Source organism: Oncorhynchus nerka, linkage group LG23 (genome assembly GCF_034236695.1).
Source record: "Oncorhynchus nerka isolate Pitt River linkage group LG23, Oner_Uvic_2.0, whole genome shotgun sequence".
Lineage (NCBI taxonomy): Eukaryota > Metazoa > Chordata > Actinopteri > Salmoniformes > Salmonidae > Oncorhynchus > Oncorhynchus nerka.
In genome coordinates, this window is record NC_088418.1 from 42,168,503 (window position 1) to 42,240,591 (window position 72,089).

The 72,089-nt window shown below is 42.2% G+C and overlaps 1 protein-coding gene across 2 annotated transcripts; it reads left to right on the forward strand.

Moving 5' to 3' along the window:
- The first annotated feature begins 11,675 nt into the window (after window positions 1–11,675).
- On the forward strand, window positions 11,676–38,342 carry LOC115106860 (bromodomain-containing protein 1). Of its 2 annotated transcripts, none has more exons than XM_029630016.2 (14): window positions 11,676–12,087; window positions 13,238–13,803; window positions 15,034–15,857; window positions 16,873–17,038; window positions 17,338–17,469; window positions 17,660–17,788; window positions 18,465–18,777; window positions 19,116–19,406; window positions 23,515–24,051; window positions 24,341–24,479; window positions 24,821–24,951; window positions 25,943–26,052; window positions 31,514–31,668; window positions 31,902–38,342. In XM_029630016.2, exons 2-14 carry the CDS (start codon window positions 13,255–13,257, stop codon window positions 32,083–32,085), a joined length of 3,660 nt encoding a protein of 1,219 aa, XP_029485876.1. In that variant the 5' UTR covers window positions 11,676–12,087; window positions 13,238–13,254; the 3' UTR covers window positions 32,086–38,342. The 2 variants fall into 2 exon arrangements, with proteins under 2 accessions (XP_029485876.1, XP_029485874.1); XM_029630014.2 differs by having other exon boundaries at window positions 11,677–12,087; window positions 24,818–24,951.
- The last annotated feature ends 33,747 nt before the right edge of the window (window positions 38,343–72,089 follow it).

The following is a 72,089-nucleotide window of genomic DNA, read 5'->3' on the forward strand; positions in this document are numbered from 1 at the left end:
GTGAGGGCCCTCGGAGTGTGGTGTCAGGAAAATAACCTCACACTCAACGTCAACAAAACTAAGGAGATGATTGTGGACTTCAGGAAACAGCAGAGGGAACACCCCCCTATCCACATCGATGGAACAGTAGTGGAGAGGGTAGTAAGTTTTAAGTTCCTCGGCATACACATCACAGACAAACTGAATTGGTCCACCCACACAGACAGCATCGTGAAGAAGGCGCAGCAGCGCCTCTTCAACCTCAGGAGGCTGAAGAAATTCGGCTTGTCACCAAAAGCACTCACAAACTTCTACAGATGCACAATCGAGAGCATCCTGGCGGGCTGTTACGGCAACTGCTCCGCCCACAACCGTAAGGCTCGCCAGAGGGTAGTGAGGTCTGCACAAAGCATCACCGGGGACAAACTACCTGCCCTCCAGGACACCTACACCACCCAATGTTACAGGAAGGCCATAAAGATCATCAAGGACAACAACCACCCGAGCCACTGCCTGTTCACCCCGCTATCATCCAGAAGGCGAGGTCAGTACAGGTGCATCAAAGCTGGGACCGAGAGACTGAAAAACAGCTTCTATCTCAAGGCCATCAGACTGTTAAACAGCCACCACTAACATTGAGTGGCTGCTGCCAACACACTGACTCAACTCCAGCCACTTTAATAAATGGGAATTGATGGGAAAGGATGTAAAATATATCACTAGCCACTTTAAACAATGCTACCTAATATAATGTTTACATACCCTACATTATTCATCTCATATGTATACGTATATACTGTACTCTATATCATCTACTGCATCTTTATGTAATACATGTATCACTAGCCACTTTAACTATGCCACTTTGTTTACATACTCATCTCATATGTATATTCTGTACTCGATACCATCTACTGTATCTTGCCTATGCCGCTCTGTACCATCACTCATTCATATATCTTTATGTACATGTTCTTTATCCCCCTACACTTGTGTGTATAAGACAGTAGTTTTGGAATTGTTAGTTAGATTACTTGTTGGTTATTACTGCATTGTCGGAACTAGAAGCACAAGCATTTCGCTACGCTCGCATTAACATCTGCTAACCATGTGTATGTGACAAATCAAATTTGATTCGATTTGATTTAAACTTACAATGCTTTTATTTCATTATTAGTTATTTTTATGCATGAACATGATGGCTCACTGTTCATTGTTGGCATTTCCTTCCTAAATTTGCCCACTTTGCCAGTGAAGGATTCATAAAAATAGTGAACATCAAATGGTTTTGTGATGAATGAGCCCTCTGTTACATGTATGTTTTGTTCAATTAAGTTCATATTTATATAAAAAAGTCTCAGTATACATTGGCGCGTTATGTTCAGTAGTTCCAAAACATCTGGTGATTTTGCAGAAAGCCACATCAATTTACATAAATATTCATAATAAACATTGCTAAAAGATACAACTGTTATGCATGGAACTTCAGATACACTTCTCCTTAATGCAACCGCTGTGTCAGATTTCAAAAAAGCTTTACCGAAAAAGCACACCATGCAATAATCTGAGTACAGCGCTCAGAGACCAAAACAACCCAAACAGATATCTGCCATGTTGTGTAGTCAACAAAAGTCAGAAATAGCATCATGAATATTCACTTACCTTTGATGATCTTCATCAGAATGCACTCCCAGGAATCCCAGTTCCACAATAAATGTTTGTTTTGTTCGATACTGTCCATCATTTATGTCCAAATACCTCCTTTTTTTCGTGAGTTTAGCCCAGTAATCCAAATTCATGATGCACAAGCAGACAAAAAGTCAAAAAGTTCCGTTACAGTTCGTAGAAACATGGCAAACGATATATAGAATCAATCTTTAGGATGTTTTTAACATAAATCTTCAATGATGTTCCAACCGGAGAATTCCTTTGTCTGTAGAAATGCAATGGAAAGCACGTGAACGTTTGATCTATTCTGTCACGTGAACGCGTGTGGTCAGCTCATGCCTCTCTGGCAGACCTCTGACTCATTCCCCTCTCATTCGCCCCCACTTCACAGGAGAAGCATCAAACAAGGTTCTAAAGACTGTTGACATCTAGTGGAAGCCTTAGGAAGTGCAATATGACCCAATAGACACTGTGTATTCAATAGGCAATGAGTTGAAAAACTACAAACCTCAGATTTCCCACTTCCTGGTTGGATTTTCTTCTCAGGTTTTTGCCTGCCATATGAGTTCTGTTATACTCACAGACATCATTCAAACAGTTTTAGAAACTTCAGAATGTTTTCTATCCAAATGTACTAATAACATCCATATCTTAGCTTCTGGGACTGAGTAGCAGGCAGTTTACTCTGGGCAACTTATTCATCCAAGCTACTCAATACTGCCCCCAGCCATAAGAAGTTAAGATACGGCTAGCGCTATGTCAGATCGAAAACGCCCTGAGTGGTACATCCCTGCCCGGCTACGCGTTGGAAGAGGAGGTGTGCGATGATTTGAAAGCCATAAGAATCTCTTCAATGGTGCATAGCCCCGACTCCAAATTGACCATTTTAGCCTGTGAACAATATGATAGTTCAAATGCTACAAAATCAGTTAGTTCATATGTATTTTCCAAAGCCTGCAAGGATGTGAACTATTTTTTGCCCGTCTTTAGCTTTAAGTGGGGAGATTATCATATATTCCTGGCCATGATGAAAAAGCTGGACAATCTTTTCCAAAATCGTGAACAATTACGACGCCGGGCGCGTCTATCCTTAAGACATACCCAGGGTCTACTTACAGAACGTGGAATGTGCGGGACATCTAGCGAGCCAGAAAGCCTGTGTTGACGACGGTGAATTGGAAACGGATGGATGTCAGGACTAACCCTATAGCCGGCCCCTTTATCTGTAAGAAAGGAATAGTGAAATTGTTTGTACTAATTATAGCATGTTTTAAAAGATCTGTACTAAATATTAAGAATTAAATAAAGGGTTACAGCGGACAGCCCCCCACAACAAGGATACCTGAAGCATTATGGACTCTAACTATGAACGACTTCGGTAACTATATATATATATATATATATTGTTAATATATTAATCTATCTGAAATGTATTTAAAATTTTGTCTCACCTTTAACGCCTGGAATATCACGCTCCCTCTCTCCCTGTGTGTCTCAGAAAAAATATTTCAGGAAAGACGTGTGTGTGTGTGTGTGTGCATGTGCGTGTGCATTCAGGCGTGTATGTGTGTGTGTTTAAAAAACAATGGGTTTTGCAGTGTGTGTCTGCATGGGGTGTTTGAAACCAGGTAGGCACTTTCGTGTCATTAGCACATGCCTCTCAAATCTGAATTTATTTCCCATCTAGAAGATGTGGGGGCTCAAAAGTCAAACCCCCACAGCCAGAATATAATCGGTCTAGACAACCCCTAAGGTTTAAAAACAATGCTATTTCTAATCAACACCGGTACTAACGGTTCATTATGCATACTGGGTGTCACCAAAAACAGCAGGTGTTATATCCTGTCACGAGTCCGACCGAGGGTGGCTTCCCTTCCTGGTCGGGTGGCGCTCGGCAGTCGTCGTCACCGGCCTATTAGCTGCCACTGGTTGTCTTTCCTCCCCCTCCTTGTATGTTTATTGGTAGCACCTGTTTGTGATGATTAGTTGGGCTTCTTTAGACAGCCGGCCCGCTAGTTTGTTGTGCGGGATTAATTATTGTAACCTTCGGCTCTGTAGTAGAGGAACGTGTTTGTTCCTGGTCGTGTATTTTCAGTTGTACATTTTTGATTCCCCGTGTTTGGGGTCGTTATTATTGTGAGCACCCTGTGGTGCGTTGGTGCATTAAAGAGCACAGCATTGCACTCTCTGTCTCCTGCGTCTGACTCCACACCCACGACACCCGGAGCATTAAAATTACGAAAGATATCACAATGAACTCCTTAAAAAAAGTCTACATGACATCTACGTTTACATCATGCTTTCACGTCGTTTACACGCGACATTTACGGGTCACGTGTTAGTTAAAGTGTCTGTTTAGTTTATTATTAAAGATCTCACCATAACCCCTGATAAACATCGACATCTACATATTTATGATTTTGTTTAAAATAAAATCATTGCCAGAGTAATCCAATTTCATTTGTCTATTTAGCTAAAATAGGCCTATCACCTCAATACAACATTTATTGATTTGCAGCCAGCCAACATTACTGTGTAGATATGCCTATTTCTCAAATCAACACGTTCACAAGGGCTTCTTTGTTGGAGGATGCCCTATTCAGAAATAAGACATAGCCTAGGTCTCTAGTGGCGCAATCAAAACCACTCGGAACTCTGCAATCTCTGACTTCGGACATCAGTGCATTCAAGACAACTGGGAAGTCAGGGAAAAAAATAGCTAAAACTGGGAAAAATAGTTTTGAATGGCCATCCGACTCAGAATTCCAAATCAGAAACTCTGGCATCTTTCTCTGACCTGAAAATCACTGATATTATGATTTGACCTCGTTTTTTCCCCCAGAGTTCCCAGTACCGGTGTAACAGAAACAATCTTTCATGTTTCAGGTATGACCCAGATGCAGACAGTGTCAAAGAAACAAACGTTTTTTTCTAATACAGGGGCAGGCAAACGACAGGTCAAAGGCAGGCAGTGGTCAGTAATCCAGAGAAGGTGGGGCAAGGTATAAAACAGCATGCAGGGTCAGGGCAGGCAGAAGGGTCAAAACCGGGAAGGACTAGGAAACAGGAGCAAGGAACAGACAGGCGCAGGGGAACAACCACTGGTAGGTTTCACAAACAAAACTAACTGGCAACCGACAAACAGATAACACAGGTATAAATACACAGGGGATAATGGGGAAGATGGGTGACATCTGGAGGGGGATTAAGACAAGCACAAAGGCAGGTGAAACAGATCGAGGTGTGACACAATCACTGTCACCAAGCAATCCTTAGGCTATACATTTCTGTGGATATGTTTTATGGTTAAAAGCAGGCCTTGAATTGAGGAGGTATGTGAGGGTATAGGCCTAACCCTTGTTATTTAGACAGGCAAAAAGCATATGCTACCCCTTGTTTGCTTAGCCTTAGAAAAAAACAAAGGTCCAGATTATATAAAGCGATCTAGGCTATAACAATGATTAACTCCACATAGATTATTTCCGCATAGTCTACTAGCCCATCAAAGGTCTTGCTCAGCCTCAACATCACAGAAAAAATGTGGTTGTTTTATTAAATGCCCCCTAATTTAGAATATTAGTGGTAGGCTATGCATACAGCAAAAGACCAAAAAGATGGAATCGGTATGGGTCTAGCCATAGACCAAACAGCTATACAGATACAATTTTTTATTTAGGAGAATCACATTGAATCAGTCTATTGATTTCAGTACAGTTGTGTTCTTACACATAAGCTTGGCCTTAACGCAACCGAAAACATCCCAGCCTATTTTGATTACAGATCATGATGAAGCCTGAGCATTTCAGCAGTTTGTCATTGATTTAGCCCACAATCGCCTACAGATTTGGTACAAATGAAGATCTGTTTTAAATCTGGATTTGACAAATAGCCTGACTAGGATCCTTTGACTTTTCCCCATGTTATATTTGTTCCCAATTAGGCTAAATGTAGTCCTATTAATAAGCTTTTAATGTTTTCCTATTAATTTGCATAAGCTAACCATTGCAATTAATGACATTTATCTTCTGTTTTTTTATGAATAAATAGGCATCGGTGTCAAGACCCGGTTACGAACTCGGGTCTCCGGTGTGAATAACAGTCACTTAGCAAACTAGCCACTAATCAAAAACAAATAAACGAGAACAAAAACAGAGTACCACAAGAGAGTCCAACTGGAGCAACAAATGTTCACAGCATCGCTGGGGCTGGGTGCTAACATTCAAACACAGAGCAAAGAGCTGAGGAAAACTAAGGGTTTAAATACATTCAAGGGAAACGAGGCACAGGTGCAAATAATAACTGGAAACGAGGGAAAACAAAAGGGTCAAAAAGCACAATTAGGGGCATCTAGTGGCCAAAACCGGAACAATCCTGGCCAAATCCTGACAATCGGGGAATTAAAATTTTTTTTTTTTAATAACACACAGTAATGTTACCTACCTTACAGATCACAAAGTCAGCTAATTTCCACTCCTTTCATATGCAAATACATTTGATTCATACACTGGCTTGTCTGGCTGGCATGTTTTCATTTTAAAACAGGCCTGCCCTTATCTACACGGAAATAATATATCAGTAGTTTCTTTTTAAATCATAACTTATCAGTACACCCTTGTGGTTGAAAATATATCTAGGGTACAACAATGAACAATGTAGAACTAGCAAATACCATCAAGGGATAAGTTAAAATGTACAATAATTGTCACAATTTACTAGGAGTGGTGGGTGGAATCAGGCGCAGAGAGCAGGGTTCAGTAGATTGTCAATTTATTCTCCGGGGCACAAAAACGGTCACGCCAACACACAGGGCGCATACAATTGACCAGCCCAAACAAGGACCAAAATAGTCCGGAGAATACACACACGAAACACCACCATCCAACAGAGTAACAAAAAACAATCCCGCACAAAACAAGGGCGGGACAACCTACTATATATAAGGACGCTAATTAAACTAAAATACACACAGGTGAAACTAATAAGACAAAACCAACAGACAAACGAAAAAGGGATCGGTAGTGGCTAGTAGGACGGTGACGACGACCGCCGAGCACCGCCCGAACAGGCAGGGGAGCCAACTTCGGCGGAAGTCGTGACAATAATGAACACCTTGTGAAACAGTTGTTGAAACCAATCTGGCAATATTTAAGATTTAAATATAAATGTTGGTATTTTTTTGTACGTGTGTCAATTTACTTTCACAGATTTGTTGTACACTCACATGGCAATCAAAAACTGAAATACTGAATTCTGGTGTGTGGAATAGAGAGGAGGTGGGTGCTGTGTGAGTGGGAGGTTTAGCCTGTCACTTGTTCTCAACAGGCAGTCAGTCTCTGAAGGGGGACTCGAAGAGGGAGACTGCGAAGTCCAGGCACTGATGCTCTCTTTGTTCCAAGTGTTTGCAGTGCTAGTCTTTGTATCTGTATATCTCACATTATGTGCCCAGTATGATAGTTTTCTTGCTCTTTCAAATAATGACAACATGACAATAACAATAGCTGTAGATACCTGTCTGTAATTTGTGTGAGAAACTCCAGGTTGGTGTCATACACCTTAACAGTACCTACCTGGAAGTGGAGGTTACTTAACGTGACCCAGTAGTTGGCCTTGAAATTTGGAGAAACCCCTGGGCCAGTGTTGCTACTGCTGATAGCATGGCGATGCCGCCCACCACGAGGAGACAAATGCAAGTAGTTATCATCTGAGATTTTTATATTCACCTTTAACGGATGGTGACCCCAGTTAGGAACAAAAGAGCAGCAAGGTTTCCCAGATCTCACCCTCCTTTTGTCCTTCTTCCAAGCCAAGTCATTCACCCGGATGTCAAAGCACTTGGTCCCATTCCTGATTCTCCTCCGGTGGCTCTCCTTCTGTTTCTCCTGCGACTTGTCCATGTTCAGTCTCACCTTGATTGATAATAAATGCAATTATATTTCATATTCTTACTAATACATCTCTTACATATCTCTTGGAGGACCATAAAATAAATTAACAGGGGACAATCATTTTTTGCCGGGTCAATAACCTCAACATGCTTCTCAGCTCATGCCTGAAGATGATACTCGAAGGCGTTCTGATCTGGTTTGACAACTTCCACCACATAAGGTGGGGTTTCAGTGATCTCAGTGATTTCAGTAATAATAAATAGCAATAGACAAACAATCCTAAGTTAATTACAAATTCTAATACTACAGTATATGCAGAAATTGTATAGACAATTTCGTTGTTTACCTCAGTAAGCAGCTGCAGCTCCCGTCCGTACACCAGGCGATAGAGTGAATACTCTGGAGGCCTGGACACTGCTGTTGTGTGCAAAGAGAATTACCTTCAGGTTGTCCTCCCACCATTCCTGCCCTTCAAGGGACTTGCCCATGGCAGTCTTGAGGGTCTGGTTGGTCCATTCATCCAAATCTGGAGTCACCATAGATCTCCACATTCACATTACATATAACTCACTGTACTAGCAGCGTCAATTTTGAAAAATATATAAATTACTGGAGGCCTATGCAAAACAATGCTACAACCATTACATTATTAACCACTAACATGTAAGCTAAGATTGACAGAAACATTGCCTGGAGCTAGCTAGCGCTTAGCCAAGATGCATTTGGTTAACATCAAGGTAGGAAACTGCTAAACACTATTTTCATACAAATATTAACATCTTAACACATTTTATCGGGACATCACATATTTACATATATTACCTGAACTAAACTGAGCCTTCGTTCATAGAAAATAAAACAAATAGGATCTAAAACGTTGAAACGTACAGAAAGTTTGGACGTACAGAAACCTCCGTTAAAATGGGGAAAATTCCAACCAGTTTTTCCATTCAGTTAAAACTCCCTTCAGTTGCCTTCAAACATCACCAAACTCATGGACTATGTAGTTAACCATGTCACCTCGAACTTTTGCACATTACATACCTGAATGTAAAATGATGAGAAGGAGAAATGTTAGTTGGTCATTTTTAGTAGTAGGTAATATCCAAGATTAAAAAAGAAACCTCTAAAACCTCACAATCTCACTAAAGCTCCCCATTGACGTCACAGCACCACCCAGGGGCAGTAATCATATACATTACTTTAAATGCAAATAGTTGGGAGGCCTACAAAATGGTACAAAGGATGGCTTGATAAAATAACAAACAAAATTAAACATAAAAAATAGCCATACTGTCACGTTCTGACCATCGTTCTTGTGTGTTTTCCTTGTTTTAGTGTTGGTTAGGTCGTGAGCTGGGTGGGCATTCTATGTTGTGTGTCTGGTTTGTCTATTTCTATGTTTGGCCTGATATGGTTCTCAATCAGAGGCAGGTGTTAGTCATTGTCTCTGATTGGGAACCATATTTAGGTAGCCTGTTTTGTGTTGGGTTTTGTGGGTGCTTGTCTCCTGTGTCAGTGTTTGTACCACACGGGACTGGTGTGGGGTTGCATGTTTCTTGTTTTGTAGTCGATTTCATGTATAGTTTTGTTATTAAAAGAACCATGAATTATAACTACGCTGCGCCTTGGTCCGATCCGTTACACCTCTTCTTCAGAGGAAGAGGAAGAAGAGAACCGTTACACATACATTTTTGTGTGTGTCACATATACACATGACATATGCTTGGGTATCACCTTGACATCTCTAATCTGCTTGCCTCAATAAATAAATGCAAGAACATTGGAAGCCAGGATTAGCTATTTATGTCACGTCTCTTAATAATTGCATACCGGTGCAAGTCAGACACATGTTTGCATGTGAGCATGTCTTTTTCTGTTGAGTGATCACACATGCCTCAGCACACATAGAAGTTACTTTCCCTGCTTGAAAATGTGTGCTGAAAGTGGGGATGTTTCATAATATTTCTGATTATCTTAACTCCCCACTACCAATTAACCATTTAAAAAAAAATTGAAAACCACGGAAACATCACTGCAATATAGGCCTAGACTCAGAAAAAAAGGTGCTATCTACAACCTAAAAGGATTATTCCGCTGTTCTCATAGCATAACCTTTTTGGGTTTCAGGTAGAACCAATTTTGTGCCAAGATAGAACCTCTGCTCAGACTATATGTAAACTGGAAACCACATATCCTTTGGCTGCATTTATTGTAGATGGGTATTTTAACAAAGCTAATCTGAAAACAAGGCTCCCTAAATTTTATCAGCATATCGAATGCGCGACCTGGGCTGGCAAAATTCTGGATCATTGCTTCTCTAATCTGATTCCACGCTTCAAGATTGCTTTGATAACGTGGACTGGGATATGTTCCGGATAGCCTCAGACAACATCATTGATGTATACACTGATTCAGTGAGCGAGTTTATTAGCAAGTGCATCGGTGATATTGTACCCACAGTGGATTGATGACAGCAATCGCACAAAACTGAATGCACGAACCCCTGCTTTAATCATGGCGAGGCGACTGGAAACATGACCGAATGCAAACAGTGTAGTTATTCCCTCCGCAGGGCAAACAAACAAGCTAAGCGTCAGTATAAATACAAAGTAGAGTCACAATTCAACGGCTCAGACATGAGAGGTATGTGTCAGGGTCTACACTCAATCACGGATTACTTAGATGAAAACATTATTACTGGTTGTGTTTCTGCCACATTAAAAGGCATAAGGCTTCCCTGAAGTAAATTATATTAAATTGCCAAAATTATACAGGTCTAGTCTTATTATCTTACTCCTGTCTATAGAGATGTAACAGTATGGACTTTATGTCCGTCTCCTCGCCCCAACCTGGGCGCGAACCAGGGACGCTCTGCACACGTCAACAGTCACCCTCGAAGCATCGTTACCCATCGCTCCACAAAAGCCGTGGCCCTTGCAGAGCAAGGGGAACCACTACTTCAAGGCCTCAGAGCAAGTGACGTCACCAATTGAAACGCCACTAGCGCACACCACCACCAGCTAGCAATTTCACATCGGCTATACTCACGCCCCTTTTGACCTCCTCCTCTTTCCGCAGCAACCAGTGATCCGGGTCACGGCACCAAAGTAACAGTATAGGCTTTACGTCCGTCACCTTGCCCCGACCTGGGCGTGAACCAGGGACACTCTGCACCAGTCACCCTCAAAGCATTGTTACCCATCGCTCCACAAAAGCCGCGGTCCTTGCAGAGCAAGGGGAACCACTACTTCAAGGTCTCAGAGCTATTACACCATAAAGCACGATTTAGCCACAGAGGATCATTCGCTTTTTTTTAAGTCGGAAGGGCTAGCAATTTGGGCAGCACGCACTGCAAATACCAAATAGATGTTTGAGTTGCGACTTCCAGTGTAAAGCAGAGAGACCCAGTCAGGCATATCGCAATATTTTAAAATACAATCTTGCTCTGGGACACCCCCTCCGCGGGGCGGGGGCAATAAATAGACCAGAGTGGCCAAGATCAGAAAAAAATGAGGGGCCAAGTGTCTCGCGGAATTTTCTGATCCACTAGTTACCAGAGCCACAAAGTCAGAAGGCCCGCCTAATCGACCAATCAGATGACCGATCACACTCCATTTGATTGGTCGACTATTCGGGCCTTCTGACTTTAAGAATGCTGTAACTGGTGACGACCATCTTTTCTGACATGGATAACAAAGATTTTTATAACTAACCAAAGATAGACCAGAGCCTGTCGTGGCCAAAGGGAGCAAATTACTCATAGTGGGCAGAACAAGCAAGGAGTTGGGCAGAGCCAAGTACAAGCTAGTGAAAATCCTATTGGCTCGTTCTAGCATTTATTTGCATATTTCCATTAGGGAACGCCTACTCTGAAGTGCGCGTGTATAAACAATGCAATTCTTTGTACATTTTGCAAAGGCTGAAGTCTACAAAGCGCAGTCTACTCTGTTTGTTACAGATTCTTGGAAACAGACAACTGTATGGAGATCAAATGTTTCATCGATGAGCAAATTTGCAGAATGTCGTTCCATCTTCTCCCACTGCCGGCCACTGGGCTACCTCTCATCACCATATTTGGTAGTGTTAAACTCCAACCGGATGCGTCACAGTTTACATCCGATGAAATATCGGGCTCATTGTTCTATCTGTGTGTATAATCTGTGTATCTACGCTACAACATGACCTATAGTGTACGTCGTTGCGTCGTGCGTAGCGGGTGGGACAACGCTCGTGCACTGCATTGTTGTGGGGGGAGAGCTCGAGCTTGCAGTTGCAGCCTCGAAATGGTTCCAGGCTATAGGGAAGAAGCCAATTCAGATCCTTGAGAAAATGCTTTTATGCTGATGATAGAACCCAGTTTAATATTTAACAAGACCCAGAGGGCTCCCAACTGCATTCTTCTCCTTTATTACTGAAAACGCCTAAACATCTCCCGCTGGATGAGAACATTGTGTACGGAATTACAGCCACTGAGCAGGCCACATCGCCATTGCTTTCAAAGGCTGTTGACAAGCTACTATCTACAACCAGCAAAGCTGTTTCTAATTCTAAGGTATGTGGTTTTTTGTTGTTATTTTTCCGATGCATTTTATCATGGATTATATAGAGCATAGTCGGCCAGTAACTGATTAATGCTGCATGTGTTGTAGGAAGCGCAATACACGTTTAAAGGGCTCCGTTGCCCTGTTTTGTTTGACGCCATTTGCTAACGTTAGGTTGTTAGCTAACTGTAACTAGCATTAGTAGCTACAGTAATGTTATTGTTAGCATACTAGCCCACACTGGCTTCATCTTTTTTTCGCTATTCGTCGGTGTCGCTGTTCTCTCTCTTCAGCCAGCTGCTAGTTTGCTAGAAAGAACCATGACATCCTCGGAACGCGGTAAATTAAATGGTGCAATTTATCATGGTGCAGTTTATAGTTTGGTGGGGGGGTGGGGGGGGGGCTCGGTTGCCTGCCACTCCTAGGCGCAACAAAGTTAGCACAATTTTAAAAGGCTAAAGTTAACACCCCCCCTTACTTTACGCAGGCTGTGTGAACAAGTTGTCCTCTCTGGCATAGCAAACGTTTTTTATTAGACGTTCTAGATTGTCTCTAGCAACCCAAAACATTTCCTGTGTCTGTTGTGTTGTAATGTTTAGGCTCAGTGTGATTTACTGTGGAATCTTGCAGTCTCAAATCTTGAATGATTCTTAAGAATAACCAGACAGTTTTTATACATCTATCCATCCACTCCAAAACGGACCACATTAAACCCCCTTTTGCCCCCCCCCCCCCCCCCATATCACTACTATCCCCTTGTCCCTCACACTTGTTAGTGACACACTTTCTTATTCATATGTCTTAGCAGATGCTCTACTCACCCAGTCCCCATTTCCACTCAGGAGTATACATTATAGTTTCTAATGTAAACAAATTCAAATTCAACAATGCTATGGAAATTGAAATCCTCAAACTGATATCGCACATTGTCGATCAACAGATTAGCTTCCAGCTATCTATTCAAATACCTTCACCAATTGATGCTTGTTTACATTGTCCTGGTGTTTGTCTCCGTTACCACATTCTTAGGTAAAACCAGTCAAAAATAAACGTTTTATTTAATTTTTTTAAACTTAATGTAGTGTGATGGTAATCTATGTCTGCTTCTGTTGTCATCCCCATGCTTGTTTAATTTATTGTGTGCTTCTCTTCTCCTTGCAGCTGTTCAGGTGTCGAGGATGAGGAAGAAGGCTCGGCACCACAGGGTCCCCGAGCCCCAGCGGCCGCCCTCCCCCATCCAGCCGTCCCCCAACAAACCGACTCTGACCTATGCCCAGGCCCAGCGCATGGTGGACATGGAGATTGATGGCCGGATGCACCGGATCAGCATCTACGACAAGCTGGACGTGATCTCGGACGATGACCCTACGGCTCAGGAGATTATGGAGTGCACCAGCAACAAGGAGAACATGGAGAAGCCTCAGCAGACGCCAATGCGCTCCGTCCGGTTAAAAAACAACCAGGAGAAGAGAAGTGCAGCTGCGGTCGCACAGAACCACACAACACGTGGAGCTGCAGCAGCACCAGTACAGACACTTCCAGAGGCCAAGGTCCGGACGGTGGAGTATAACCTACCAGCGGTCCCCAGGAGACCCCCAGTGTACTATAAGTATGTGGAGAAGACGTCAGAGGAGTTGGATGAGGAGGTGGAGTATGATATGGATGAGGAGGACTACGCCTGGCTGGAAGTAGTTAACGACAAGAGGAGGAGTGAGGGCGTCAGTCAGGTAGGCCTTCTCTTTTTAAATGACGCCTTTTCATAATTACAAAACTTCAGGGTGAGGCTTCTCCCCTGTAGCCTGGGTGCCAGTCAATAATTTTTTTCCATGGGATTTTGTACTGTGTATTTAAATACTGTATTCTCGACAGCATATTATTATTATATTCTACTGCTGTACATTGCATTTTAGTTACTCTTTATACACTGCATATTTATTTTTATACTGGATTCTTGACATAGCTCACTGATACTCAGTGCACAAAACATTAGGAACACCTGCTCTTTCCATGAGACTGACCAGGTGAAAGCTATGATACCTTATTGATGTCACTTGTTAAATCCACTTCAATCCGTATAGATTAAGGGGAGGAGACAGGTTAAATTAGGATTTTTTAAGCCTTGATTGTGTATGGATTGTGTATGTGTGCCATTGAGGGTGAATGGGCAAGACAAAATATTCAAGTGCTTTTGAACTGGTTATGGTAGTAGGTTCCAGGCGCACTGGTTTGTGTGACAAGAACTGCAACGCTGCTGGATGTTTCACGATCAACAGTTTCCTGTGTGTATCACCAATAGTCCACTACCCAAAGGACATCCAGCCAACTTAACACAACGGTGGGAAGCATTGGAGTCAACATAGGCCAGCATCCCTGTGGAACGCTTTCTACACCTTGTGGAGCCCATTCCTCAACGAATTGAGGCTGTTCTGAGGGCAAAAGGGGGTGCAACTCAATATTAGAAAATATTTTCCTGATGTTTAGTACACTCAGTGTATAGCTACCGCTGTACATATACTAAGAATGCTTGTGTAAATTTCATCTGGTGTATATAAGCATCGATTGCATTTGGATTACTGTTAGTGGTATTAGTGTTAATTGGACTAATTCTGGTATTTCTTGTTTTTATTTTTTATTTATTCATTCATTTTTCATTATTTGTGGACTTTGACATTGTACTGCATTGTTAGGAGCTAGCAACATAAGTGTTTCACTGCAGCCACTGTAACATCTGCTAAACTGTGTACGCCACTAATAAACTTGGATTTGATTTCAGTCAGTTTTTTACTCTTTTGCCAACTAGACGAGAGTAGAAACACTGACACTCAGGCTAGCTCCCACCTCCCCCCAAAGAAACATAAACAAATGGATCACAGGCTAAGACAAGAATACAACACAACAGTAGTCATTAATACTACAATACATGTGCAAATGTTTACTGTTCTCCCTCCAACCACCAGGTGTCCCACAACGTGTTTGAGTTCCTGGTGGACCGCTTTGAGAAAGAGACACAGATGGAGAAGGTGAGCCAGGGCCAGGACAAGCTGACCATAGACGAGGACGCTGTCTGCTGCATCTGCATGGATGGAGACGGCCAGGACAGCAACGTCATCCTCTTCTGTGACATGTGCAACTTGGCCGTGCACCAAGAGTGTTACGGTGTTCCTTACATCCCAGAGGGACAGTGGCTGTGCCGGCACTGCCTCCAGTCGCCCACCCAGCCTGCAGGCTGCATACTGTGCCCTAACAAAGGCGGCGCAGTGAAAAAGACTGACGATGACCGCTGGGGTCATGTGGTGTGCGCCCTGTGGGTGCCGGAGGTAGGGTTTTCCAACACTGTCTTCATCGAGCCCATCGACGGAGTCAGCAACATACCGTCCGCTCGCTGGAAGCTCACCTGCTACCTCTGTAAGGAGAAGGGGGTGGGGGCCTGTATCCAGTGTCACAAGGCTAACTGCTACACAGCCTTCCACGTCAGCTGTGCTCAGAAAGCAGGACTCTTTATGAAGATGGAACCAATCAAGGAGTTTACAGAGACCGGCGAACCAACGTTTTCGGTGAAGAAGACTGCTTACTGTGGGGCTCACACCCCCAACAGCTCGGTCAGACGACCTCTCACCATCTACGAGGACGCCAAACCCCAAAATGGATTGTGTTCCCCTCTGAAAGGGGAGAAGATGAGGGGCGCCAAATCACTGACGAAAGGCAGGAGGAGGAAGAGCAAGAAGGTGGAGCCAGAGGAAGAGGTCCCACTCGTGGCCGTGCCTAGCTTTCCTCCCCAAAGGTAGATTCACTCACCATTCATCTAAGCTTCATTTTCATAATTTGCAGATCAGACGTATCAGTAAATGTGACAATACACAACATACAGTGTCGTGAAAAGTATTTGCCCCCATTCTTATTTTCTGTCGTTTTTTTTTTTACAGTGAATGCTATTAGATTTAACCAAAACCTAATATGAAATGACAATGTTCATAATTATTTCATTTATTTAATTAACAAAATTATGCAATACCCAATGTCCCTGTTTGAAAAATGTATTGCCCTCTTCCACTCAACGGGTTGTGCCACCTTTAGCTGCAATGACTGCAACCAAATGCGTTCTGTTGATATTAATATTAGGTTTTGGTTGAAGATCTGATAATTCAGTGTAAAAATTTTGCAAAAATAGAGAATCAGACAGGGGGCAAACTCGCGGTTGGCAGGGCTCCCCGCTTGTGCCATCAAACCCTTGCAACTTATCTGGGCAGAGTCCCTGCCCATCTTCCTGAAAACATCTGAAGCCCTACCTCTTCAAACAGTATCTTATATAATCTTCCTCCCCACCTTGTTCACAAGTTGAGTTGTTTTTCAATGTTTGAGTTTGTTTCAACTGCTAGCAAAGACGCATCAGCTACTAGTCAGATTCTCTCACAGGCACACTGGACTCAAATGGCGTTCTTGTTGCCATGGTAACCTACCACCCTTAAAGGGATAGATTAACATTTTTGTCTCATCTGCGATATTTTGGTTAAAAGACTCACTGAGCAATATACCACATCAACTCTTACTAGTAAGAAATGTATTATTTTAGAAACATTACAAAGCATGCTCATTGTTTTTTTTCATAATTACACAAAAAGCAATCTATATTTGTCTGATAAGAAAAAATCTGAGGGGCAGGTAGATTTTTAAATCTATAGTAAAAGAGGTCAGGACTTAAAGTGAAAAAACATGTCATTCAATTTCAGTCATGGACATTACTTCAATAAGCATTTTTTTATTTTTTTATCGTTAATATCTTCTCCATCTGTTCCCAGGTTAAACACCATCCTCAATCGGGTGTCTATGCAGAAAAAGAAGGTGTTTGTGGAGCTGGCTCTAAACTACTGGACTCTAAAGAGACAGGCGAGGAACGGAGTACCCCTCATCAGACGACTACAGTCCAGCCAACAGTCCCATCAGAAGACCCATGCTGCACAGCCGGTCAGTCAGACTCTTGTCCCCCTGTTTCTGACACAATTCTCATCCCCTGGCTGGTACACTCAATTCCCTCTCACACTCCTATCATTATAAGATACCCCTCTCCTTATTACCATAGCAGTGTCAAAGAGAACAGGCCAAAACTGCCCAGAGGCATATGATTGTATAAATGAGAGCTCCACTCTTCTCCTTGCATGATTACAATTCCACTGTTTTCTAACCCTAATGTTGGTGATATTATTTTTTAACTGTACATGTCTGCAATGTTTTATAAGTCCTGATTTGTGTGATTCCAACCACAGAAGGAGAGTGAGGAGGAGAGCCGGGCTCTGAAGGAGCAGCTCAAGGAGTGGCATTGTCTAAGACATGACCTGGAGAGAGCCAGGCTATTGCTGGAGCTCATACGCAAGCGGGAGAAACTCAAGAGAGAAGAGGTAGGTTAGATAACTGTAGCTGTCCCTGCAAGCCAACAATACATAAATATAGCTCACAAGCCAACTATAAGACAATTAGTAGTATAGTATAAATTGGAGCTGCAGCTCCTCCCCCCTCTCTCTCCCCCTCCATGGTTCAGCAGTCATATACAGTATATAATGTGGCTAACGGTCCCCTGTGTGTCCTCAGATGAAACTGCAGCAGAGCCTGTTAGAGGTCCAGCTGACTCCCTTCAGTATCCTGCTCAGGTCTGTGCTGGAACAGCTACAAGAGAGAGACCAGTCCTTGATCTTTGCCCAGCCTGTCGACATCAAAGAGGTAAGGCTTACTTACCATAGGAGAGCAGCACTTACTATAACATCTACATACAACCTGAGATGTTGGAGAGTTGAGGTATTCTGTTACACAGCGAGGGAGAGCCACTGGTCTGGACAGGAGTCCGTTTGATAATGTAAGATTCGGCCAGAAATTGATCAAGCTTTTATTGATTCTCTCACCCCCCCAGTGAGTTTAAACCTCTTGTTGTTTGGATTTATAAATCCAGTGGTTATAATGTCAGGGGGCGCTGCTCTGGGGCTGCACATGTGGGTGTTTGAGGCATAAAGACACAGAACCAAGCAGTAAAAGCACAGCCCCCATCATTATCAACTTCATTAACCCTAACATCAAATAGTCTTTGAAGTCAGGAGTCTGGTGTCAGCCAGACTAGAGTTGAGATGCTGCTTATGCCCTTTCACGTTTTTAATTAATTAAAAAATATATATATTTTAACTTGAATGACCTTATTTTGTTTACTATAGTAGATTTATATCTCAATTCTTTACTCCTCCTAGCATGGGTCAGAGCCCCTCATTTGGGCTGATTTAAAAAAAATTAAAAAACGTTAAAGTATTTCCAAAAAAAAATCAGACTGGATTATACATTTACCTCTCAATGCCCTGTAGGTGCCGACTGTCAGATGTTTTTGTATCTCTGTCTATCATTAAACCTGTAGGTGCCTGACTACCTTGACCACATCAAGAACCCCATGGATTTCTCCACTATGAGGAAACGCATTGACGACCAGGCCTACAGCAACCTGGATGACTTTGAGTCTGACTTCAATCTCATCATCTTCAACTGCATGAAGTACAACTGTAAGGATACCTTCTTCCACCGGGCGGCCGCCCGTCTCCGAGACCAAGGTGGGGCTTTGATCAGGAAGACGCGGAGGGATGTGGAACGAATCGGCTTCGAGAAGGACAGCGGGATGCACCTGTCCGAACCGCCCAAGATCGAAGCGCCTCCACCGTTTTCCTGGGAGGACGGTAAAGGCCTAGCGAGTCAAAGAGTTTTATTTATATATATATATATATATATATATATATATATATATATATATATATATATATATATATATAAAATGGATAAATCAGTCGATATAGAATACTGGAACAGACTGCAGTGTTTGCAAAGATCCACATTAGTAAAGCATATTCCTGGTCTAAGAAGCACTTTCAATTGAGATGCTCTTGAGAATTTTTGTCTAGCAGTTTGCTTAATCTGGATCCTCAATATAATTCTACTTACCTAGGCTACTCTGTGTTTAAGTTAACATCAAGCAAATGTCTCCCAATGACAGTGTTATCTTGGTGTCCTTTCCCAGTGGACCAGTTATTGGTCCCAGCCAACCGGCAGCGCATGCCTCTGGAGGAGCAGCTGAAAGAGCTGCTGGAGAAACTGGACCTGACATTCTCCATGAAGTCCAGCCCGTCACGCTCCAAACGCCTCAAGCTGCTCAAGAAGACCATCAACGACGTGCGCAGCGAGATGAGCTTCGGCCTGAGGAGGGCGTCCCACCACTCCCATTCGCATTGTTCTTACTCCCAGCCAGAAAGGAGTAAAGCTGGGGAGGCAGAGGGTGTGAAGACCAATGGACAGAGTCCTGATAATGAGGGTGGGTTTTTTCAAGTTGTTACTTTATCTGCATTGGGGAACCCAATATGTTATTTTTATAATAGTACATTTAATTTGTATAGCGCTTTTCATTACATGGTTATGTCAAAGCGCTACGGAGGATTTTTTAATTTTACATTATAGACACATTTAAAATGTACAACATATTTTAAGGCCCATTTTTAAAAGTTCTAATTGATGAAGCGGCTCTCAGATGGTCAGGGAGAGCATTCCATAGAGGGGCATGGGAGCCTTCTGCTCCCATGCCTTGAATGGGGCTTAATCCATTCAAGGCTTTAAATATAATAATGAGGATTTTGAAGTTGATCCTGTAGTTGCCCGGTAGCCAGTGAACTTGGGCCAGGATCGGTGTGATTTGGTCTGACTTCTTGGTCCTGGTCAGGACCCTGGCAGCACTGTTCTGGATTACTTGGAGCCTCTGTTTTGATAACTCTGGCTTCCGGCAGGATAGCGCTCTCTTCAGGATGTCAGTAGCTAGGTTTCCATCCAATTTGTGACAGATTGTCATGCAAATATTGTAAAATCTGTATAAAGAAAATCTGCACTTTATCTACCAAATAGAAATCTACAGTTCAATGTGTTTCCATCGCATTTTAAAATCGACTGACGGTTTTGTCACTAAAACGGTTGCGATTTATATAGAAAACTTGCGCAATCTGGTTTTGGCGTGCATCGATCATGTCACCAGCATTCAAATAAAACCCTCTATTTGTTGGAATTTTGCATCAAGCTCATCAACATCCAACATCTACCTATGCTTTTCCATGTCGTGGTGGTAGTACGACGTAGCATAACATCGCGTGACTCCAAGTTTACTTTGACATAATGGTTTATTATATAATATTTGCCCATAAAGGAGGGGGGTGTGCCTTGATCTTCATCTGGGTCACAACAATAGACAAACACAGTCTGCTTAAACTAATAACACACAAACAATTATACATTTGTCTTTTATTGAACACACTGCGTAAACATTCACAGTGCAGGATGGAAAAAATGTGAACCTTTGGATTTAATAACTGTTTGACCGTCCTTTGTCAGCAATAACGCCAACCAAATGTTTTCTGTAGTTGCGGATCAGACCTGCACAATGGTCAGGAGGAATTTTGGACCATTCCTCTTTACAAAACTGTTTCACTTCAGCAATATTCTTGGGATGTCTGGTGTCATGCCACAGCATCTCAATCGGGTTGATTTCAGGACTTGTATTTTCTTCTGTTGAAGCCATTCTGTTGTTGATTTACTTCTGTTTTGAGTTGTTGTCCTGTTGCATCACCCAACTTCTGTTGCACTTAAATTGGCAGATAGTCGAACATTCTCCTGCAAAATGTCTTGATAAACTTGGGAATTTATTTTTCTGGCGAAGATGGGCCTGGACAGCTTGATGAGGCAGGAAAGCAGCCACAAACTATGATGCTCCCTCCAACATACTTAAGTTGGGATGAAGTTTTGATCTTGGTGTGCTGTGCCTTTTTTCTCTCCACACAGTGTTGTGTGTGCTTTCCAAACAACCCAGAATACTTTGCCAGTAGTGCTGTGGAACATCCAGGTGCACTTTTGATGAAAACAACTTCAGATGTGCAGCAATGTTTTTCTTGGACAGCAGTGGCTTCTTCCGTGGTGTCCTCCCATGAACACCTTGTTTAGTGTTTTACGTATCGTAGACTCAACAGAGATGTTAGCATGTTCCAGAGATTTTTGTAAGTCTTTAGCTGACACTATAGGATTCTTCTTAACCTCATTGAGCATTCTGCGCTGTCCTCTTGCAGTCATCTTTGCAGGACGGCCACTCCTAGGGAGAGTAGCAACAGTGGTAAACATTCTCCATTTATAGACAATTTGTCTTACCGTGGACTGATGAACATCAAGGCTTTTAGAGATACTTTTGTAACCCTTTCCAGCTTTATGCAAGTCAACAATTCTTAATCTTAGGTCTTCTGAGATCTCTTTTGTTCAAGGCATGGTTCACATCAGGTAATGCTTCTTGTGAATAGCAAACTGAAATTTTGTGATTTAAAAAAAAAAATTTATAGGGCAAGGCAGCTCTAACCAACATCTCCAATCTCGTCTCATTGATTGGACTCCAGGTTAGCGGACTGCTGATGCCAATTAGCTAATGGAGAAGTCATTAGCCTAGGGGTTCACATACTTTTTACAACCTACACTGTGAATGTTTAAATTATGTATTCAATATAGTAAAACTACAATCATTTGTGTGTTATTAGTTTAAGCACGTGGTTTGTCTGTTGTGACTTGGATGAAGATCAGATCCAATTTTATGACCAATTTATGCAGAAATCCAGTTATTTCTAAAGGGTTCACATACTTTTTCTTGCCACTGTATCTGCATGTTAGCATGGCTTTCTCTTTAACATGGTCATGGTACAGTGGAGTTGATATGCTAGGAGCCTGAATTGATTCACAGTAAACCTACACTAACTCAGTAACTAGATTTCCTTCTAGAAAGCAGAATACTTTGCGTGATTTGATTTTAAATATATTTTGCTGTCTCATTGGTTATTTAGCTATGCATTATCTTCTTATGGCTGCAATCCCGTTAACGGGATGATATGACAACAGCCAGTGAAAGTGCAGGGTGCCAAATTCAAAACAACAAATCTCATAATTAAAATTCCTCAAACATGCATGTATCTTATACCGTTTTAAAGGTAATCTTGTTGTTAATCCCACCAGTGTCCGATTTTCAAATATTCTTTACAGCGAAAGCACCACAAACGATTGTTAGGTCACCACCAGCCAAAGAGGAGTAACAAAAAGCACAAATAGAGATAAAATTAATCACTAACCTTTGATGATCTTCATCAGATGACACTCATAGGACTTCATGTTACACAATACATATATGTTTTGTTTGATAAAGTTCATATTTATATAAAAAAATCTGAGTTTACATTGGTGCGTTACGTTCACTAGTTCCAAAAACATCCAGTGATTTTGCATAGCCACATCGATTCAACAGAAATACTCACCATAAATGTAGATGATAATACAAGTTATACACATGGAATTATAGATATATCTCTCCTTAATGCAACCGCTGTGTCAGATTTCAAAACTTTACGGAAACAGCATACCATGCAATAATCTGAGACGGCGCTCAGAAATATACAATTAGCCGCCATGTTGGAGTCAACAGAAACCAGAAATTACATGATAAATATTCCCTTACCTTTGATGATCTTCATCAGAATGCACTCCCAGGAATCCCAGGTCCACAATAAATGCTTGATTTCTTCGATAATGTCTGTTATTTATGTCCAATTAGCTACTTTTGTTCGCGTTTGGTATACATATCCAAACGCTCGTGCATTTCTTTATATATATATTATATATATATTTATATTACAGGTCAAAGAAATATTTTGAAATAAGTACAGAATCAATCATTGGGATGTTTTTATCATAAATCTTTAATAAAGTTCCAACAGGAGAATTCCTTTGTGTCTCGAGGAGGAGTCGATATCATGTGGAATGCGCGTGACCAGGAAATGGCTCTCTGCCAGTAAGCTGACTCATTCAGCTCTCATTCAGTCCCACAACACCGTAGAATCCTCATTCAAGTTTCTAAAGACGGTTGATATCTAGTGGAAGCCATAGGAAGTGCAACTTCATTCATATCCCAATGTGAATTCAATTGGGCCTGGTTTGAAAATCCACCAACCTCAGATTTCTCACTTCATGTTTGGATTTCTTCTCAGGTTTTTGCCTGCCATATGAGTTCTGTTATACTCACAGACATCATTCAAAAAGTTTTAGAAACTTCAGAGTGTTTTCTATCCAATACTAATAAAAATATGCATATATTAGCAACTGAGACTGAGGAGCAGGCCGTTTACTCTGGGCACCTTTCATCCAAGCTACTCAAAGATGCCCCTGCAGCCATAAGAAGTTGTAGAAGGCAAGATGATTTGTATTGAATTCTTGTAATAAGTCTTCACCCTGAGGATGATGTGCTTTAGGAATGGTTCTGGTGTTTTTATTAATGTACAGTTCCCTCTTTTCATATTACATTGTGATCTATATAATGTTATGCTTTCTATGTATTTTATAACTGTATTCTTCAACAGGGGACAAATCATTACCTCCCAAATTGGAACCCTCTGACTCCCTAACTCCTCTCCTGAACTTCGAGAGTAACTTAGAACCCCCTACCCTCAAACCCATCCACACCCCGGACAGCAAGACCCACGGACAGGTCAAATTTGACCGGGAGAAACCCAACAACGCTTCCTCCACCACTACCCTTCTCAATGGCCACTCCGACTCCCAGAACCCCCTGCTTCTTTCAAAGGGGGACGTGAGTGTGGTGGCCACCTCCACCCTGGCCCAACCCTCGGGGACGACTGTCAACCGCCGCACTGCCGTGCTCTTCAGGAAGTCCAAGACCTCTAGCCCTGGGAAGAACCAGGGGGGGAGAGGAGGCGACGAAGCCCAGACAGGGTGCCCTCAGCTGGGCACCAAGACCTTCCTGTCGGTAATGATCCCCAGGCTGGAGACCCTCCTCCACCCAAGGACTAGGAAGAGGAGCCACAGTCCACGTGGGGTGTACAGCGAGGGGGGTGGAGACAGGGAGGACGAGTCCCCTGTCAAACACATTAACACAGGTAAATAGGGTTCTTCTCACTTGTCAGAAAATAAAGTACTTCTCTTAATGGGACTCTTAAATCGAGCATGAAGTAGAAAATGATCTTCAGACTTGTGAAATAAGAGATTAGGTTCCCCTTGTCCATGTAATCTTATTAATTATCATCTAAAATGCTAAACTGATCTAAGATCAGCATCCCTACTCTGAGACTCTTTATGATTAAAAGGTCCTAATGTTGTAGGTCTATGCTATAGTTGGTTTATGTATAGTATACTGATTACTGTACTGCTCTGTGTTACTCGCCTCAGGCCTGTCTAATGGTTTTGCGATGGAGGAGGTAATTGATGAAGAGAAGGAGCTAAGTGACAGCAGGCCTCTAGAAACCAGGAGACGGTGTGCCTCTGAGTCCAGCATCTCATCTAGTGGTAGTCTGCTGGGCAGCACCAGGTAGGTACATGCATATGCCTCAACAGACCTGCGTTCAAATAGAATTTAAACTGGGCTTGATTGAGCCCGCTTGGCTCAATGGAACCACTAGAATAGTCCCAACTGTGGAAACACAGGCAGGCTCAATCAAACGTAAGCCGTCATTGTAAATAAGAATTTGCTGACTTGTGTAGTTAAAGACATCTCATAACAACAGGCTAGGTGGTGCACCTTTCACTGCTGAACATGGGTGGTGGTACTTGGTAGTTCAACTATGTAGTCTGGTAATTTCTCTATAGTGTTTCATGTATATGGCAGTCTGACTCACATACAGTGTGGATGTCTTTTCTTGATTTCAGCAGCACCCTCAGTCTTCCAGCATGTGGTAAAGGCAAACCGGCCCTGGTCCGAAGAAACACTGTGGATGATAAGAACGACCTCATTGCCTGTATAGAAACCGGGAACTTTGCCAGAGCTGCTAGGATTGCCGCCGGTAAGTTTTCTGTCTTGATGTTCATCGTACAGTAAAGTGGAGACTGCGGAGGGTAGTGTGTATTGTATCAGATGAGGTCTGGCTGGGAGTCAGTGGAGTAGATGTATTGCTATAGGGGCAGCTTTTGAGGTACTGTTCCTTTACTGCTATTTCCAGCATGATCCGCATGGGTTGCTGCAGGTAGATCATCCTAGGAAATGTTATTTAATTGATACAAACTGTCTCCAATCAATCAATCAATGTCTTGTTTGGTGGGGGGAATCGCCTAAGCCATGGGAAGCCATTGACAGTCACTGGATCCAGGTTCGAGTCCCGGTCTGGGCAACACCCCAAATTTTCAGCAATATACTTCCATGGTTGGTTTAATTGACTCTCCCCTTTTACTGCCCCATAATTGACCATGTTTTAGCTACAACTTCCAAGTCTGTTGGAGAGGATCAGCTTGAGCAAAAAAGAGGTGTAGAATCACTGCTCTACAAATAGTATTCTCTGCAAAATAATACATTTTGTGCGATTTTTACGATTCGCAGAGCTACTCCTCCCCTGGCTTAAGCAATCCCTCCTGCCAAACACACACGCACAAACAGACGATTGATTGATTGGAGACAGCTTATGTCAATTACAGAACATTTCCTGGGATTTCCTACCTCCAGCAACACTAGTGGACAATGCTGGAAATACCGGTAAAAGCACAGTACCTCAAAACGTGCCCCAAAACTCTTTGGCTCTAGCATTAGGATATAACCAGAACCCAGAGTTTTCCTCAGCAGTATGCTACGATGCAGGCTATATAAACATAACTTAAAGCAATTATATTAATGATTTACAGTCCACAAATTGTATTCTCTTTGTAATATCACATTTTTCAGTGAGTTGTGATGTATTTAACCTGTGTGTTGATGCTGTCACTATTAGCATGGCTCTGGAAGTGTTTTGCTCTATTTACAGTGAACCCTTCCTAACTTGATTGTTGTTATTCCTGCATCCATAGAAGTTGGCAATAGCAATATTTGGATGCCTGCTAGTGCTGCAACAGTTGTTCTGGAACCTCTAAAGCTAGTTTGGGCAAAATGTAGCGGATACCCTTCCTATCCTGCCTTGGTGAGTGACAGTGAGCATATGTATGACACCTGACTATCTCATTCTTACTTCTGTGCTTGCTACCAGGGCCTACAACTAACTTTTTTGTCCACCAGCCACTCAGATTTTTTTAGGAGTCAAAATATTTTTGGGTGCTTTAATTACAGCAAAAAACACATCTAAATGGATACGCATGCTTAGTAATGTTTCTAAATCAAGGAATCTATTACTAATAAGAAGTAATGTGGTATATTGCTCAATTTAATATTTTGTGACCTGAAGTCTTTTAACCAAAATATCACAGATGAGACAAGTGTTCAGCTGCCCCTTTAAGCTTACCATGGTAATGGAGCCACTCAAATCGTCACATGTGGCGTAAGTCATCAGCATGCTAGGCGAACCGAACGAGTGTGCTCACAGACTTCCTTAAAAGACCGTTGCTTGAAAAACTAGACTTCAGCTACCGAATTCGGCTTGCCTCATGAAACATTTTTGTGTGCTCGAACAGCCGTAAAAAAAAAACCTTGCCGAAGTCCAAAATGAACAAAAAAAATGTCATAATGTCCTCATAATATTGCAGTGTCCTACTAGGAAGGCTACATGTCTAGAGGACTGACATGAACATGATGCTGCCCATTTGTTCATTAACTTAGCCTGTAAAAGTCCTATTTTGTTTGAATATGGAAGGTGATGTGTACGAACTAGAATATTTCAGTGATCGTTCTGCTGTGCGCAGCCTTAAGGCATCCCATGTGATGATGCTGCTCATCCTATGCTGATAAGGCCATTCTTTGCCATGTTTATAGCGCTATTCAGACGGGTATTACCAGAGTGTTGGTTATGTAATTATTATCCAAGCATGTGTGTTATTCCAGAAGGCGATTTACACAGGATTATTCCAAACTGCCCCCTGTAGTTCTTTATTTTTTCAGATTTAATTGACTCCTGACGGAAGCCTGGAGGTTTTTATTCTAGGCATGAAGATATTTCATCGTCATGTCTAGACTATAATAGGCTACACTGAACTCATTTTTGGCTGCCAAATGTATACAGTGCCTTCAGAAACTATTCACACCCGTTGACCTTTTCCACATTTTGTTGTGTTTCAGCCTGAATTTAAAATGGGTTAAATTGAGATTTGTTGGTCACTGGCCTACACACAATACCCCATAATATCCAAGTGGAATAATGTTGTTTAAATTTTTTTTATATATAATTATTTTATTTTTTTTACGGATGAAAAGCTGACATGTCTTGAGTCAATAAATATTCAACCCCTTTTGTTATGGCGAGCCTAAATAGGTTCCGGAGTAAAAAACAATGCTGAACAAGTCGCATAATAAGTTGTATGGTGTGTTTTTAGGTATTCATTAAAAAAATAATGTTAATCTCTGTACCCCAAATATACAATTATCTGTAAGGTCATGCAGCAAATTCTAAACACAGATTCAACCACAAAGACCAGGGAGGTTTTTCCAATGCCTTGCAAAGAAGGGTACTTACTGGTAGGTGGGTACAAATAAAAAAAGCTGACATTGAATATCCCTTTGTAGTGACTGGGTGTATTGATACACTATCCAAAGTGTACTGAATCATTTCACCAAGCACAAAGATACAGGCATCCTTCCTAACTCAGTTGCCGAAGAGAAAGGAAACCGCTCAGCGATTTCAACATGAGGCCAATGGTGACTTTTTAAAACAGTGGCTGTGATAGGACAAAACGGAGGATGGTTCAACGTTGTAGTTACTCCACAATATTGATTTAATTCACAGTGAAAAGAAGGAAGCCTGTACAGAATAAAAATATTCCTAAACATGTGTCCTGTTTGCAACAAGGCACTAAAGTAATACTGCAAAAAATGTGGCAAAGAAATTAACTTTTTATCAAACACAATATTAAACACAAACAGAACACTTGAATACAAAGTGTTATGTTTGGGCCAAATTCAATAAAACACATTACTAAGTGCCACTTCATATTTTCAAGCATAGTGGTGACTGCATCATGCTATGCTTGTAATCATTAAGGACTGGGGAGTTTTTCAAGATAAAATAAATGGAATGTAGCTAAGCACAGGTAAAATCCTAGAGGAAAACCTGATTCAGTCTGCTTTCCACCAAACACTGGGAGATGACCTTGTGTTTTAGGTTATTGTCCTAAAATGTAAAACACAAGGCCAAATCTACACAGGAACTGCTTATCAAGAAAACAATGAATGTTCCCGAATTGGCCGAGTTACAGTTTTGACTTAAATCTACTTGAAAATCTATGGAAAGACCTGAAAAATGGTTGACTAGCAATGATCAACAACCAAATTTGACAGAGCTTAAATCATTTTTGTATATAAATAATAATGGCCAAATGTTGTGCAATCCAAGGGTAGTAAATTCTTTCTAACTTACCCACAAAGACTCCACTGTAATCACTGTCAAAGGTGCTTGTACAAAGTATTGACTAAGGAGTGTGAATACTTATGTTAATGAGCTTGATGTATTTCATTTGCAATACATTTGCAAACATTTCTAAAAATGTGTTTTCACTTTATCATTATGGGGTGTTGATGGGTGAGGAAAAATATTTAATCCATTTTGAATTCAGGCTGTAACACACTGTGGAATAAGTCAATGGGTATGAATACTTTCTGAAGGCACTGTAGGTGTCCTCATAATATTGAAATGTATTAAGTGTGATCATAGTCATTATTTTAGCGATCCATGGTAAGTGTCCTTCCTAATAACAATGCCCCCCATCCTGACGATTTAAGCTGCTGAACCGTATTTGCACTTGAGATGCATTTTATGGATGAGAAAGGGAACTTGCCATTTCCAACAAGTTTAGTGGGGATGCCCTGCTTTGCGATCAATTGTCAAGGACAGGGTTCTCCAACCCTATTCCTGGCGAGGTACTATCCTATAGGTGTTCACTCCAACCCTAATCTATCGCATCTGATTCAATAATTAGCTGGTTGATAAGCTGAGTCAGGTTAATTACAACTGGTGTTGGTGCGAAACTCTCCAAGAACAGTGTTGAAGAGCCCTGACTTTGGACATCAAGAGCCAGCCAGGAATGAATTAAATACGCTATAGGCACAATAACTTTTATTGCACATTTAGGCCTAATTAAACTGATGCATTTGGCGATGTTTAACTTCAATTCACTGGTACTATGAAGAATAGCTTAGCCATTGATAGCCTAATATATGCTTTAATGTACTTTTTGGTGAATTTATGAGGCATTGCTAGACAAGACATTGCGAGATACAGATGACCAAAATTTAGCCTATGCGCACGGTTGTCTGCCTGCCTCGATCCTCTCTCCCCTCGCTGGCTCGCCTGGTCTTTCTCTTTGCTATGAAAAATGAAAGTGTGTGTCTTCGGTCTGTTTAGCTCAGTCTACTCCTTTATAGCTCCTACTAGTGAATTTGCGTGAGAAATTGCAAGACACAGCATTGCGATCAGTGGCGATTTTTAGCTTGTAAATGTTGGTGGGGCAAACTCCCCGAAATGTTTTAGATGCATGCCAGCAAAGCTACAACACTAAACTATATATTAATTGGACTATAATGGTGACAAACGGTGCCCACATACTGTTAGGGCCTACATTAAACTGTCTCAATAGCTGAGTCCAAACACCTTACCACTTGTATGCCAGGTGTATCAGAGGATCCTTGTCTGCAGTGGAACTGTCCATTCAGCCTCATTTACTGCCTGAAAGAAAGAAAACTGAGCTGATATGGTTTACTTGCTTGAACAAATGTGGTTTCTGCTGACAATTGAGATGTTCAAACTATGGCATAAGGGGATGACGAGCGGATAAGAGGCAATTTAATGAGTGAGGTAGGACGTAGTCAATATAACTATTTGTTCAGCACTTTTGAAATGTACAGCGACAGAATTCTCCCTGTACACCAAGTCAGAACCATAGGATAAATAAAGTGGGCATACAAGCAGACAATGAAAGCTTTTACAATGTTTGATGACATTTTGCTAAAACCGGCTATAGGCTACACGTGCACCACCAAGTAAGAACAGTAGCCTAAATTATGAGGGGGGGAAAGGGGCCAAATTATCAGGGTGAGGAACATGAGCTACTAACAGCTTACTACACAACATACACTTAGTATTACTTTCTTAGCTACAGTATACATATCTCACTGGCATATTACATTATTTATGCAGCAGCATACAATACATTTTTGGACTCACCTTGTGCTGTGCTCACTTGAACAGGAAGGTGGTGCGGCGGTCTTTCTTGTTGGCAAATTTTGTCAAAGTCTGGCATTCTCTGGATTTATGGTAGAAGTCATGCTGGATTGACAACATGGTGAATGTTGAATGCTTATCCTTTTTAAGCTTGGAAAGAGACCCTTAAACCCAGACTTGGACCACAAATCCGTTCCACTTAATAGCAGGCTAATTATTGCTTTGCAATGCTTGCAGTTAGTCACTGATTCCTTCCAAACCACTCATTGTTGAATTTGAGATTTCCAACTTGCTGTGTAATGTTTATGGCCAATGCATTTTGGAGCTGCATTACTCAAGAAAGCAAAAAATAGTTGACGTTTGTGTGTGTATAATATATACACCTTTTTACATTGTTTGCAAACTGATATAAATGCCAGAATAACATGCTAAATGTGCCCTGAATGACGGGTCGCCACTGATAGCCTGTACATCTTTTGATTACCGATGCATGGTTCTGACTATGCCTGGTGGCCGACATGTCTACCTATACCTGACTATGCCCATCCCCTCTCTCACCCTCCCTCGTTAGCTCGCTCTTTCTTTGCTGTGATAGATGCAAGAGTTTGTTCTCGGAAGTAGTCTACGGCAAACTAGTTTCCTCCCTTAAATACTGAATCTTAGGAGTCGTGGAGTCGATGCCGCTAAATGGGAGTCTGCAACGGGAGTCGATGGGGCAAGGAGTCGAGGAATCGATTCTAGTGTGCCTGTGAGAATCTGGCTAGTTGAGGCTGACTGTCTCTTCTTCGCTTGCAGTGGAAGCAAACTCAAACATTGAAAAAACAACCTCATTTGTGAACAAAGCAATGTAAATGTCCAATGCTATAAATCACTACTCGCGCATGTGCCAATGCATATCTTTTTAACCAATGTGGCTGGTGAATTAGAAATTCAGACCCGCCAATGCCAAAATCTACCCGCATTTGGTGGGTGTTAATTTTAGGCCCTGTTCAAATTGTGAGTGAGGGATGTTCACACACTCACACCCTACAATGTTTTGCCTTTCACGGTAGAGTAAAACCTAGGTCCATATCTTTCAAGTCCTCTAGATGGCGCCATTGTCAAACAGGTCTGATTTTACCTTAGTGGATGCACCTATTCATCACAAGCACCAGCTATGTATTTGAGCATGTGTGTTTGCGCATGTGTGTGCAATGCATGTCTGTGTGTATGCAAGTATACTGTGTCATAACACTCCAGACACCCTAGTAACCCTGGTACACCTCTTCTACCACGTTAGATCGTCGACCCCCACATGCCCCGGGTGGGGTGCCAGCACAACGGGGTGTCTATCCCTATGCCCCCCCTTGACGTCCTCCGGGTCGGAGAACGGATGCAGTACAAGAACGAAGAAAAACTCTTCCTCGTTCTTTTCTTTGACAACAAACGCAGCTGGTGAGACTTCTCCAATATTAAATGCTATGAAAGGGACTTTTTTTTTATCGTAACATTTATGGATACACCATTTTATAATCCACATTTGCAATATTAAGTGTTATTTCATTACATGCTGCGAATACACAACCAACAGACAACACTGAGAACTCAAATTTGTATTACAAGTTTTACATTTTTGCAGATTTGTATCAGAAGAAATGTAACTGTGAATTTGATTTCACTCTTCTCAGGCAATGGCTTCCTAAGTCTAAGATGGTCCCACTGGGGATTGACAAGACCATCGACAAGATCAAGATGATGGAGGGCAGAACGTCCAGCATCCGTAAGGCTGTTCAGACTGCCTTCAAACGTGCCATGAACCATCTTAGCATCGTTCAGGATGAACCTGTCAGCGACATGAGTGACGTGGACTAACACACACACACACACACACACACACTCCATTACACACACACACTCCATTACACACAGACACCCAACCCCCTGAATTACTGCTCATGGCCTTGTCCTGTACCGGAGTCTGGCATACTCTCCTTCTCCTCTTCGTCAGTCTTTCCAGAGTTCTATGCTGACTGTGTTTACCAGGTGCCTGGCTACCCCCTTGGCTTGATATGGTGCCTCCTTCCTCGTCAGCCCCCGCCCGCTGGTCTGACGGCTGCTGCTTTAATGAATGTGCCCGAGTTCCCCTCCTATCAACCTTTCTCCAAGGTCGTGTTCTAATTGAAAACTAATTGAAACAGGGTGGGTTTAATGGACTTGCCCAAAAAGAAACGCTCATTTCCGTTTTCTTTCAAAACAGTTTTGATATGTTTCCTGTTGTGTTCCATAAGGAACATGACCCCATGACTGTGCTGCAAGACTGCTGCCATGATCCTCCTCTATTCCCTATGACCATGCCACTGCCAAGATGGGCTGCTTCTTCCTCACCTCACTCATCTAACCTTATGCCATTTATTTCCACCCAAAACTACCTACTATGTTTTAAAGTTAACTGTAAATAACTGCAATATTTGTCTGACACACTAACTTATTGTGTAGATTGAAAGAAATTGGTACTGTACAATGGCTTTTCTTACTAGTATTTATACTTTTTGGTGAATTATGTAAGCACTACGGTGTGGTATTTCCAAGTTCTGTGAAAATAAGACGAGTGTAAAAATCCTTAGCAGTGTAAAATGTTTTTTTTCCCCCCCTTTTTTTCCTTTTACAGTTTTTGTATTTTCTTTAAGTTATTGAAGTTTCTAAATGTAAGCTTCCCTTTGGCATTAGTTATTTTGTAATATTTTTTTTAACGATAGTTTTAGTATATTTTGTTCGTACATATTTATATGATTGAGTGCCTTCGGAAAGTATTCAGACCCCTTGACTTTTTGTGAGGTTACAGCCTTATTCTAAACTGTATTAAATTGTTTTTTCCCACCTCATCTACACACAATACCCCATAATGACAAGGCAAAAACAGGTTTTTAGAAATGTTTGCTAATTTATAAAAAATAAAAACTGATATCACATTTTACCTAAGTATTCAGACCCTTTACTCAGTACTTTGTGAAAGCACCTTTGGCAGCGATTTTAGCCTCGAGTCTTCATGGGTATGACACTACAAATCTGTCACGCCTGTATTTGGGGAGTTTCTCCCGTTCTCTGCAGATCTTCTCCAGCTCTGTCAGGTTGGATGGGGAGTGTTGCTACACAGCTATTTTCAGGTCTCTCCGGAGTTGTTCGATCGGGTACAAGTCCGGGCACTGGCTGGGCCACTCAATGACATTCAGAGACTTCTCCCAAAGCCACTACTGTGTTGTCTTGGCTGTGTGCTTAGGGTCGTTGTCCTGTTGGAATGTGAACCTTCACTCCAGTCTGAGGTCCTGAGCGCTCTGGAGCAGATTTTCATCAAGGATCTCTCTGTTCTGCTCTGTTCATTTATGCCTCGATCCTGACTAGTCTTCCAGGCCCTACCACTGAAAAACATCCCCACAGCATAATGCTGCTACCACCATGCTTCACTGTAGGGATGGTGCCGGGTTTCCTCCAGATGTGACACTTGGCATTCAGGCCAAAGAGTTAAATCTTGGTTTTATCAGACCAGAGAATCTTGTTTCACATGGTATGAGAGTCTTTAGGTGCCTTTTGGCAAACTCCTAGCGGGCTGTCATGTGCCTTTTACTGAGGAGTGGCTTCCGTCTGGTCACTACCATAAAGGCCTGATTGGTAGAGTGCTGCAGAGATGGTTGTCCTTCTGGACGGTTCTCCAATCTCCACAGAGGAACTCTAGAGCTCTGTCAGAGTGACCACCGGCTTCTTGGTCACCTCCCTGACCAAGGCCCTTATCGCCCTTTTTTGCTCAGTTTGGCTGGGTGGCCAGCTCTAGGAATTCTTGGTGGTTCCAAACTTATTCCATTTAAGAATGATGGAGGCCAATGTGTTCTTGGGGACCTTCAATGCTGCAGACATTTTTTGGTACCCAGATCTGGGCCTCAACACAATCCTGTCTCGGAGCTCTACGGACAGTCCCTTCCACTTCGTGGCTTGGTTTTTGCTCTGACATGCACTGTCAACTGTGAGACCTTTATATAGACAGGTGTGTGCCTTTCCAAATCATGTCCAATCAATTTAATTTACCACAGGTGGACAAGCAATCAATTTGTAGAAACATCTCAAGGATGGTCAATGGAAACAGGATGCACCTGAGCTCAATTTCAAGTCTCATAGCAAAGGTCTGAATACTTATGTAAATAAGTTATTTATGTTTTTTATTTGTAATACATTTTCAGCATTTCTAAAAACCTGTATTTTTAAAAATCCATTTTAGAATAAGGCTGTAGCGTAACGTGAAGAAAGTCAAGGGTTCTGAATGCTTTCCGAAGGCGTGTGTGTATAATTTTTTGCCCCACTGTGTGTGTAATATATATATATATATATATATATATTGTGCAAGTTCTCCCACTTAAAAAGATGAGAGAGGCCTGTAATTTTCATCATGGGTACACTTCAACTATGACAGACAAAATGAGAAAGAAAATCCAGAAAATCACATTGTAGGATTTTTTTATGAATTTATTTGCAAATTATGGTGAAAAATAAGTATTTGGTCAATAACAAAAGTTTATCTCAATACTTTGTTATATACCCTTTGTTGGCAATGACAGAGGTCAAACGTTTCTGTAAGTCTTCACAAGGTTTTCACACACTGTTGCTGGTATTTTGGCCCATTCCTCCATGCAGATCTCCTCTAGAGCAGTGATGTTTTGGGGCTGTTGCTGGGCAACACGGACTTTCAACTCCCTCCAAAGATTTTCTATGGGGTTGCGATCTGGAGACTGGCTAGGCCACTCCAGGACCTTGAAATGCTTCTTACGAAGCCACTCCTTCTTTGCCCGGGCGGTGTGTTTGGGATCATTGTCATGCTGAAAGACCCAACCACGTTTCATCTTCAATGCCCTTGCTGATGGAAGGAGGTTTTCACTCAAAATCTCACGATACATGGCCCCATTCATTCTTTCCTTTACACGGATCAGTCGTCCTGGTCCCTTTGCAGAAAAACAGCCCCAAAGCATGATGTTTCCACCCCCATGCTTCACAGTAGGTATGGTGTTCTTTGGATGCAACTCAGCATTCTTTGTCCTCCAAACACGACGAGTTGAGTTTTTACCAAAAAGTTATATTTTGGTTTCATCTGACCATATGACATTCTCCCAATCTTCTTCTGGATCATCCAAATGCTCTCTAGCAAACTTCAGACGGGCCTAGACATGTACTGGCTTAAGCAGGGGGACACGTCTAGCACTGCAGGATTTGAGTCCCGGGCGGCGTAGTGTGTTACTGATGGTAGGCTTTGTTACTTTGGTCCCAGCTCTCTGCAGGTCATTCACTAGGTCCCCCCGTGTGGTTCTGGGATTTTTGCTCACATTTCTTGTGATCATTTTGACCCCACGGGGTGAGATCTTGCGTGGAGCCCCAGATCGAGGGAGATTATCAGTGGTCTTGTATGTCTTCCATTTCCTAATAATTGCTCCCACAGTTGATTTCTTCAAACCAAGCTGCTTACCTATTGCAGATTCAGTCTTCCCAGCCTGGTGCGGGTCTACAATTTTGTTTCTGGTGTCCTTTGACAGCTCTTTGGTCTTGGCCATAGTGGAGTATGGAGTGTGACTGTTTGATGTTGTGGACAGGTGACTTTTATACTGATAACAAGTTCAAACAGGTGCCATTAATACAGGTAACGAGTGGAGGACAGAGGAGCCTCTTAAAGTTACAGGTCTGTGAGAGCCAGAAATCATGCTTGTTTGTAGGTGACCAAGTACTTATTTTCCACCATAATTTGCAAATAAATTCATAAAAAATCCTACAATGTGATTTTCTGGAGAAAAATATCATTTTGTCTGTCATAGTTGAAGTGTACCTATGATGAAATTTACAGGCCTCTCATCTTTTTTTAAGTGGGAGAACTTGCACAAATGGTGGCTGACTAAATACTTTTTTGCCCCACTGTATGTGTGTGTATATATACAGTGCCTTGCGAAAGTATTCATCCCCCTTGAACTTTGCGACCTTTTGCCACATTTCAGGCTTCAAACATAAAGATATAAAACTGTATTTTTTTGTGAAGAATCAACAAGTGGGACACAATCATGAAGTGGAATGACATTTATTGGATATTTCAAACTTTTTTAACAAATCAAAAACTGAAAAATTGGGCGTGCAAAATTATTCAGCCCCTTTACTTTCAGTGCAGCAAACTCTCTCCAGAAGTTCTGTGAGGATCTCTGAATGATCCAATGTTGACCTAAATGACTAATGATGATAAATACAATCCACCTGTGTGTAATCAAGTCTCTGTATAAATGCACCTGCACTGTGATAGTCTCAGAGGTCCGTTAAAAGTGCAGAGAGCATCATGAAGAACAAGGAACACACCAGGCAGGTCCGAGATACTCTTGTGAAGAAGTTTAAAGCCAGATTTGGATACAAAAAGATTTCCCAAGCTTTAAACATCCCAAGGAGCACTGTGCAAGCGATAATATTGAAATGGAAGGAGTATCAGACCACTGCAAATCTACCAAGACCTGGCCGTCCCTCTAAACTTTCAGCTCATACAAGGAGAAGACTGATCAGAGATGCAGCCAAGAGGCCCATGATCACTCTGGATGAACTGCAGAGATCTACAGCTGAGGTGGGAGACTCTGTCCATAGGACAACAATCAGTCGTGTATTGCACACATCTGGCCTTTATGGAAGAGTGGCAAGAAGAAAGCCATTTCTTAAAGATATCCATAAAAAGTGTTGTTTAAAGTTTGCCACAAGCCACCTGGGAGACACACCAAACATGTGGAAGAAGGTGCTCTGGTCAGATGAAACCAAAATTGAACTTTTTGGCAACAATGCAAAACGTTATGTTTGGCGTAAAAGCAACACAGCTCATCACCCTGAACACAACATCCCCACTGTCAAACATGGTGGTGGCAGCATCATGGTTTGGGCCTGCTTTTCTTCAGCAGGGACAGGGAAGATGGTTAAAATTGATGGGAAGATGGATGGAGCCAAATACAGGACTATTCTGGAAGAAAACCTGATATAGTCTGCAAAAGACCTGAGACTGGGACGGAGATTTGTCTTCCAACAAGACAATGATCCAAAACATAAAGCAAAATCTACAATGGAATGGTTCAAAAATAAACATATCCAGGTGTTAGAATGGCCAAGTCAAAGTCCAGACCTGAATCCAATCGAGAATCTGTGGAAAGAACTGAAAACTGCTGTTCACAAATGCTCTCCATCCAACCTCACTGAGCTCGAGCTATTTTGCAAGGAGGAATGGGAAAAAATTTCAGTCTCTCGATGTGCAAAACTGATAGAGACATACCCCAAGCGACTTACAGCTGTAATTGCAGCAAAAGGTGGCGCTACAAAGTATTAACTTAAGGGGGCTGAATAATTTTGCACGCCCAATTTTTCCGTTTTTGATTTGTTAAAAAAGTTTGAAATATCCAATAAATGTCTTTCCACTTCATGATTGTGTCCCACTTGTTGTTGATTCTTCACAAACAAATACAGTTTTATATATTTATGTTTGAAGCCTGAAATGTGGCAAAAGGTCGCAAAGTTCAAGGGGGCCGAATACTTCGCAAGGCACTGTAAATATCTGTATAATTCAGATGCTCACATGTTGGGAAGTATTTTGTTGTTATGGAAACCGAAAGTGCGTTGTTCTCAAGAAACCAAAAATCTTGCTGCCCAGATTATTTTATACTTGGATTTGTTTGTGCCTGTGGTTTGAAAGTTTATTGAAAAAAAAATGGTTAAAAGTTTATTTTTTACAACAGGATTGTGACTGTTACTTACTTCTAGGACCTTTATTGTAGACTTAGGAAGATGTGCCTGTTATTTATTGTAAAGTATTACTTTATATTTTAGAATCATGTAAGAGTTTCTAGTGGTTATTGGCTCATTTTGTGGTGAATCCTTGGGTTGCTTTACTTCTGGTTAATTTGATGGTTTAGCTTGTAAACTTCATAACATTCTTTTATAGTAAGTTCTTTTTCTGGGTAGCATTGGGTAATTTTGGATAAATTCATTTTTAGTTGATTTCTTTTTTTATCATCAGGCCTATTGCTTGGGACTGTCCTTCCTTTTTATCAAGACACAGATAATAAAAAGACCAGGATGTAAAATCACTACGAGCAAAGTCATCTCTTAATATGATACAATCTATATTTCAACAGCACTGTACACACTTCTCATGCCATGCCTCTTTCAGCAGTTTTGACGGTCAGAGATCACATATGGAACAGCTCAGGAGCGACATCGGACTGAAGAAGGATGAGATTGCGTCTGCAATGGAGGACCGGCAGCTCTGGAAGACCCACAGCCGCAGTTGACAAGACGATGCTTGCTTACCTAACTATTTTTACTATCTAATACAGTAGGGGGAGTAAAAGGAATGAGCGGCCCTTATGCGGAATATTGCAGGTCCCCCAGTGCTTTGTTAATGCACTCAAATCAATATTGTTTTGACTTCTAAGAAGACTTTGTCAGGTGAGTGCATATAGGAGGTGGAGGCAATGGCTTTACTAGCTTTCACAAATCCAAATATTTGGAGACCGGTGATAACTTCAAGGAAGAATGGCGTCAGGATGCTCATTCAAACAGACTTTGTCCCAATAATATCACCTGAAGTGTGCACTCGTTCACTACTTCCCGCAAATCTAAAAGCATTGTGTTTGTGTGGAGGCATGGGATATTGGGGATTTCCAAGGGTAAATCATTTTTGTTCAAATGGGGTGTCATTCTAAGACTGTTCACATAGGGGGCGCTGTGGCTCTACAGAAAATGACAACTGACATATGACATATGACATATCCCTGAAATCAAATGTTTTGTTTCACATGCGCAGTATACAACAGGCGTAGATCTTACAGTGAAATGCTTACTTACAAGCCCTGAACTAACAATGCAGTTTTAAGAAAAATACATAAAGTAGGAATTAAAAGTAACATAGTTAAAGTGCAGCAGTAAAATAACAATAGCGAGGCTATATACAGGGGGTACCTGTTAGTTGAGGTAATTTAGGTAATATGAGTTATTAAAGTGACTATGCCTAGACAATAACAGGGTAGCAGCCACTTAAAAGAGAGAGGGGGGGGGATGCAAAAAGTCTGGTAGCCATTTGATTAGATGTTGCTTGGAGGTAGAAGCTGTTCAGAAGCCTCTTGGACCTAGGCTTGGCGCTCTGTTACCTCCTGCTGTGCGGTAGCAGAGAGAACAGTCTATGACTAAGGTGGCTGTAGTCTTCGACAATCTGTAGTGCTTTGCGGTCGGAGGCCGAGCAGTTGCCATACCAGGCAGTGACGCAAACCGCCAGGATGCTCTCTGGTGCAGCTGTAGAAGCTTTTGAGGATCTGAGGACTCCTGAGGGTGAATCGGCTTTTTTGTGCCCTCTTCACGACTGTCTTGCTGTGCTTGGACCATGTTAGTTTGTTGGTGATGTTTACACGAAAGAACTTGAAGCTCTCAACCTGCTCCACTACAGCCCCGTTGATGAGAATGGGGGCGTGCCTGGTCCTCCTCTTCCTGTAGTCCACAATCATCTCCTTTCTCTTGATCACATTGAGGGAGAGGTTGTTGTCCTTGCACCACACGGTCACGTCTTTGACCTCCTCCTATGGGCTGTCTTGTCGTTGTCAGGCCTACCACTGTTCTCATCAGCAAACTTAATGATGGTGTTGGAGACGTGCCTGGCTGTGCAGTCATGAGTGAACAGGGAGTACAGGAGGAGACTGAGCATGCATCATCTGTAGATCTGTTGGGCGTTATGAAAATTGGAGTGGGTCTAGGGTTTCTGTTTAATGGTGTTGATGTGAGCCATGACCAGACGTTCAAAGCACTTTCATGGCAACAGACGTGAGTGCTACGGGTCGGTAGTCATTTAGGCAGGTTACCTTAGTGTTCTTGGGCACAGGGACTATGGTGGTCTGCCTGAAAATGGTTGGTATTACAGACTCAGACAGGGAGAGGTTGAAAATGCCGGGGTGTAGACACTTGCCAGTTGGTCAGCGCAAGCTCTTAGTACATGTCCTGGTAATCCGTCTGGCCTTGTGAATGTTGACCTGTTTAAAGGTCTTACTCACGTCGGCTGTTGAGGGAGTGATCACACAGTCGTCCAGAACAGCTGCTCTCCTGCATGTTTCAGTGTTACTTGCCTCGAAGCGAGCATAGAAGTAATTTAGCTCGTCTGGTAGGCTTGTGTCACTGGGCAGCTCGCGGCTGTGCTTTCCTTTTGTAGTCTGTAATAGTTTGCAAGCCCTGCCACATCCGACGAGCGTCAAAGCCGGTGTAGTAGGATTCCATCTTCGTCCTGTATTGACGCTTTGCCTTTTTGATGGTTCGTCGGTAGGCATAGCAGGATTTCTTATAATTACAACAACTTTAACTATAACTGGGGTTTCATCCCAAATGGCACCCTATTCCCTACATCAAGTCAATGTATTTGTCACGTGTACAGGATACAACAGGACGACATTGGGCATAGGGTGCCATTTAGAATGCGGACAGAGGCTTACTCTACTCTCACATTATACTACACAGATGAAGCCAGGTGTGATCATAGCGTATTATATGGAAACCATTATATAGTGTTATGATATGTATATTTTTACGAAGACACTGCAATGGCTTGCATGGATTTGACATAATACAATTATATGCCATTTAGCAGATACTTTTATCCCAACACAACATATAGTAATGCGTGCATACATTTTACTTATGGGTGGTCTCGGAATCGAACCCACTACCCTGGCGTTACAAGCGCCTTTCTCCACCAACTGAGGACCACATGTTCAGAGAAAATCGTTTTTCACCACAGAATGAAAGAGCACAGTATTAACCTGTATTTTTTTGCAATTTGAAAAATAAGTTGCCGGTGACAGGCCAGATGCATATTCCTCCAACCTCCTAATCATCAGGTTGCACAGTGAGACCCCTTCACCCAGTCCCCAACCATCAACAATCAGATACTAATTGTGTAGGGAAGTAAACAACACAACAGCAAGCACTCAGGTGGAGAGAGAGGACGGGAGAGTCAAGCGTGAATATCAATCTCCCACATCAGTGTCATCAAATGACTTTGACAGAGTTAAGAGCCCTCTAATTAGCCTAGTGGCATGTGGCGCCGCATACACACACACACACACACACACACACACACACACACACACACACACACACACACACACACACACACACACACACACACACACACCGAGAGAGAAGCACTCACACACACACACACACGCACTCACACACCATGCCGCTGGCAGCCGAGCTTGGCAAGGCCTGGGGCTCGACGTGCGTGACATCACCCTGCCTGATACGTCGATAGGATGGCATGGAGGTAGCCAGCAGGTGAGACCATAGTGACAACTAGAGAGGGAGGGGATGAATGCATAATCTCACCAACATACAGATGTGTCACCAACCTGGGTTAGGAAGGAATAGGAAATGTCAGTGGTTTTATGCATTTTACATTGAGGCGCTCTGGAGCGTGAGTGCACACGCATATGAAACACACACACTTTTTGGTTTATGTCAAAATTATGCAGTTCCAAGACACTCATTGATGAGAGGAATCTCTCCTCAGGAACATTTGTGACAAGAAGAAAAAGGTATGAGGAGGCACATTTTAAATGAATGTATATTTTAAAAACCACATCTCTTTCATAAACATTTACACACAAACAATCCAACTTTCAACTGAGAAACATGCAAACTCTGACAAATATTCAACATTATCCCCCCAATATATTCCTCCTCCCCCCCAGTAGGCCCGTTCTCCAGTTGCTATGGTGAAACACTAGCTCGGCCGGATAGGGGCCCTAGGTAGATTAATATAAATATTTATGCACAGCGCTTAAACATACCACAGAGGGGAAATAGGAATTGAGTGTTTCCAAGGTAAGCCAAACAAACAACTTCAAAAGAATATGAATGCAAGTTTTATAATTTCATTCATCATACATTACTATGCGGCCATGCAGGTTGGAATTGGCTGCTGCTAGTAGCTAGCTAATGAACACTTGATGACCTGATTTATTTATTTTTTTTAACTTTATTTATATTTATTTATTTCACCTTTATTTAACCAGGTAGGCAAGTTGAGAACAAGTTCTCATTTACAATTGCGACCTGGCCAAGATAAAGCAAAGCAGTTCGACACATACAACGACACAGAGTTACACATGGAGTAAAACAAACATACAGTCAATAATACAGTATAAACAAGTCTATATACGATGTGAGAAAATGAGGTGAGATAAGGGAGGTAAAGGCAAAAAAAGGCCATGGTGGCAAAGTAAATACAATATAGCAAGGTAGATTGGTAGAATTGGAATGGTAGATTTGCAATGGAAGAATGTGCAAAGTAGAAATAAAAATAATGGGGTGCAAAGGAGCAAAATAAATTAAATACAGTAGGGAATGAGGTAGTTGTTTGGGCTAAATTATAGGTGGGCTATGTACAGGTGCAGTAATCTGTGAGCTGCTCTGACAGTTGGTGCTTAAAGCTAGTGAGGGAGATAAGTGTTTCCAGTTTCAGAGATTTTTGTAGTTCGTTCCAGTCATTGGCAGCAGAGAACTGGAAGGATAGGCGGCCAAAGAAAGAATTGGTTTTGGGGGTGACTAGAGAGATATACCTGCTGGAGCGTGTGCTACAGGTGGGAGATGCTATGGTGACCAGCGAGCTGAGATAAGGGGGGACTTTACCTAACAGGGTCTTGTAGATGACATGGAGCCAGTGGGTTTGGCGACGAGTATGAAGCGAGGGCCAGCCAAGGAGAGCGTACAGGTTGCAATGGTGGGTAGTATATGGGGCTTTGGTGACAAAACGGATTCCACTGTGATAGACTGCATCCAATTTGTTGAGTAGGGTATTGGAGGCTATTTTGTAAATGACATCGCCTAAGTCGAGGATTGGTAGGATGGTCAGTTTTACAAGGGTATGTTTGGCAGCATGAGTGAAGGATGCTTTGTTGCGAAATAGGAAGCCAATTCTAGTTTTAACTTTGGATTGGAGATGTTTGATATGGGTCTGGAAGGAGAGTTTACAGTCTAACCAGACAGTATTTAGTATTTATAGTTGTCCACGTATTCTAAGTCAGAGCCGTCCAGAGTAGTGATGTTGGACAGGCGGGCAGGTGCAGGTAGCGATCGGTTGAAGAGCATGCATTTAGTTTTACTTGTATGTAAGAGCAATTGGAGACCACGGAAGGAGAGTTGTATGGCATTGAAGCTTGCCTGGAGGGTTGTTAACACAGTGTCCAAAGAAGGGCCAGAAGTATACAGAATGGTGTTGTCTGCGTAGAGGTGGATCAGAGACTCACCAGCAGCAAGAGCGACCTCATTGATGTATACAGAGAAGAGAGTCGGTCCAAGAATTGAACCCTGTGGCACCCCCATAGAGACAGCCAGAGGTCCGGACAGCAGATTTGACACACTGAACTCTATCAGAGAAGTAGTTGGTGAACCAGGCAAGGCAATCATTTGAGAAACTAAGGCTGTCGAGTCTGCCGATGAGGATGTGGTGATTGACAGAGTCGAAAGCCTTGGCCAGATCAATGAATACGGCTGCACAGTAATGTTTCTTATCGATGGCGGTTAAGATATCATTTAGGACCTTGAGCGGGGTGAGGCGCACCCATGACCAGCTCTGAAACCAGATTGCATAGCAGAGAAGGTATGGTGAGATTCGAAATGGTCGGTAATCTGTTTGTGGACTTGGCTTTCGAAGACCTTAGAAAGGCATGGTAGGATAGATATAGGTCTGTAGCAGTTTGGGTCAAGAGTGTCCCCCCCTTTGAAGAGGGGGATGACCGCAGCTGCTTTCCAATCTTTGGGAATCTCAGACAACACGAAAGAGAGGTTGAACAGGCTAGTAATAGGGGTGGCAACAATTTCGGCAGATAATTTTAGAAAGAAAGGGTCCAGATTGTCTAGCCCGGCTGATTTGTAGGGGTCCAGATTTTGCAGCTCTTTCAGAACATCAGCTGAACGGATTTGGGAGAAGGACAAATGGGGAAGGCTTGGGCGAGTTGCTGTGGGGGGTGCAGTGCTGTTGAACGGGGTAGGAGTAGCCAGGTGGAAAGCATGGCCAGCCGTAGAAAAATGCTTATTGAAATTCTCAATTATGGTGGATTTATCAGTGGTGACAGTGTTTCCTATCTTCAGTGCAGTGGGCAGCTGGGAGGAGGTGTTCTTATTCTCCATGGACTTTACAGTGTCCCATAACTTTTTTGAGTTAGTGTTGCAGGAAGCAAATTTCTGCTTGAAAAAGCTAGCCTTAGCTTTTCTAACTGCCTGTGTATAATGGTTTCTAGCTTCCCTGAACAGCTGCATATCACGGGGGCTGTTCGATGATAATGCAGAACGCCATAGGATGTTTTTGTGTTGGCTAAGGGCAGTCAGGTCTGGGGAGAACCAAGGGTTCATCTGTTCCTGGTTCTAAATTTCTTGAATGGGGCATGTTTCTTTAAGATGGTTAGGAAGGCATTTAAAAAAAATATCCAGGCATCCTCTACTGACGGGATGAGATCAATATCCTTCCAGGATACCTAGGTATCAGAGGTCTGGACAGCAGATGTTGGACAGGCAGCGATCAGTTGAAGAGCATGTCAGTTAAGAACAAATTCTTAATTTCAATGACGGCCTAGGAACAGTGGGTTAACTGCCTGTTCAGGGGCAGAATGACAGATTTGTACCTTGTCAGCTCGGGGGGTTGAACTTGCTATCTTCCGGTTACTAGTACCACGCTCTAACCACTAGGCTACCCTGCTGCTCCAATTACTATGGTTACTATGGTCTGTCTCTGTGTGTTTTCCAAATGGAACTCTATTCCCTTTAAAGTGAGCTACTTTTGACCGGTGCCCATAGGTTAGTAGTGCACTATATAGGGAATAGGGTGCCATTTGGAATGCTACCTCTGTCTCTGAATGTCAGACAACAGCAGATAATTATTGGCAGGTGAGTAAATAAATTCAAACACACTGCTGTTGGCCTGATATCATGCCCACTCTGGATCCACATGCTTCAGTCAAACAACTGCATTTGAGTCAACTATTATTAGATAATGTCATGGAATGAAAGGAGTTAACTGTCTTGAATCATAACAGATCATGGTGTGTTAATAAAATGAGCCAATGACTCTCTTTTCGTCATATTGTAGCGATCCATAGTCTGCATCTGAACAGAAGATACCTCGTTGAGAGGTCTGGACCTCTGGTGTAACGGCTTGGATGTTGCCCTTACAAACAGCATGGTTGTTCAGAATAAACGTTAACGTCAGAAAAAAAACAGAAAAAATGATCAGATATTTACAAAATATTTACAAAAAAGTCGGCAGGATAGTGCAAGGGTCTAAAAATGTCAAAGTGAGGGTGGGCCTGTATTTGCATGTCACAGTGCTTCGTGCTCAAAGTCTATATTGTACATCTGAAGTATTGCACTTGTATTAAAATAATTTCTTGCACTGTGGGTTATTACTTTTGGCTGGCTGTACCTGCGGCCAGAGAGGATGGAATTCGGGGTGGAGTTGATGGGAAGAGTCTGATGCGATTTCACTGGCTTTCTGCAGGGCTTTGCCCAGATAGACAGATATGTCTATAGCACCTTTAAGTCATTCAGTGGTCCAAGGTGTTAATGCCTATGTGTAGTATCCCCCTTATCTCTCAAATTACAAGTGCGTGGAAGTGTGTGTCTGTGAGTGTGTGCATTCCCGTGCGATCGTGTTAATGCTTATGCTTGAGTGTGATTTTTACTACCCAACCTGTATGGGCTCTCACATGTCCTTTCATCAAAAACAGCAGCAGCATGGTGATCAGCCTATTATCTGTGAATGTCATGCTTCAGTCTGCACAGGAAGCTGTAGGAGCGGGCTTCATGGAGAGAGGGAGAGGGGTTGCGTACTAATTGGCACCCTTTTCCTTATATAGTGAACTATGTAAGGGATAGAGCGCCGTTTGGGAGGCGGACAGAGACTTTGAAGGGAAGGATAATTACTTGTGTAGTTATTAAAATAATTAGCTAAAGTCCAGCACCTTAAGTAACTAGACTCGTTAATGCTTTTACTAATGTACGTTACTGTACGAGCTTTTGTGTCTGAAAGGTAAAAACCTAATCAAACAGGGACTCGTTGCTTTTGGGAGGGGTATGTGTCGTGTTTGTATGCAAGTGTGAATCATGTCTCTCTGTGTTTGTAGTGTGTGTCCACGTATGTGTTGGATTTGGCATGCAGTAGTGCTCCCAGTGCGGAGTAATCTTGTTTCCAGTGTTTGATTGGCTGAGGTACGGTGCCTGGTGCCGGGGCGTCAAAGTGTGTTGTGTGTGTGCTCATGTTTATGCATTGCTTCATCCTTTGTGTGTGTACGCGCGTGCGCACATTTGTTTTGGTGTGCGTTCACGTGTTTGTCCATACATGCGCGCGTGAGTTTACACTCCTCATCTCTTGCTTCTAAGAGAGAAACTCCCACTTTACTACCATCACCAGTAGTCTCATCAACATTTGTCTCTGTTCCAAGGGCAGCCAGTGGTGCTGCTACTGAGTGATGGGGCTTAATGTGCATCGAGCCACAATTGGATTTGATTCTATAGGGCTTCGCCCGAGGCCCTGTTCTGTAAGAATTATTAGATTTACACTTTTCTTTTCTATTCCCCCCTCTTCTTCTCTTTCAAACACACAGAAACAGAATTACCTCTCTGAGAGCATCAATAGTGTAGGATGTCTCTCTCTAGATCTGTGTCACGGTGTGAGGTGTCTTTGCGGAGAGCTGCGTATGTCTTTGCATGTCTTCGTGTATTCGTGTGCTTATGTGTGCGCGTATAATATATGCCGTGTGTGTGTTTGTGTGCACTACCGGTTAGCGCGTGTCTATACCTGCATTTATCTGTGTGTGGCGTTGATTGCCTGTTTATACCCATGGATGCAGAGCAGAGGCGATTATAGACAAGTGATGCACCTGCAGTCACTGAGCCATCATCATTTTCATCATCACCGCTTGCTTTTTCCAAAGTAGTCTGGCTTCTCCACTAATGTTTCTTGCTTCAAAGGAGTGAACAAATGAAATAAAATGTTGATACGTGGCAGGCTTGTCACGGAACCCAATCACACTCTGTTCCCTGGTGGTAAACTACAGCATGAGTTTATTCACAACTTTTCTAAGAGCTCAATTCTATCTATTCAATCATACTCTGAAGTGCAGGGTGCAGTTTGTAAACATAGACACTGCATAAACATTGCTATGGTGGGTTTGATTGAAGTCCAATATGAAGGCACCAACCTTCTCTACAATCACCTTTTATATGGGATCATGTCAATATACAGGGCATTCAGAAAGTATTTAGACCCCTTGACTTTTTCCACATTTTGTTAAGGTACAGCCTTATTCTAAAATTGATTCAATTGGGGTTTTCCTCAACAATCTAGACACAATAACCCATAATTAAAAAGCAAAAACAGGTTTTTATTAAAGTTTTCTTGGGAAAAAAAATGAAATATCACATTTACATAAGTATTCAGACCCTTTACTCAGTACTTTGTTGAAGCACCTTCGGCAGCGATTACAGCCTAGAGTCTTCACGGGCATGACGCTGCAAGCTTGGCACACCTGTATTTGGGGAGTTTTTCCCATTCTCTGCAGATCCTCTCAAGCTCTGTCAGGTTGTTTGAGGAGCGTCGCTACACAGCTATTTTCAGGTATAATTTAAAGTGCTCAAGTCTTTTTGTAAAGTTTGTAATTTATCTTGTTTTGGTAATGCAATCTATATTATTTTGTTACGTTTAGTCACAATTTCTCAATTATTGGAATACACTCTATTAACTATTAACAGCATGCCAGCCAATCATTTCTTTGAACCATACAATTTTTCAATTCATCATCGATCTAGGGGGCTCTAACAGTTTAGTTTCAGTTAGAGATAGGGGGCAGTATTTCCACTTTGGATGAATTGCGTGCCCATAGTGAACTGCATCAAAATCTGTCTTAAATTGCTAATATATGCATATTATTATTAATATTGGATAGAAAACACTCTGAAGTTTCTAAAACCGTTTGAATTATGTCTGTGAGTATAACAGAACTCACAGGGCAGGCAATCTTCCAAACAAGTTTTGAAATCCTGAAAGTTGGGGCAACTTTGACGTCATCGCCCCCTCCCTTCCCAACAAGTTATGGATCTGGAAACACTTCCTACGTCTTCCACTAGATGTCCTCATTTAGTAGAAAGTGTAATGGAGCATTTGCTGTGAACTTTGACCTAATGGGAAGGAAAGTAGTCGATTGCTACGGCTGTTCCAATCAGCCCCAGATGAAAACGAATGATCCGGTTGGAATGCTATTGGATATATATGATTATAACATCCTGAAGATTGTTTTGACCAGTTTCTTCGACCTGTAATATGTCTTTTGGAAGTTTTGAGGGTTTTCATGCAAAGTTATCCTGGACCAGAAGTCATTTTTGGGCCATGTGAGCTGAAAGTGATAGCAAATGCTGCTACTTGGACACTAGAATTGAACATTATGAAACAAAACGATTTATTGTTGAACTAGGACTCCTTGCACTACATTCTGATGAAAGATCATCAAAGGTAAGGGAATATTTATGTTGTATTTTTGTATTTCTGTTGACTCCAACATGGCGGAGAAATATTGTTACGTCTGAGCGCCGTCTCAGATTATTGCAATGTTAGGCTTTTTCCGTAACGTAAAAAAAAAATGTGACACAGTGGTTGCATTAAGAACCAGTGTATCTTTAATTATATGTAGAACATGTATCTTTAGTCAAAGTTTATGATGAGTATTTCTGTTATCTGGCGTAGCTTTCTATAATTCCTCCGGATATTTTGGAGGATTTTCTGAACATGGCGTCAATGTAAACCGAGATTTATGGATATAAAATGCATATTATCGAACAAAACATAAATGTACTGTGTAACATGTCATATGACTGTCATCTGATGAATATTTTCAAGAGGTTAGTGATAGATTTTTTTAAAATCCTGCTTTTGTGATTTTTACCTTTTGCTGGAAAAAATGGCTACGTTTTTTCTTTGGTTTGGTGGTGGTCTAACATAAATATATGTTGTGTTTTCGCCGTAAAATATTTTAAAAAATATGACACGCTGGGTAGATGTTGCAACAAGGTGTTTATCTTTCATTTGAGGTATTGGGTATTGTTAATGTGTGGAGGTTAAATATTTCTAAAGAATATTTTTGCATTCCCTGTGCCACCTTTTCAGCTGATCCGGGGGGGGTGTAGTTCCCGTAGGGGAACCCATCGCCTCAACAGGTTTTAACAGCTGCATGTTTGTCAACAATTGGCAATAATTATTATACAAATGCTCCAAGTGCTGCATTCGGAGTCTCTTCCTTCCACACAGACCAACGTAAAAAGATGAATGAAAAAACATATGATCTCTGTAGGACCTGCGTTTGATACTTTGGATGTCCTTGTTATTGCCGTAATGTTATGGACAATAAAGCCAATGGGAACTGATATTGCTTTAGAGCAAAGCTCTGCAGCATTAGTGAAGATATGATCAATACAAGTGGATGTCACAGATCCAACACTATTGGAATACACTCGAGTTGGTTGAGTGATAACCTTGGTCATGTTGCAGGAATTAGTCACACTAAAAACCTTCCTCTTGAGAGGACAACTAGATTATAATCAGTCAATGTTCAGGCCACCAATATACACTATAAATGCAAAAGTATGTGGACACCCATTCAAATTAGCGGATTCAGCTATTTCAGCTAAAGGTGTAAAAAAATCGAGCACATATCCATGCAATCTTCATAGAAAAAAACATTGGCAGTAGAATGGCCTTACTGAAGATCTCAGTGACTTTCAACGTGGCACCTTCATGGATGCCACCCTTCCAACAAGTCAGTTTGTCAAAATTTCTGCCCTGCTAGAGCTTCCCAGGTCAATTGTAAGTGCTGTTATTGTGAAGTGGAAATGTCTCAGCCGCGAAATGGTAGGCCACACAAGCTAACAGAATGGGACCGACGAGTACTGAAGTGCGTCGTGAGTAAAAATCGTCTGTCCTCGGTTGCAACACTCACTACTGAGTTCCAAACTGCCTCTGGAAGCAATGTCAGCAAAATAACTGGTCATCGGGAGCTTCATGAAATGGGTTTCCATGGCTGAGCAAGCCTAAGATCACCATGCACAATGCCAAGCTTCAGCTGGAGTGGTGTAAAGCTTGCCACCATTGGATTCTGGGGCATGGGAAAAGCGTTCTCCGGAGTGATTATTCACGCTTCACCATCTGGCAGTCCAACGGACAAACCTGGGTTTGGCGGATGCCAGGGGAACGCTACATGCCCCAATACATGTTGCCAACTGTAAAGTCTGGTGTAAGAGGAATAATGGTCTTGGGCTGTTTTTCATGGTTCAAGCTAGTCCCCTTAGTTCCAGTGAAAAGAAATCTTAACACTGCAGTATAAACTAATATCCAAGACGATTCTCTGCTTGAAACTTTGTGGCAGCAGTTTGGGAAAGGCCAACATCTGGTGGAAAGCCTTCCCAGAAGAGTGGAGGCTGTTATAGCAGCAAAGAGGGGGACCAACTCCATATTAATGCCCATTATTTTGGAATGAGATGTTCAATGAGCAGGTGTCCACATACATACTTTTGGTCATGTAGTATATTCTTTATCTGTAGCATCAGAGAACATCATACACATATTCTCCAGATATAGATAGTTAGCACTTGTTGGTGTAATAACATTTGGAAGATAAATACACAATGCAGAGACAGAGTACAAGAATAGAACTAACGATCAATGGAAATAGTTTTTTTTCTGTAATTGGGAATTATTGATAAATGGTTCAGAGACATGGGAGGAATATGTCTTCTGAAATAGGATACATTATTTGGCCATTAGCTAGTTTTATTGCAAAGAATTCTAATAGGTCAACAACAGGTTAGGGCTCCCCCTTATTTGCTTTGGGGTTTATGTTATTGAAGAGTAACATACATTGCTAACAGTGGCCTATAGAATATAGACCCTATAGCAGAAGTCTTCAGATGAGGCAGAGAGAGAGAGAGAGAATTCAGACCCCTAGACTTTTTCCACATTTTGTTATGTTACAGCCTTATTCAAAAATGTATTCGATTGTTTGTTTTTTTCTACACACAAATCCCCATAATGACAAAGCAAAAACATGTCTATATCTTTTTTGCAAATCAATAACAAAAAAACACTAATGTTTACATAAGTATTCAGACCCTTTACTCAGTACTTTGTTGAAGCACCTTTGGCAGCGATTACAACCTCACTCTGGCTGGGGGTTGTGATTGTGACATTGGAGGATGTATGGCAGATTGTCTTATTTTGGTTTTTGCTTTGTCCCAGAGCAGTTTCTTTCAGTTTCCTAGCAAACACCTTGACACACTGTTTGTTCAAGTGAACTATGTTGTGCATCAGCTGGGGGTTAATGTCACGGTGGTTCGCTAGGTAAACATTGTCTAAGAGAGGATAGCCACTAGACAGCTTAGTGTTGTTGCTCTGAATAATGTGGAAGGGCACATGGCAACAGGGTGGACTTAAATGATTTTGGTGTTAGGAAATCTCTCTGCAGCTCTGCTACCTGCTGCATTGCAGGAGCTACATGTCCTCTGTCATCAATGATTAGTTTATAATACCTGTGTGAATTACGTGGTTGGCCCCATTTAATGTGTTGCTTGACAGAATTTAACTTCTTCGATATAGGGGGCGCTCTTTTAATTTTTGGATAAAAAAACGTTCCCGTTTTAAACAAGATATTTTGTCACGACAAGATGCTCGACTATGCATATAATTGACAGCTTTGGAAAGAAAACACTCTGACGTTTCCAAATCTGCAAAGATATTATTTGTGAGTGCCACAGAACTGATGCTACAGGCAAAACCAAGATGAAATTTCAAATAGGAAATGCCCAAGATTTTGAATGCACTTTGTTCCAAAGTCTCCTTATATGGCTGTGAATGCGCAAGGAATGAGCCTACACTTTCTGTCGTTTCCCCAAGGTGTCTGCAGCATTGTGACGTATTTTGTAGGCATATCATTGGAAGATTGACCATAAGAGACTACATTTACCAGGTGCCCCGCTTGGTGTCCTCCGTTGCAATTATTGCGCAATCTCCAGCTGCGTGCATTTTACCATGTGGTTCAGAGGAGAAACCAAACTGCCACGAATGACTTATCATCGAATAGATATGTGAAAAACACCTTGAGGATTGATTCTAAACAACGTTTGCCATGTTTCTGTCGATATTATGGAGTTAATTTGGAAAAAAGTTTTGCGTTGTAATGACTGAATTTTCTGTTTTTTTTCTTAGCCAAACGTGATGAACAAAACGGAGCGATTTCTCCTACACAAATAATATTTTGGGAAAAACTGAACATTTGCTATCTAACTGAGAGTCTCCTCATTGAAAACATCCGAAGTTCTTCAAAGGTAGATGATTTTATTTGAATGCTTTTCTTGTTTTTGTGAAAATGTTGCCTGCTGAATGCTAGGCTTAATGCTATGCTAGCTATCAATACTCTTACAGAAGAGGTTGGTTGAAAAGCATATTTTGAAAATCTGAGATGACAGTGTTGTTAACAAAAGGCTAAACTTGTGAGCCAATATATTTATTTAATTTCATTTGCGATTTTCATGAATAGTTAACGTTGCGTTATGGTAATGAGCTTGAGGCTATAATTACGCTCCCGGATACGGGATTGCTCGACGCAACAGGTTAAGGCACTTGCTGTTGTTAGACATTTTCGAATTTTCTCCCCTTTTTCGTGGTATCCAATTGTTAGTAGCTACTATCTTGTCTCATCGCTACAACTCCCGTACGGGCTCGGGAAAGACAAAGGTCTAAAGTCATGCGTCCTCCGATACACAACCCAACCAAGCCGCACTGCTTCTTAACACAGCGCGCATCCAACCCGGAAGCCAGCTGCACCAATGTGTCGGAGGAAACACCGTGCAACCTTGGTTAGCGTGCACTGCGCCCGGCCCGCCACAGGAGTCACTGGTGCGCGATGAGAGAAGGATATCCCCACCAGCCAAACCCTCCCTAACCCGGACGACTCTAGGCCAATTGTGCGTCGCCCCACGGTCGCGGCCGGTTATAACAGAGCCTGGGCGTGAACCCAAAGTCTCTGGTGGCACAGCTGACATCAGGGAGTTGACATCAGGGAGGAGTGACCCTTAACCACTGCGCCACCCGGGAGGCCCCGACATAATAGCTTTCTGACTGACATGCCATGGATTAGCAGTTTCTCTCTGAGAAATGTCCCATTGGAGAATTTTAAAATGAAGGACTTGTGGTCCTCTGTCTGAGTGCTGCTGTTGTGGGCTGTGGTGTCTGAAGTTATGTTCTGTAGATGGGGTGAGCTGGAGACCACAGGTGGCTTTTTGTTGTCTTCCTTGCTCCTTAGAGTCCCAGCATGGCTCCGCTGGCTATGGTACTGCCGATGAGGGGACGTGAGGGTGTGGTAGTGAGGGTTGTGGTGGGCAACTCCCTTTGTAGCTTCTCCCTGATGTCAACTATCCCTCTACTAATGATGCTCTTGACTATTACCAGTTTCTCTCACAGCTCCTCCTTATCCAGCCTCAGAACTGTCACCTCACCACCTTTACCTCCAGTAGGGATATAATGCCAAAGGCCTGAGACAGCTTGTACAGGTTGTCATTTGCCATGTCTGCCATGGTGGCTTGGTTAGTAATGAGGGTGGGGGGACTTTTGGAATTAACTGATATCCTATCAGGTCAGTCTTCTGATTGAAGTGTAGCAGAGTGCCATTCTCTTTCAAGGTGTCTGCTAGCTATTTCAGTGATGTAAACTCATGTATATTGAGGAGATGTGCAGCTTGTAGGCCTTGAATCATTACAGTGACATTGTTGTAGGTCGTAATGGTGAAGTGTCCATTATCAGGCTCCTGTTCTTCAAATACCAAGATCTGTCGACCATTAGTGATTCCTCTCTTTCTGACATGGTAAAAGGGCCTAAATGCGTCAGAATACCAAACAGCAGTATGCTCTGTATAGAAGAGAATGTCAGAGATTGTATTCTTGTCTCCAATTAAGGAATATTAGTCATAATTATAATATTACTGTGCATCATTTTGTAGTTGTGTTTTTGGTTGCATAAAAAAATAGGTGTTTGACTGCTCTGGGGGTTGATCACTTAGATCTCATTGTCTTGACCCTCAGCTTGCAGAATTGGGATGAAAAGTCTATTTTTGGCTTAGGCCTAATAGGCCTGTTTTGGATTCAAATAGTGCAACCCCGGCTTTGTTTCTTCTGTTGGGAAGAATCACAACAAGTACTACATGTTGTCCAGAGATGGCTCAGGGACTGTTCTTTTTTTATGCATTTCAGCAGCCGTATCATCACCCAGGTGGGTGCTACATGTTCGGCAATGGAAGACCCGTACCTACGGAGTAACTGACCATCGGAGAAGCAGATGTGGTGCACTGATGAAGCGCTCTTTGGCTGTGGCTACACTTACAGTACATGCGACTTCTGCTATCAGAATACAAAGATCGCATTGTCATCGGATTGTGTTCAGGTCTGGCTGACCAAGTAGTTGTGAATTGGACATTAGTGACATTCAATCCCCATCTCTACCATCTCAATTTAAATGTCTTGTTTGTTTAGGGAGGAATGGACATGGGAGGACGTTTTGGACGGCAAGGGTTGCTACACATGGGAGGAGATCCTGGCGGGAAAGGATGGCCTCTCATGGGAACAGGTTGAGGCAGCTAGGAGAGCACAGGCAGCCAGAGAAAGGAGCTGGCGATACGAGGGAACACGGCTGGCAAGGAAGCCCGAGAGGCAGCCCCAAAAATGTATTGGGGGCCGGCATACATGGGCCGGCATACATGGCACCACATTTACATTTACATTTAAGTCATTTAGCAGACGCTCTTATCCAGAGCAACTTACAAATTGGTGCATTCACCTTATGACCTCCAGTGGAACAGTAGTGCATCTAAATCTTTTCAGGGGGAGGGGGGGTGAGAGGGATTACTTTATCCTATCCTAGGTATTCCTTAAAGAGGTGGGGTTTCAGGTGTCTCCGGAAGGTGGTGATTGACTCCGCTGTCCTGGCGTCGTGAGGGAGTTTGTTCCACCATTGGGGGGCCAGAGCAGCGAACAGTTTTGACTGGGCTGAGCGGGAACTGTACTTCCTCAGTGGTAGGGAGGCGAGCAGGCCAGAGGTGGATGAACGCAGTGCCCTTGTTTGGGTGTAGGGCCTGATCAGAGCCTGGAGGTACTGAGGTGCCGTTCCCCTCACAGCTCCGTAGGCAAGCACCATGGTCTTGTAGCGGATGCGAGCTTCAACTGGAAGCCAGTGGAGGGAGCGGAGGAGCGGGGTGACGTGAGAGAACTTGGGAAGGTTGAACACCAGACGGGCTGCGGCGTTCTGGATGAGTTGTAGGGGTTTAATGGCACAGGCAGGAGCCCAGCCAACAGCGAGTTGCAGTAATCCAGACGGGAGATGACAAGTGCCTGGATTAGGACCTGCGCCGCTTCCTGTGTGAGGCAGGGTCGTACTCTGCGGATGTTGTAGAGCATGAACCTACAGGAACGGGCCACCGCCTTGATGTTAGTCGAGAACGACAGGGTGTTGTCCAGGATCACGCCAAGGTTCTTAGCGCTCTGGGAGGAGGACACAATGGAGTTGTCAACCGTGATGGCGAGATCATGGAACGGGCAGTCCTTCCCGGGAGGAAGAGCAGCTCCGTCTTGCCGAGGTTCAGCTTGAGGTGGTGATCCGTCATCCACACGGATATGTCTGCCAGACATGCAGAGATGCGATTCGCCACCTGGTCTTCAGAAGGGGGAAAGGAGAAGATTAATTGTGTGTCGTCTGCATAGCAATGATAGGAGAGACCATGTGAGGTTATGACAGAGCCAAGTGACTTGGTGTATAGCGAGAATAGGAGAGGGCCTAGAACAGAGCCCTGGGGGACACCAGTGGTGAGAGCACGTGGTGTGGAGACGGATTCTCGCCATGCCACCTGGTAGGAGCGACCTGTCAGGTAGGACGCAATCCAAGCGTGGGCCGCGCCGGAGATGCCCAACTCGGAGAGGGTGGAGAGGAGGATCTGATGGTTCACAGTATCGAAGGCAGCCGATAGGTCTAGAAGGATGAGAGCAGAGGAGAGAGAGTTAGCTTTAGCAGTGCGGAGCGCCTCCGTGATACAGAGAAGAGCAGTCTCAGTTGAATGACTAGTCTTGAAACCTGACTGATTTGGATCAAGAAGGTCATTCTGAGAGAGATAGCGGGAGAGCTGGCCAAGGACGGCACGTTCAAGAGTTTTGGAGAGAAAAGAAAGAAGGGATACTGGTCTGTAGTTGTTGCCCAGTTTTCACCAGTCTTACGCATGGTGTCCCCGGTTCACCTGCACAGCCCAGTGCTGGCTATTCCACCCTCCGGTGGCAGCCCCCCGCACCAGGCTTCCTGTGCGTGTCCAGAGCCCAGTTCTCCCTATTCCTCCTCCCAGCACTCGCCCTGAGGTGGGTGTCCTCGGCCCAGTACCGCCAGTGCCGGCACCACGCACCAGGCCTACAGTGCGCCTCGTCTGTCCTGAGCCGCCAGAGTCTCCCGTCTGTCCTGAGCCGCCAGAGTCTCCCGTCTGTCCTGAGCCGCCAGAGTCTCCCGTCTGTCCTGAGCCGCCAGAGTCTCCCGTCTGTCTGAGGGCCGCCAGTCTGCCAGGAGCCGCCAGGGCCGCCAGTCTGCCAGGATCCGCCAGGGCCGCCAGTCTGCCAGGATCCGCCAGGGCCGCCAGTCTGCCAGGATCCGCCAGGGCCGCCAGTCTGCCAGGATCCGCCAGGGCCGCCAGTCTGCCAGGATCCGCCAGGGCCGCCAGTCTGCCAGGAGCCGCCAGAGCCGCCAGTCTGCCAGGAGCCGCCAGAGCCGCCAGTCTGCCAGGGTCGCCGTTCCTAGGAGGCCACAAAAGTGGACTAAGTCTATGGTGGAGTGGGGTCCACGTCCAGCGCCAGAGCCGCCACCATGGACAGACGACCCTCCCCTGGGTGGGCACCTTTTCTGTCACACCCTGACCTTAGTATTATTTGTTTTTCTTGTTATTTTGGTTAGGTCAGGGTGTGACATGGGTGATGTATGTGTTTTTTCCTTGTCTAGGGGTTTTGTATGTTTATGGGGCTGTACCCTTCCTAGGTAAATTGTATGTCTATGGTTGCCTAGATTGGTTCTCAATTAGAGGCAGCTGTCTATCGTTGTCTCTGATTGGGAACCATATTTAGGCAGCCATATTCTGTGGGTACTTTGGGGGGTGGATGATTATCTATGTCTTTGTTAGTTGCTTGTGTCAGCACAGTTTTCTTATTATAGCTTCACGGTCGTTATTCGTTTATTGTTTTGGTTCAGTTTTCATGTTCTTTCTTCAATAAAGAAGAATGTATACTAACCACGCTGCGTTTTGGTCCACACCTTCTACTCCATACGACGATCGTGACACAGAGTTTTTTTCTGCTGATAGTCAAATAGAATGCTCCTGCTTACATTTTTTTAAACCTTTATTTAGCTAGGCGTCAGTTAAGAACAAGTTCTTATTTACAATGACGGCCACTGTTGACGTTATTTTTTTTTTTAGAATTTGTTCATTGATGCATACAATTTTTTATATAACACACTTCTATAATGAAAATATAAAGCTATTAAATGTGTCATTTAGTGTAACACTGTACACATCAGTTACAATGTCCAGAAAAATCCAACCTCACCTTTGTGATTTTCTGTTTGTTTCCTTTTAAATGACTTGAACTGTATTTCCTTTAGACGTCCTCTAAATAATTTTGTCCTAGTCCCACCAGATGTGGAGAAAACATGAACTGCCTTAAAACAACAATACTGTTCACTAAAACAGTTCTCCCTAGCTGCTGAGAGAGAGAATCATATGTCTGCTGCTGTGCTATAGGCAGGTCGTTACCATAAAAGAGAACGTGTTCTCCACTCTCAATCACCTAGCTGATGACGTAACTATAATTAGTTCTCCCCTTACCCATCTTTCTTTCTATCGTTTTGTTAGCTAGAAGGTATCTAGACCAGAATGGACCTATTGTACTAAAGCCTAAATGCTGCGGCCAGATGCTTTATATCCCTGCATGTTGCTTCTGAGTATTTTAAGTGATAGTGTTTAAATAAGCTGCAGTTTCCACCAGCCCAAAGTGTTAAATGATTCATGTTGAATAAAGGCTGTTACCTCGCTGCTCTCTGTCTCCTCTCTGAGAGGCGACTATTGATTGGAGAACAAAGGGATGGAGGGATGGGACATCGCCCTACAAATGACTAAGGGATGCAGAATAATGACCTGGTCCTGGCTGCAGTCCTCTCTCTACTCTTTATAATTCCCTGTACTATTTCTCTCACACCCTCCATCGCCTCTCCCTCCCCCTTTCTCCTGGTGTCTTCCTGCACATGTTTACCATTTCACATGTCACTTATGATTTAATCTGCCTAGCAACACCTGTGACATGTTCTAGTGTTGTATTTGTCAGTGGCTTATTTAGATGGGTGGACATGAAATATGGACATGTTTAACTCAGAGTAATATTCTACACACTGCGGTTATATTCTGAAGGTTCTTGTCAAAGTCGTGTGTGTGTATAGGTGGCAGGGAAGTCAGGTGCAGGAGAATCAAACAGAGTGTAATGGAGTTATTTATTAACAACAGACGAAACATAACTCCAACGCTAAATGTAACAATTAAAACAAAGTGGGTACGAGGACCTGATCGCTGAGTATAACAGCACTCATACGGCAGGCGAAAACCTGAGAAAAATCCAACCAGGAAGTGGGACATCTGAGGTTTGTAGTTTTTCAAAGCTTGGCCTTACCGAATACACATTGAGGTATGGATAAAGTTACACTTCCACTAGATATCAGTCTTTAGAAACTGGTTTGAGGATTCTACTATAAAGGAGGGGCTCATGAGACCTCATTGAGTCAGTGGTCTGGCAGAGAACCTTGGTCTCATGACGGGCGTTCCCGACAGAGTTACCTCTCGTTTCAGTGCTTTTCTGAAGACAAAGGAATATTCCGGTTGGAACATTATTGATGTTTTATGTTAAAAACATCCTAAAGATTGATTCCATACATCATTTGACATGTTTCTAAAGGACTGTAACGGAACTTTTCAAGTTTTTGTCTGGATGAAGTGCCTGCGCCTCATGAAGATGGATTACTGGGCTGAATACGCTAACAAAAAGTGGCTATTTGGACATAAATTATGGAACTTTATGGAACAAATCAGTCATTTATTGTCGAACTGGGATTCCTGGGAGTGCCTTCTGATGAAGATCAAAGATATGTGAATATTTATGGTTTTGTTTCTAAATTTGTTGATTCCAAAATGTTGGATATTCCTCTGGCTGTTTTGGGTTCTGAGCGCCGTTCTCAGATTATGCTTTTCCGTAAAGTTTTGAAATCTGACACAGCGGTTGCATTAAGGAGAAGTCCATCTTTTATTCTGTGAATAACACTAGTATCTTTTATCGATGTTTATTAGGAGTATTTCTGCAAAATCACCAGATGTTTTGAAATCAAAACATTACTGCACATAAGGCGCTAATGTAAACTGATATTTTTTTCTATAAATATGCACATTATCGAACAAAACATACATGTATTGTGTAACATGATGTCCTATGAGTGTCATCTGATGAAGATCATCAAAGGTTAGTCCAATTTGTAAGTCGCTCTGGATAAGAGCGTCTGCTAAATGACTTAAATGTAAATGTAATTAATTTGATCTATTTTCTGCTTTTTGTGACTCCTATCTTTGGCTGGAGAAATGGCTGTTTTTTCGACTTGGCTATGACCTAGCATAATCATATGTTGTGCTTTAGCTGTAAAGCATTTTTGAAATCGGACATGGGTAGATAAACATCTTGTTATGGAGCATGCGAGTTTTCGCAGTCTTTAAAAAAAAAATCGCGCAACATTTCAGCGCCCTGCTATTCATGCCAGGAATATAGTACGTTCATTTGGTTAGTATGTGTGGCTAGGAAACAGTCAGACCTTTCCAAAACTGTTTAAATCACGCCTGTGCCATTTAGAGAACGTGCGTTTCGGTCGAATAGTGCATGAAAATCTGTTCACTGAAAATGTAAAAATATATTATTCCGCGCCTGCAGGCATTTGTTTACAGAGAACAGAATTAAATAGAGCCGAGTTCTCATTGGCTACAGCTTCCCCATGCTGTCTAGAGTTACGTCATTAGTTTCGCAATTGATTCTTGGTCTAACCCAAACAAGGGAACTACTTTCCTACTGCCACCGCCCAGATTTTGGAGCGACCATTTCCAAACATATTTTTCTCCACGGACAAGCTAACGATTTCACACCGCCTCCTGAGGTATTTTATCGCTTATTAACGTGTACTAATACCTAAAGTTGCATTACAAAAGTATTTCGAAGTGTTTTGTGAAAGTTTATCGACCACTTTTGGCATTTTAAAAAATGACGTTACGTTATGAAATGCTAATTTTTTCCTCCAATTCCAAGGTATTCCTAGCTCGATATCTAGGCTATATATGGACCGATTTAATCGAAAAAAAGACCCTAAATGATGTTTATGGGACATCTAGGAGTGCCAAGAATGAAGCTCGTCAAAGGTAAGGAATGTTTTATATTTTATTTCCGCCTTTTCGTTTGCGAGCGCTAACGAAAAATCTGTCGTTTTTGTGACGTTGCAGTATGTGAGGCTGCATGGTACAGATAATAGCGTCTCATGCTTTCCCCGAAAAGCATTTTACAAATCTGACTTGGTGGATAGATTCACAACGAGTGTAGCTTTAATTTGGTAAATTGGATGTCAATTTTTATGAAATTTTGATTTTTATCATAAACTATGCGTGGTGCACTTGAAATTTCAGAAAATTCGATTCCCAATGGGGAAGCGCTTCCATAACAAGTTTTAATCTATAATTTTTTTGTATTGGACTTGTTAATGTGTGAAAGTTACATATTTAAAAAAAATACTTTTGAATTTCGCTCTTCCTTTTCAGCGGAATGTTTTTCGAGCGGAACCCCTGCGCAAGAAAGGTTAGGCAAAATTGTCTTTAAAACATCTCATGGCACATTAGGGATTGTGAAATGACAATAACACACGCACACACTCACACATATTATTCTTTAGTTGTATTGTTTATATAAGCCATTGTATTCGAAACCTAATGCTGATTCTAACCCTAAGCCCCCTAGAAATAGCCTTATTCCTTGTCTGGACCTGCAAAATGTCCCCAGTTTGTCAAAAAAAATTGTTTGCTATTCTTGCGGGGACAAGTATAGTTAAACATGTCCACTCTATCACACACACACACACTATTCTTTAAGTGTGCTGTTTTGTATGTTGTTGTATTTAATATTTGCGTGAATGTTTTTGGCAATTAGTGTGTCTCTGCTTGGTTACTTAGTATGTTTTATGTTCATTGTTGTTTTATTGAACCTTCACTTTAACCTCTTCCTCCTACCCTCTACTTTTTTGAACATTGTTAAAAATCGCGCAACATTTCAGCGCCCTGCTACTCATGCCAGGAATAGTATATGCATTTGCTTAGTCTGTGTGGATAGAAAACACTCAGACGTTTATAAAACTGGTTAAATCACTGCTGTGGCTTTACCAGAACGGCATTTACATCGAAAAGCACAGGAAAAACGGATCACTGAAAATGGAAAAATATATTGCTGCGCTACTTGAACCCATTGATAAAGGTGAACCACAATTAATTGACTGAGGTACCTACAGCTTCCACACGGTGTCTAGAGTCTTGTCATTTACCTACGAGTTTTTTCTTGGTCAAACACATGCAAGGCAGCGCATTTCTTCAGGTCTAGGACCGGATATTTTGGTTGAGTTTCTAGCCGGACATTTTTCCAGACGGACAGCTAATGATTTTTACATCGCCTCCTGATGAATTTTATCGCTTATTAACGTTTACTAATACCTAAAGTTGCATTACAAAAGTATTTCGAAGTGTTTTGTGAAAGTTTATCGTCGACTTTTTGAATTTTAAAAAATGACGTTACGTTTTGAAACGCTGTTTTTTTCGTTTATCACAGTCTACATATAACGATATCTAGGCTTTATATGGACCGATTTAATCGAAATAAAGACCCAATAGTGTTTGGGACATCTAGGAGTGCCAACAAAGAAGGTGAAAGGTAATGAATGTTTTCTATTTTATTGTGCGGTTTGTGTAGCGCCGAATATGCTAATTATTTTGTTTACATCCCCTGCGGGTCTTTTGTGTTGTAGTGTATTGTTACATGCTATCAGATAATAGCTTCTCATGCTTTCGCCGAAAAGCATTTTAAAAATCTGACTTGTTGCCTGGTTTCACAACGAGTGTAGCTTTAATTCGATACCCTGCATGTGTATTTTAATGAACGTTTTGAGTTTTAACTAATACTATTAGCATTTAGCGTAGCGCATTTGCATTTCCAGAGCTCTAGTTGGGACGCAAGCGTCCCGAGTAGAAGCAAGAGGTTAAAGGAACTACTGTTATTGAAATATTTCTGTGCCGCTTATGTTCTGATTGTTATGATTTCAGCTCAACAAACAAGTGCTCGGATATGATTCTGACGACTCAATCGGCAGCATATAGAAATAACAGAAGAAGAATATGTGCCAGGAGCAGAAAGGGAGAGCAGTGTAGAGGACTTTAATGCATTGAAGGACAAATGCCCCACTAAAGCCAGATCTGCAACAGACGACAGTTTTGCAGGTAAGACATGAGTTGACAGTTTAAGTAGATCCTGTATATGCAAACATCATAGGATACAAGAGCTGATATGGGAGGCCATGGCAGGAAAATCAGATGGGATCCTGCCCAGGTAAATCGTATTGATGAGTTTGTTCCTATCTGCACTTGCCACCTCTTTGGTCTCTGCTATTCTGAATTCTCTAAAACTCAAAAAAATCTAATGAAATTCACTGAGAAGATTTGGCCATTTAACAATTTAATTTAATCAAATGTAAATGGCACTATTATTGTCTCTGCTCCTTTTTGGAATACTCCCTAACGCAAAAGCATCATAAAGTACACAATGAAACAAAACAATGGGTAGGGAATGTAATAATATCCATTCCCCATGGAGATAGAGCAGACACAAAGCAGTTGGAGGCTGGGGTGCAGGTGGGGGCAACAGAACAAAAAGGGCAGGAAGTAGCCTAGCGATTAAAGCGTTGGGCCAGTAACCAAAAGGTTGCTAGTTCGAATCTGGGCTGACAAGGTGAAAAAATATTAACCCTAAGTGCTCCTGTAAGTCGCACCAGATAACAGAGTCTGCAGAATTACTAAAATGTAAAAATAATAATTATTTAGTATCCAGTTTGTGAACAGTATGCAGCAGTATAATACATGTATAGAATTGAAACGCAGCATGGTATGGTGAGGCAGTAGCAGCAGAAAGGAAGTGCATGGTCAAGCAGCAGCTATTAAAAGCCTCAGGAATCATTGTTCATTGTGTCCCAAGGTTCTAAGAAGAGGAAGTGGAGTGAGGAGGAGAAAGGGGCAGTAGGGGGAAAATGAATACAATTCATCCACTCCGGAGATACTCCTGGGAAAGTGGACTCTCTTGCATACATCAAGGCAGCGCCACAAGCTCTCAGAGAGCGGGACTGGCGGGCAGTGAAGTATTATGTCAAGAATAGAATTACAGGACGTGAGAGGGGCTACCAGAAAATGGTGTATTCATGTCACTTGAACTCGTTGATAAACGGTGATTGGCTAATGGCCAACAACTGCATCAACCATAAACTAAAAGTACAGCTATCATGCCTGTAAACAAATTAGAGTTCAAAAAGAGATTGATTTTTATTAATACTGTTGCCTTTAACTGCCAAAAATGCTGTTATGGAAACCATTTCCTTAGTAGGCGATATCAGAGGTTACCATGTGGTAGAAGTGGGAGCTCAAGATGATAGAGGAGTTTCCTACTAGTAATTACCAGTTGGATGGCCATTCAAGTAGATTCTTCCCAGTGTTATGTAATAAATTCCCACTTCCCACTTGGTAACAAACGCACCATGATACTGCCTCCTTCCGTGCCTGATACGTACTTGTGACTCTCAAAAGGGTTCTTGTCTGTAGCACGGTACATCTCACACTCTGGGGTAATGTGAAAGCCTTACTCCCACTAAGCCATGCCTCCTAAATAATTTCACAGTGTGTCTTGACTTTTCTAGTGAATTGTAATGTTACCACCCATGACTATCTGTTAGTGTTACGAATCCCTTTTGGCCCGACAGTCTAGGGGGGGGGGGGGGGGGTGGTGGTAATGAGACCCGTAACATAACTCATGCAAATTATAATGGTGACAAAGTAAAAGTGAGAATGAAATAACCACAACTACTGAAATCTACCGTCAAACTCAGGGTTTATTAACCTGTTGCCTCTACTTGGGACGCTTGCGTCCCAACTAGAGCTCTGGAAATGCAAATGCGCTACGCTAAATGCTAATAGTATTAGTTAAAACTCAAAAGTTCATTAAAATACACATGCAGGGTATCAAATTAAAGCTACACTCGTTGTGAATCCAGGCAACAAGTCCGATTTTTAAAATGCTTTTCGGCGACAGCATGAGAAGCTATTATCTGATAGCATGCACCAATACACTACAACAGAAAAGCACAGCTTGGGACGTAAACAAAATAATTAGCATTTCGGCGTTACACAAACCGCACAATAAAATAGAAAACAGTCATTACCTTTCACCATCTTCTTTGTTGGCACTCCTAGATGTCCCATAAACACTATTGGGTCTTTATTTCGATTAAATCGGGCCATATAAAGCCAAGATATCGTTATATGTAGACTGTGATAAACGAAAAAAAACAGCGATTTCACAACGTAACGTCATTTAAAATTCAAAAAGTAGACGATAAACTTTCACAAAACACTTCGAAATACGTTTGTAATGCTACTTTAGGTATTAGTAAACGTTAATAAGCGATAAAAATCATCCGTAGGCGATGTAAATATCATTAGCTGTCGTCTTGGAAAAAATTTCAGGAGAGAGCTCTTCCGGAATGATCTGGGCGGAGACCGGAGGTAAGCGGTGCCCCTCTTTCGGTTCAACCAAGAATCAAAGATGATTAAATTCACAAGACTCTAGACAACATGGGGATGCTGTGGGAGTTGAATGCTCGGTCTTATCTAATTCGGCTCACTGTTAACAATTGCTGGAAGTGGCGCAAGGATATTTATTTCCATTTTCTGTGATCAGGTTTTCCTGCGCTTTCCGATGTAACGCACGTTATGTAATAGCCACAGTCGTGATTTAACCAGTTTTAAAAACGTCCGAGGGTTTCCTATCCACACATTCTAACCATATGAACGTACTATATTCCTGGCATGAGTAGCAGGGCGCTGAAATGTTGCGCGATTTTTAACAAAATGTTCAAAAAAGTAGAGGGTCGACTGAAGAGGTTAATAAACACAGTAATGGGGGGAGCAGGAAAAGGGGCTGAGCTGGACCCAAGGAAAGAAACAATAAGTATTCAAAAACACCCCTAAGTTAGACTAGCCTACTTTAACAGCTAACTAACCAAAAAAACAGTGGGTGGTCCACCCAGTTCTAACTAGTGTATTTAACAAAGTTTACCTACGGGTAGTGTATGCCCATGGGCGACTTGTCTTGGTTTCCCCTTTTCCCACCAGCAAACAAACACAAATACCATAACCAAAAACAATACTCACAGGTGAGGACAAAGTGCTATGGAGGTGCTCAAACAAAAGAGAGGTTAATACACATAGAGAGAGTGAACCACAGATACCTACAGACATGGCATTTACAGAGAGATTCAGCTCTAGAGCAAACAACTGACAGGGTTTTTAAACCAAGGGAAAGGAACTGTGATTGGATAGGAAACAGGAGGAGGTGTGTCTTCTGATTGATGATTGGATTGGTGACTGATTGGGGAGTGATGATTTTCACCTGTGAGGGGAGAAAGAGAGAAAAGAACACAGGATACACACACACACACACAGACAAAGGATACCTGTATCCGTAACAGTTAGTGACAGAGACACGTTGTTTAATTCGTTCATTTTCAGTCCTGTGGCCTTAACCAGGTGTATATTATCATCATAAAGTCTTTGACATTACGTATCTCTGAAGGTACTTTGTGTTTAAAAAAATATATTTTTGTACTCCAGGGAACTGTACTGTACCCTTATTTATAATTGTGTATACAGTGGGGCAAAAACGTATTTAGTCAGCCACCAATTGTGCAAGTTCTCCCACTTAAAAAGTTGAGAGAGGCCTGTAATTTTCATCATAGGTACACTTCAACTATGATAGAAAAAATGAGAAGAAAAAAATCCAGAAAATCACATTGTAGGATTTTTAATGAATTTATTTGCAAATGATGGTGGAAAATAAGTATTTGGTCAATAACAAACAAGCAAGATTTCTGGCTCTCACAGACCTGTAACTTTTTCTTTAAGAGGCTCCTCTGTCCTCCACTCGTTACCTGTATTAATGGCACCTGTTTGAACTTGTTATCAGTATAAAAGACACCTGTCCACAACCTCAAACAGTCACACTCCAAACTCCACTATGGCCAAGACCAAAGAGCTGTCAAAGGACACCAGAAACAAAATTGTAGACTTGCACCAGGCTGGGAAGACTGAATCTGCAATAGGTAAGCAGCTTGGTTTGAAAAAATCAACTGTGGGAGCAAATATTAGGAAATGGAAGACATACAAGACCACTGATAAGCTCCCTCGATCTGGGGCTCCACGCAAGATCTCACCCTGTGGGGTCAAAATGATCACAAGAACTGTGAGCAAAAATCCCAGAACCACCGGGGGGACCTAGTGAATGACCTGCAGAGAGCTGGGACCAAAGAAACAAAGCCTACCATCAGTAACACACTACGCCGCCAGGGACTCAAATCCTGCAGTGCCAGACGTGTCCCCCTGCTTAAACCAGTACATGTCCAGGCCCGTCTGAAGTTTGCTTGAGAGTATTTGGATGATCCAGAAGAAGATTGGGAGAATGTCATATGGTCAGATGAAACCAAAATATAACTTTTTGGTAAAAACTCAACTCGTCGTCTTTGGAGGACAAAGAATGCTGAGTTGCATCCAAAGAACACCATACCTACTGTGAAGCATGGGGGTGGAAACATCATGCTATTGGGCTGTTTTACTGCAAAGGGACCAGGACGACTGATCCGTGTAAAGGAAAGAATGAATGGGGCCATGTATCGTGAGATTTTGAGTGAAAACCTCCTTCCATCAGCAAGGGCATTGAAGATGAAACGTGGCTGGGTCTTTCAGCATGACAATGATCCCAAACACACCGCCCGAGCAACAAAGGAGTGGCTTTGTAAGAAGCATTTCAAGGTCCTGGAGTGGCCTAGCCAGTCTCCAGATCTCAACCCCATAGAAAATCTTTGGAGGTTGAAAGTCCGTAGTTGAAAGTCCGTATTGCCCAGCAACAGCCCCAAAATATCACTGCTCTAGAGGAGATCTGCATGGAGGAATGGGCCAAAAATACCAGCAACAGTGTGTGAAAACCTTGTGAAGACTTACAGAAAACGTTTGACCTCTGTCATTGCCAACAAAGGGTATATAACAAAGTATTGAGATAAACTTTTGTTATTGACCAAATACTTATTTTCCACCATAATTTGCAAATAAATTCATAAAAAATCCTACAATGTGATTTTCTGGATTTTTTTTTTCATTTTGTCTGTCATAGTTGAAGTGTACCTATGATGAAAATTACAGGCCTCTCTCATCTTCTTAAGAGGGAGAACATGCACAATTGTTGGCTGACTAAATACTTTTTTGCCCCACTGTACCTACCTCCTCCTCCCTGTTTGATTTTGTAAATAAAAAAATCTGCCACAAAAATCTGTCCTGCTCCTTCCCTGACTTTTCCTGAATGTTTGTATTTTACATTTGTCAGAATTTTGAAATCACAAAAGTATTTAGAGCCTTTGTACCTGTTTTTTTCTCACACATCGATTCTCTACTTAACCCTCCAAGACAATGTGCTGTATGAAGTTGGTACCCAGCCAGCTACTAATGCATCTCTCTCACATCACTGAATGAATGGGCGACAATTGTGCACCTTCACAATTTTACTTGAATTAGGCCTAACTGTCTCGCGGGACTAGGTGGGTGAAGGAATCAGGCGCAGAGAGTTCCACTGGGGAAAAGTGCTCTTTAATATGGCACACAAAAATGACAAGCCCAGCAACACAGGGGGTGGACAACAAAGTGACTACCCAAAAACACAGGGTGCCAAGTCCAGAAAATATAACCACCTCTACCTAAAACGCACACATGTAACATAAAGACAATCCCGCACAAAACAAGGGCGGGTGCACATACTTAAAATAGGGAAGCTCATTAAGCCATACAACAGAACACAGGTGAAACTAATAAAACAAAACAAACAGACAAACAAAAAAGGGATCGGTGGGGGCTAGTAGGACTGTGACAACGACCGCAGGGTGAAGAGGTTGTTTTAATTTAGAAAGTGTAAGGATGAGTTTATTATGCCTATTGATCAGCAGCAAATAATTTGACCGCATGACTTGTGGGTTGAAACCCTAACTTTTACATTTTACTTAGTAAAAATCAGCTGATATGGGACTGTTTTTTAAATTTTTTACTATAACTCTTTAATTGTCACGACACCGACCGAAGGTGGCTCCACTTCCCGTTCGGGTGGCGCTCGGCGGTCGTCGTCGCCGGCCTACTAGCTGCCACTGACTCTTTCCTCCCCCTCCTTATGTGTTTATTGAGTACACCTGTTTTGAGTTGGGTTAGTCAGCCGGCCCGCCTGGTTCTTTGTGCGGGATTAATTATTGTGACCTTCTGATTTGTGTAACTTGTGTGCACGTCTGTGGGTTACATGTTTTCCCATTTCGTGGGTTTTGCTGGACAGTTTAAGTCCCCGTGTTTGGGGCGTTTGTTTTGTTATACTCCCTGTGTTTTCGTGGGGTTGGCTTATGTTCAAAAGTAGCACTACCCTGAACTCTCTGCTTCCTGTGCCTGACTTCGCACCCACTACACTCAGATCGTTACATTAATAATTATCACATTTATTGTAAGGGAAATAAAAACATGCTACATTTTGCACTAGGCCTTCTGAATAATGTATATTGAGCGGGAAACAAACAATGCCAGACAACCTGGTCAGCCGGCGCATCGAAACTACACCTAAAACTAAACCGTAACTAATTTCACACATAATAAGAGTTTACCAATGTAATCTTGTCTATAGGCTATCTGATGAGTGACAATATTAGGCCTATTTGTCAAATTGTATATGAAGAGATGGGCGCATCGTGTAATTTGCCGATGCAGGGAAAGGAGCATCGCTTTATCAAATCCTCCACATGCAGGTCAAACATTGTTTTCTATATAATATCTGAAAAAGCAATATTATGCACTTTTTATGACACTTACCTTTGACAATGAACTCAATTCAAGAGGTACAGCTCATTTTTCAAATTGTACTTTTTCCAAGAATATTTGTGCTGTCCCTGCATTCAGTACATGACCCCTCGCGCAGCAGCATTGCTCTGGCTACTAAGCAAAAACTAGTAACTTAATAAAGGTAACATTAAAATGTGTTATTCTGTCATAAATGGATGAATGGGCGCCAGCAGTCAGAAATAAACAAATAATGGTGCATGTGATTTCAGTTAACCTCTAGTGACACCCTATCCCTTGAACGGGACCATTGTCATCATCTGACACTAATTAGCATAACGCAACGGACATAAATCTTCCTAGAAAATCTTCCTATTCATGAAAAGCACAAGTGAAATATATTGGAACACAGCTTAGTCTTTTGTTAATCTCCCTGTCATCTCAGATTTTCAAAATATGCTTTACAGCCAAAGCTAGACAAGCATTTGTGTACGTTTATCGATAGCCTAGCATAGCATTATGCCTTGCTAGCAGCAGGCAACCTTGTCACAAAAATCAGAAAAGCAATCAAATTAAATCCTTTACCTTTGATGAACTTCGGGTGTTTTCACTCACGAGACTCCCAGGTAGATAGCCAAAGTTCATTTTTTCCCAAAATATTATTTTTGTAGGCGAAATAGCTGTTTGTTCTTCACGTTTGGCTGAGAAATCGACCGGAAATAGCGGTCACGACAACCCCGAAAAATATTCCAAATTAGCTCCATAATATCGACAGAAACATGGCAAACATTGTTTAGAATCAATCCTCAAGGTGTTTTTCAAATATCTATTCGATAATATATCCACCGGGACAATTCGTTTCTCAGTAGAAGCGATTGGAATAATGGCTACCTCTGTACTTTATGCGAGATTTTCTCCGGGAGCATCATGTGACCACTTGCGCAATGTAGCCCCCTACGGGTATTCTTCAACACATAAATGCGTATAACTACGTCACAATGCTGTAGACTTCTTGGGGAATACGTAGAAAGCGTAAGCTGGTTCATAGCACATTCACAGCTCAATGGGGACTCATTGGCACGCAGCACTTTCAAAATATGGGGCACTTCCGGATTGGATTTTTCTCAGGCTTTCGCCTGCAACATCAGTTCTCTTATACTCGCAGACAATATCTTTACAGTTTTGGAAACGTTAGAGTGTTTTCTATCCAAAGGAGAGAATTATATGCATATTCTAGCATCTTGTCCTGACAAAATATCCCGTTTATAACAGGAATGTTTTTTTTCCAAAAATGAAAATACTGCCCCTAGAGTCGCAACAGGTTTTAACCTCTCTAGGGTACATAGGATGGTAACGTCCCACCTGGCCAACATCTGGTGAAATTGCAGAGCGCGAAATTCAAAAATACTCAATTCAAATATTTAACATTCTTGAAAATATATGTGTTATACATCAAAATAATGCTTAACCTCTTGTTAATCCAGCCGATGTGTCAGATTTCAAAAAGGTTTAACGGTGAAAGCAAAGTATGAGATTATCTGAGGACAGCGCCCGCATACAAAAGCTTGAAAATCATATTTCAACCAGGCAGGTGCGACACAAAAGTCATGATTAGCGATATAAAAAATGCCTTACCTTTGATGATCTTCTTCTGTTGGCACTCCAAAAGGTCTCAGTTACATCACAAATTGTCCTTTTTTTTCGATAACGTTTTTCTTTATATTAATAAAAAATCAGTTTAGCTGGCGCTCTTCAGTCAATAATCCACTCAGTTTCCCTCCATCAAAATGCATACCAAATGAATAAATTTACCAATAAACTTTTCCAAACAAGTCAAACAACGATTCTAATCAAACCTTAGGTATCCTAATAAGCAAATAAACGATAACATTTAAGACGGAGAATAGTATGTTCATTACCCGAGATAAATATGAAAGAACGCGCTTTCCTCCACGCGCTTGGAAACACTACATCCAAAATGTGAGCCACCTGGAAAAACTACAATTTCTGGGTCATTCTTCCAAAAACCAGCCTGAAACTCTTTCTAAAGACTGTTGTCATCTAGTGGAAGCCCTAGAAACTGCAATCTGGGAGGACCTGGCCTTATTATTAAAATACTAGCCATCAAAAATAGTGGTAAGCTGAATTTTGTTGGGGGGGGGATGGTTTGTCCTCGGAGTTTCGCCTGCCATATCAGTTCAGTTATACTCACAGACATCATCTTAACGGTTTTAGAAACCTTAGAGTGTCTCCTATCCAAATCTACCAATTATATGCATATACTATCTTCTGGGCCTGAGTAACAGGTAGTTTAGTTTGGGCAACCTTTTCATCCGGACGTCAAAATACTGCCCCCTACCCCAGAGAGGTTTAAGTTTTTTTTTCCGCCAATGTCGAAACCAAGTACTTGCTCAATGGCTTTCCATATCTGGTGAAAGATGAAACCAGGCCAACGGG

What these genes read in the sequence shown, in the direction of transcription:
- LOC115106860 (XM_029630014.2), top strand. Translation starts at nt 13,255, where the DNA reads ATGAGGAAGAAGGCTCGGCACCACAGGGTCCCCGAGCCCCAGCGGCCG. An exon ending in AGACCCATGCTGCACAGCCG is followed by an intron (nt 17,039 to 17,337) that starts GTCAGTCAGACT and finishes TTCCAACCACAG; the next exon opens with AAGGAGAGTGAGGAGGAGAG. An exon ending in AGTCTGCTGGGCAGCACCAG is followed by an intron (nt 24,480 to 24,817) that starts GTAGGTACATGC and finishes TCTTGATTTCAG; the next exon opens with CAGCACCCTCAGTCTTCCAG.